This window comes from Ranitomeya variabilis, chromosome 1 (assembly GCF_051348905.1).
Source record: "Ranitomeya variabilis isolate aRanVar5 chromosome 1, aRanVar5.hap1, whole genome shotgun sequence".
NCBI lineage: Eukaryota > Metazoa > Chordata > Amphibia > Anura > Dendrobatidae > Ranitomeya > Ranitomeya variabilis.
Window position 1 is genome coordinate 726,914,139 of NC_135232.1, and position 72,089 is coordinate 726,986,227.

The 72,089-nt window shown below is 47.1% G+C and overlaps 1 protein-coding gene across 1 annotated transcript; it reads right to left on the reverse strand.

Annotated features, from left to right (window-relative positions):
• Positions 1-24,394: 24,394 nt before the first annotated feature.
• Positions 24,395-49,492, reverse strand: LOC143781719 (alpha-1-antitrypsin-like). The gene is made up of 5 exons (XM_077268470.1): positions 49,436-49,492; positions 44,552-45,190; positions 43,592-43,862; positions 25,061-25,208; positions 24,395-24,706 (listed from the first exon to the last, which is right to left on the reverse strand). Exons 2-5 carry the CDS (start codon positions 45,183-45,185, stop codon positions 24,518-24,520), a joined length of 1,242 nt encoding a protein of 413 aa, XP_077124585.1. The 5' UTR covers positions 45,186-45,190; positions 49,436-49,492; the 3' UTR covers positions 24,395-24,517.
• Between the last annotated feature and the right edge of the window lie 22,597 nt (positions 49,493-72,089).

The following is a 72,089-nucleotide window of genomic DNA, read 5'->3' on the forward strand; positions in this document are numbered from 1 at the left end:
AGACAGCAAAAGTACCGTCAAGTACAAGAATGCGTTGAAAGAAGTCTATCTCAAGCCAGCCAAAAACAAGAGAGAGACTACAACCAACGTGCTCCTGCAATTCCCTTGTCACCAGGTGAACAAGTGTTAAAACATAAAAGGAGAGTGAACAAACTTGATGATCAGTGGGAAGCAGAAGCATATACCATCTTACCGTCCAACTTTGACAATACTAAAGTCTGTCTTATCAGCAAAGATAGAGAAACTTCAACGGCAGTATCCAGACACCATCTCAAGAAATGCCCTGATAAATTGAGGAACAGGGAAACCGATCCAAGAACATCTCCGCCAAAGGAAGAGAAGATGATACACACTGTTCTTGGAGATTTGTGGCTCAGAACCATCCAAAACCTGAAGAGACTCCACACCAACAGGTTCAAGCAGCAATTGTCACCCCAGCAGTGGAACCAGACAATCCGCCCTCTGCTATTGGTGAAACTGTTAGACCCATGGTGAATCTGAGACCACGCCAACGCTTACCTAGTATACCTACACATAGTACAGGCACTAGTGGGTACACTACAACAGACACAGTAGATCAGGAACCACGCAGGTCTATACGTAGTACCAAAGGCCAAATTCCAGCCAGGTACAATTATTAAAAGTGTTAACAATTGCTGTTACATGTTTGAATTATTTTCTTATCTTTGTTACAGGTTTAAAAGTGGACATTGCGGTAATGGACAATGCTTAGCCAAAAACTTTCTTTGTAAATAGTTTGGCACCTCCAAGGTGCCCCCTGGTTCTGCCCACTTTGCCGGTGTGGGTAGAGCCTTTCTTTGCTTCATCTGACCAAAGACAATAACAGATGTACTTTTACAAACTTGTTTTGCAACGTTCAAGTGTCCTCACCTCCCATAGAGGGAAGCCAAAGTTTTACAGTTGTTCCAAAATGTTTTTCAAAAATGTTCTTTCAAAATGTTTGCATTATTTAACTTGTAAATTGTTGTTTTCTTTTCCCAGTCCTGGAGTTTTGGATTTAACGGGGGGGGGTTCGGGGAGTGCAGCGCCCCATGGTCCTGGTCGTTACAGTAACACAATGCATGCAACATGTTCACACTCCAGACCAGAAGGAGGAGCTCTAAGCCTGTTTAAGGTGAACTCCCCTATAAGAACATCCTGATCTGGAGGGAAAGAGTTCAGTTCCTGTCAGGAAGAAAGAGGGAGAGGAGCCCTGTGGCATAAAGTGCTGCAGCTCCTAGGTAACAGATGGATAGAAAGCAGAACATATTGCAGCAAGCGTGAAGGAGAGCAGAGCAAAGGAGAGGATATCAGAGGGAGATCAGCCAGGAGCAGGCTGCCCCCTTCTGAGGTGCAGAAATCTGGTAGCCAGAATACCGAGGGAGTAAGGATCTCTATGCTTTACTTCAGAGACTGGTAGGACAGCTAATTGCAAGTTACCTGTCCGCCCCTACACCCAGGAGGCACGGTGGCACCCCTCTGAGGCCGGGGCATGCTACAGTCCCTACAAACAGCCTCAAGCCACCAGTCATACGGGTTGTCCTATCCATCTGGGGGACAGAGAGAGAGACATAACATCTATAACATCTACAACAGTTGTGAGGACCTTATGAGAAGCTTAGCAGTAAGGGACTACAACACTGCAGCACTAGAGGAAGGCTACTGATTTCCACCTGGATAAGGGGACTCTGGATTTGCCTCCAAACCGGCCGGACTTTGCCTGCCCCGTGATCTGGTGCTCTGGACTGTGGATGCTGAAGCCTTTAGTAAAAAGGTAAGGAGACTGCAACCTTGTGTCCTCGTTCTTCACTGCGCCTCACACCATCCACCATCTACACTCTGGGAAGCCCTGGGGACACACTTCACCTGTGGGAAGGTAAACCACCTAGCTTCCATAACATCACCCCAGCGGACCCCTAAGCAGCGTCGGTCACCCTGAGGAATACCACAGGTGGCGTCACGAACATTTCCCCTTTAAAGACCTTTCCCCTTTTACAACGGACCTCCCGAAGGCCACGGACTGGGTCAGCCACCGTGACATCCCCCTTGAGAACTGAAGGACCCGGTACCGAGTACCCCACTGCCCTACGGGGGAGATCCATATACATAATTGAGGACATCAGAACGTACGGGCTCCTGGTGGTATATATTAGTGATGATATCAGAATGTCTGGCTCCTGGTGGTATATTTAGGTGTAATTGAGGATAGCAGAATGTATGGGCTCCTGGTTGTATACGTATATTATTGAGGACATCAGAATGTATGGGCTCTTGGTGGTATATACTAGTGAGGGCATCAGAATGTCTGGGCTCTTGATGGTATATATTAGTGATGATATCAGAATGTACGGGCTCCTGGTGGTATATACTAGTGAGGGCATCAGAATGTCTGGGCTCCTTGTGATATGTTAGTGAGGACATCAGAATGTATGGGCTCCTGGTGGTATGTATTAGTAAAGACAGCAGAATGTATGGGCTCTTGGTGGTATATATTAGTGATGATATCAGAATGTAGGGGCTCTTGGTGGTATATATTAGTGAGGACATCAGAATGTATGAGCTCCTGGATGTATATATTAGTGAGGACATCAGAATGTATGGGCTCTTGGTGGTATATATTAGTAAGGACATCAGAATGTATGGGCTCTTGATGGTATATATTAGTGATGATATCAGAATGTGCGGGCTCCTGGTGGTATATATTAGTGAGGGCATCAGAATGCATGGGATCCTGAGGGTATATATTCGTGAGGACATCAGAATGTATGGGCTCCTGTTGGTATATACACTACCGTTCAAAAGTTTAGGGTCACCCAGACAATTTTGTGCTTTCCATTAAAACTCATACTTTTATTAATAAAATGAGTTGCCAAATGAATTGAAAATCTAGTCCAGACATTGACAAGGTTCGAAAAAAAGATTTTTATTTGAAATAATAATTTTCTCCTTCAAACTTTGCTTTCGTCAAAGATTGCTCCCTTTGCAGCAATTACAGCATTGCAGACCTTTGGCATTCTAGCAGTTAATTTGCTGAGGTAATCTGGAGAAATTTCACCCCATGCTTCCAGAAGCCCCTCCCACAAGTTGGTTTGGCTTGATGAGCACTTTTTGCGTTCCATACGGTCAAGCTGCTCTCACAACAGCTCAGTAAAGTTGAGATCTCGTGACTGCGCTGGCCAATCCATTACAGATCATTACCAGCTGCCTGCTTCTTCCATAAAAAGTTCTTCCATAATTTGGAGGTGTGCTTTGGGTCATTGTCCTGTTGTAGGATGAAATTGGCTTCAATCAAGCGCTGTCCACAGGGTATGGCATGGCGTTGCAAAATGCAGTGATAGCCTTCCTTATTCAAAATCCTTTTTACTTTGTACAAATCTCCAACTTTACCAGCACCAAAGCAACCCCAGACCATCACATTACCTCCACCATGCTTGACAGATGGTGTCAGGCACTCTTCCAGCATCTTTTCAGTTGTTCTGCGTCTCACAAATGTTCTTCTGTGTGATCCAAACAACTCAAACTTGGATTCGTCTGTTCATAACACTTTTTTCAATCTTCCTCTGTCCAATGTCTGTTTTCTTTTGCCCATATTAATCTTTTCCTTTTGTTAGCCAGTCTCAGATATGGCTTTATCTTTGCCACTCTGCCCTAAAGGCCAGCATCCCTGAGTCGCCTCTTCGCTGTAGACGTTAACACTGGCGTTTTACATGTTCTATTTAATGAAGGTGCCTGTTGAGGACCTGTAAGGCATAGATTTCTCAAACTACAGACTCTAATGTACTTGTCTTGTTGTGCAGTGGGGCCTCCCACTTCTCTTTCTACTTTAGTTAGAGCCTGTTTGTGCTCTCTTCTGAAGGGAGTAGTACACACCGTTGTTGGAAATCTTCAGTTTCTTTGCAATTTCTCACATGGAATAACCTTCATTTCTAAGAGCAAGAATAGACTGTCGAGTTTCACATGAAAGTTCTTTTTTTCTGGCCATTTTGAGAGTTTAATGGAACCAACAAATCTAATGCTCCAGATTCTCAACTAGCTCAAAGGAAGGTCAGGTTTATAGGTTCTCTAATCAGCCAAACTGTTTTCAGCTGTGCTAACATAGTTGCACAAGGGTATTCTAACCATCCATTAGCCTTCTTACACAGTTCGCAAACACAAAGTTCTATAAGAACAATGGAGTGTTGGTTGTTGGAAATGGGCCTCTATACCCCTATGAAGATATTGCATTACAAACCAGACATTTGCAGCTAATATAGTCATTAACCGCATTAACAATGTATAGAGTATATTTCTGAATCATTTAATGTTCGCTTCATTGGAAAAAACTGTGCTTTTCTTTCAAAAATAAGGAAATTTAATAGAGCGTCCATAACAGCACCACCTGAGAGAGGGGATCCGCCCTTCAGGAACAGGAAACCTACAGATACAAAAGGGTGGAACCTCTCCCATGCATCAGTTGGTTTCCTGTTCCTGGAGGACAGGATGCCCTACAGATCATCCGTTTTTCCATTGGAAATTCCCAGGCCAGCTGACTGATCCAGGTAGCGAGGGGTCTCCTACCTCGGTCAGTGTGGGGTCCCTGGAAGAGCCACGGAAGTCCCAGGCTGGGCTCCACCACCGTGTGTGGAGCAGGTGGAATGGAGTCCGGAGAATGGCCATCTCCACAGCCAGTGCCGGTAGGTGAGTATTCCCCCCCGGGGTCCATCCTTGTCCTCCTGGTGCCGGTCGTCCTGCGGTACAGCCTGTCATCTGGCGCCAGCCGGCGTGGCATGGTGTCATGCACGGGGCTGGGTGTTGTGAATTTGGATTCTGGGCTCCCCCGGTGGCCGCTTGTGGAATTGGACTTGTCATCCTCTTTCCTGTTTCACCTGATTCCATCAGTAGTGGGTGTCGCTATTTAAGCTCATTTCTCTGGTGGTTTCTTGCCGGTCAACAATGTTATCTGATGCCTCTCAGTGCTTGTTCCTGCTTCTAGACAACTACTAGATAAGTTGGACTTTTGTCCATGTTTTGTTTTGCCTATTTGTTCCAGTTCACAGCTGAAGTTTTGTTACTGTGTCTGGAAAGCTCTCGTTGATCAGGGATTGCTACTCTGGCGTTATGAGTTAATGCCAGAGTTTAAGGTAATCTCTGGATGGTGTTTTGTTAGTGTTTTTCTGCTGACCATGAAAGTATACTATCTGTCTTCTGCTATCTAGTAAGCGGACCTCAAATTTGCTAAGACTATTTTCCTGCTGCGTTTGTTGTTTCATCTGAACTCACCGTCATTATATGTGGGGGGCTACTGTCTTCTTTTGAATATTTCTCTAGAGGTGAGCCAGGTCTTATATTTCCCTCTGCTAGCTATTTAGGTCTTAGGCCAGAGCTGGGCATCTAGCGATAATTAGGAAATGCTACCTGGCTATTTCTAGTTGCGCGGCAGGCTTAGTTCATGGTCAGTATAGTTCCATCTTCCGAGAGCTTGTCCCTCTATAGGCTTGCTATGATCTCTGCCTGCAGAGATCATGACAGTTTGACCGGCCAATAAAGTGTTAAAGACCCAGGTTGAGAAAGGAGAGTTATAAGAAGTCTGCTGGAATTTTTTTTTTTTTTTTTTTTTCCTCCAGTCTGCCTTGCTGCAGTCTTTTTTCTCTCTCTCCTCCTAATCTCTGTATGCTCTGTGTGCACCTGACAATAATGGATCTCCAGAGTGTAACTGCGGGTTTGAATAATCTCATCACGAAAGTACAAAATTTACAAGATTTTGTGGTACATGCTCCGGTATCTGAGCCGAGAATTCCTTTGCCGGAGTTCTTCACAGGGAATAGAGCTAGCTTCCAGAATTTCCGAAATAATTGTAAGCTTTATTTGTCCCTGAAGTCTCGTTCAGCTGGAGACCCTGCTCAGCAGGTTAGGATTGTGATTTCCTTGCTCAGGGGTGACCCTCAAGATTGGGCCTTCTCATTGCCAGCAGGGGATCCTGCGTTACGCGATGTGGATGCGTTTTTTCTGGCCTTGGGCTTGCTTTATGAGGAACCTCATTTGGAACTTCAGGCAGAAAAAACTTTGATGGCACTATCTCAGGGGCAAGACGAAGCTGAAGTTTTCTGCCAAAAATTCCGTAAATGGTCTGTGCTTACTCAGTGGAATGAGTGCGCCTTGGCGGCAACTTTCAGAGAAGGTCTCTCTGATGCCGTTAAGGATGTTATGGTGGGGTTCCCTTTGCCTGCAGGTCTGAATGAGTCCATGACAATGGCTATTCAGATTGATAGGCGTCTGCGGGAGCGCAAACCGGTGCACCATCTGGCGGTGTCTATGGAAAAGACGCCAGAAAGTATGCAGTGTGATAGAATTCTGTCCAGGAGCGAGCGACAGAATTTTAGACGGAAGAATGGATTGTGTTTCTATTGTGGGGATTCTACTCATGTTATATCGGCATGCTCTAGGCGTACAAAGAAGCTTGATAAGTCTGTTTCCATTGGCACCATTCAGTCTAAGTTTATTTTGTCTGTAACCCTGATTTGCTCTTTGTCATCCATTGCCACGGACGCCTATGTTGACTCTGGCGCCGCTCTGAGTCTTATGGATTGGTCCTTTGCCAATCGTTGTGGTTTTGATTTAGAGCCTTTGGAGACTCTTATTCCTCTGAAGGGGATTGACTCCACCCCATTGGCTAATAATAAACCACAATACTGGACACAAGTAACCATGCGTATCAATCCGGATCACCAGGAGATTATTCGTTTCCTGGTGCTGTATAATTTACATGACGATTTGGTACTGGGATTGCCATGGTTGCAGTCTCACAACCCAGTCTTGGACTGGAGAGCAATGTCTGTGTTGAGCTGGGGATGTAAGGGTATTCATGGGGACGTACCTTTGGTTTCTATTTCGTCGTCCATTCCCTCTGAAGTCCCTGAGTTCCTCTCTGATTATCAAGACGTCTTTGACGAACCCAAGCTTGGGTCGTTACCTCCGCACCGTGAGTGCGATTGTGCCATAGATTTGATACCGGGTTGTAAATATCCAAAGGGTCGTTTGTTTAATTTGTCTGTGCCGGAACATGCTGCTATGCGGGAATATATAAAGGAGTCTTTGGAAAAGGGACATATTCGTCCATCTTCTTCTCCCTTGGGAGCTGGGTTTTTCTTTGTCTCAAAAAAAGACGGCTCTTTGAGACCATGTATTGATTATCGGCTTCTGAATAAGATCACTGTTAAGTATCAATACCCATTGCCATTGCTTACTGATTTGTTTGCTCGTATAGAGGGTGCTAAGTGGTTCTCTAAAATTGATCTTCGTGGGGCGTATAATTTGGTGCGGATCAGGCAGGGGGATGAGTGGAAGACCGCATTTAATACGCCCGAGGGCCACTTTGAGTATTTGGTCATGCCTTTTGGTCTTTCTAATGCCCCTTCAGTTTTCCAGTCTTTTATGCATGATATTTTCCGCGATTTTCTGGATAAATTTATGATAATATATCTGGATGATATTCTGATTTTTTCTGATGACTGGGACTCTCATGTCCAGCAGGTCAGGAGAGTTTTTCAGGTTCTGCGGTCTAATTCTTTATGTGTGAAGGGGTCTAAGTGCGTTTTTGGGGTCCAGAAAATTTCCTTTTTGGGGTATATTTTTTCTCCCTCTTCCATTGAGATGGATCCCGTCAAGGTGCAAGCTATTTGTGACTGGACTCAGCCCTCCTCTCTTAAGGGTCTTCAGAGATTTTTGGGCTTTGCCAACTTTTACCGCCGATTTATTGCTGGTTTTTCGGATGTCGTTAAACCACTGACTGATTTGACCAGACAAGGCGCTGATGTTGCTAATTGGTCCCCTCATGCTGTAGAGGCCTTTCAGGAGCTTAAGCGCCGTTTTGCCTCTGCCCCTGTGTTGCGTCAGCCTGATGTGAATCTGCCTTTTCAGGTTGAGGTTGACGCTTCGGAGATCGGAGCTGGGGCAGTGTTGTCGCAGAAAGGTTCCGACTGCTCCGTCATTAGGCCTTGTGCCTTCTTTTCTCGCAAATTTTCGCCCGCAGAGCGGAATTATGATGTTGGGAATCGGGAGCTTTTGGCCATGAAGTGGGCGTTTGAGGAGTGGCGCCATTGGCTCGAGGGGGCTAGGCATCAGGTGGTGGTATTGACTGACCACAAGAATTTGATTTATCTTGAGACTGCCAGACGCCTGAATCCTAGACAGGCGCGCTGGTCTTTATTTTTTTCTCGCTTTAATTTTGTGGTGTCATACCTACCGGGTTCTAAGAATGTTAAGGCAGATGCCCTTTCTAGGAGTTTTGACCCGGACTCTCCTGGTAATTCTGAACCCACAGGTATCCTTAGGGAGGGAGTAATTTTGTCGGCCGTTTCTCCTGATCTGCGGCGGTCCTTGCAAGAGTTTCAGGCGGATAGACCGGATCGTTGTCCGTCTGATAGACTGTTTGTTCCGGATGATTGGACCAGCAGAGTCATCTCTGAGGTACATTCTTCTGCATTGGCAGGTCATCCCGGAATTTTTGGTACCAGGGATTTGGTGGCAAGATCCTTCTGGTGGCCTTCTCTGTCACGAGATGTGCGAGTCTTTGTGCAGTCATGTGACGTTTGTGCTCGGGCCAAGTCTTGTAGTTCTCGGGCTAGCGGACTGCTGTTGCCCTTGCCTATTCCTAAGAGGCCTTGGACACACATCTCGATGGATTTTATTTCAGATCTGCCTGTTTCCCAGAAGATGTCTGTCATCTGGGTGGTCTGTGACCGTTTCTCTAAAATGGTCCATTTGGTTCCTCTGCCCAAGTTGCCTTCTTCTTCTGAGTTGGTTCCTCTGTTTTTTCAGAATGTTGTCCGATTGCACGGTATTCCTGAGAATATTGTTTCTGACAGAGGTACCCAATTTGTGTCTAGATTTTGGCGGGCATTCTGTGCTAGGATGGGCATAGATTTGTCTTTTTCATCTGCTTTTCACCCTCAGACTAATGGCCAGACCGAGCGGACTAATCAGACCCTTGAGACATATCTGAGGTGTTTTGTCTCTGCTGACCAGGATGATTGGGTTGCTTTTTTGCCATTGGCAGAGTTCGCCCTCAATAATCGGGCCAGTTCTTCCACCTTGGTGTCCCCGTTTTTCTGTAATTCGGGGTTTCACCCTCGATTTTCCTCCGGTCAGGTGGAATCCTCGGATTGTCCTGGAGTGGATGCGGTGGTGGAGAGATTGCATCACATCTGGGGGCAGGTTATGGACAATTTGAAGTTGTCCCAGGAGAAGACTCAGCGTTTTGCCAACCGTCATCGTCGTGTTGGTTCTCGGCTTTGTGTTGGAGATTTAGTGTGGTTGTCTTCTCGTTTTGTCCCTATGAGGGTCTCTTCTCCTAAGTTTAAACCTCGGTTCATCGGCCCTTATAGAATATTGGAGATTCTTAATCCTGTTTCTTTCCGTTTGGACCTCCCTGCGTCCTTTTCCATTCATAACGTTTTTCATCGGTCGTTATTGCGCAGGTATGAGGTACCTGTTGTACCTTCAGTTGAGCCTCCTGCTCCGGTGTTGGTTGAGGGTGAGTTGGAGTACGTTGTAGAGAAAATTTTGGACTCTCGTGTTTCCAGACGGAAACTCCAGTATCTGGTCAACTGGAAGGGTTACGGCCAGGAGGATAATTCTTGGGTCAATGCATCTGATGTTCATGCTTCTGATCTTGTTCGTGCCTTCCATAGGGCTCATCCTGGTCGCCCTGGTGGATCTGGTGAGGGTTCGGTGCCCCCTCCTTGAGGGGGGGGTACTGTTGTGAATTTGGATTCTGGGCTCCCCCGGTGGCCGCTTGTGGAATTGGACTTGTCATCCTCTTTCCTGTTTCACCTGATTCCATCAGTAGTGGGTGTCGCTATTTAAGCTCATTTCTCTGGTGGTTTCTTGCCGGTCAACAATGTTATCTGATGCCTCTCAGTGCTTGTTCCTGCTTCTAGACAACTACTAGATAAGTTGGACTTTTGTCCATGTTTTGTTTTGCCTATTTGTTCCAGTTCACAGCTGAAGTTTTGTTACTGTGTCTGGAAAGCTCTCGTTGATCAGGGATTGCTACTCTGGCGTTATGAGTTAATGCCAGAGTTTAAGGTAATCTCTGGATGGTGTTTTGTTAGTGTTTTTCTGCTGACCATGAAAGTATACTATCTGTCTTCTGCTATCTAGTAAGCGGACCTCAAATTTGCTAAGACTATTTTCCTGCTGCGTTTGTTGTTTCATCTGAACTCACCGTCATTATATGTGGGGGGCTACTGTCTTCTTTTGAATATTTCTCTAGAGGTGAGCCAGGTCTTATATTTCCCTCTGCTAGCTATTTAGGTCTTAGGCCAGAGCTGGGCATCTAGCGATAATTAGGAAATGCTACCTGGCTATTTCTAGTTGCGCGGCAGGCTTAGTTCATGGTCAGTATAGTTCCATCTTCCGAGAGCTTGTCCCTCTATAGGCTTGCTATGATCTCTGCCTGCAGAGATCATGACAGCTGGGGTTGTGCCAGTCCGGGCCTTGGCCCCACGCAGCTGTCTTCCTGAGCATTCCTGCGCGTTCATTTGAGCACCGGAAGTGACGCGGTGGGGTCGTGGGGCCGGGACGCCGGACCAGAAGTCGGATGCCAGCTGGCCTCTCTCTGTGAGCGCTGCTGTGTTGTGGTGGCATGGGGGCGGGCGCGGTGGCTTGAACAGCGGGAGAGGTGGAGCGCAGTGGGGGAGGATGTGGGGCATCCCGAACGGGGAGTGGGTGGAACCCCTGGCCACGACTCTACTGTCCCGGATCTGGGAGAGGACTACAAAAAAGCCACAGAGGCGCTGCACGGCTGCTTTTGGCCCATTGCAGCAATGGATGAGCTGGAAGCTCCCGTGGTTCAGCTGGAGCAGGAACGTGCCTCAGAGAGGTCCCACGCAAACCCCCAGCTAAAAAATTGAGGACGAAGTGGGCAGCCCAGCCACAAGAGTTCCTCCAACTGAAAGATTCAGCTCACTCCCCCCGTGATCCAGTACCTACCACTACTGCTTGGGTAAGAGATCTCCGTGAATGTACCCTGATGCGCTTTTTTTTCTTTCTCTAAGGGAAGAAATGCTCTGGTAAAAGAAAAAAAAGGGAATGTGCCTTTTGTAGTTGTCCCTTGCCAGACACCTGCCCTAAAAAGTTATGTCAGCCATGTGTGCGACATAAAGTAGGAAGTAAAAAAAGAAAAAGAAAAGGGGAGCGGTAGTCCCTAGTTAAATACATAGGCCCTTACACTTTTCCCCACTTATACAGTTGGCAGAAGAAACCCCTGACTTCACCACAAACCTAAGGGAAATTATTAGGATGGAAGTTAAAGGGAACCTGTCACCTCCAAAATGGAAGTTGAGCTAAGCCCACCAGCATTAGGGGCTTATCTACAGCATTCTGGAATGCTGTAGATAAGCCCCCGATGTATCCTGAAAGTTGAGAAAAAGAGGTTAGAGTATGCTCACCTGGGCGGGTGGTCCGATCCGATGGGCGTCGCGGTCCGGGGCCTCCCATTTTCTTACGATGACGTCCTCTTCTTGTCTTCACGCTGCGGCTCCGGCGCAGGCGTACTTTTTCTGCCCTGTTGAGGGCAGAGCAAAGTACTGCAGTACCCAGGCGCCGGGAAAGGTCAGAGAGGCCTGGCGACTGCGCACTGCAGTACTTTGTTCTGCCCTCAACAGGGCAGACAAAGTACGCCTGCGCCGGAGCCACAGCGTGAATACAAGAAGAGGACGTCATCTGATGAAGATAGAAGGCACCTCACCGGACCGCGACACCCATCGGACCGGGACCGCCCCTGGGTGAGTATAATTTAACCTCTTTTTCTCATCTTTTAGGATACATCGGGGGCTTATCTACAGCATTCCAGAATGCTGTAGATAAGCCACTGATGCTGGTGGGCTTAGCTCACCATCCATTTTGGGGGTGACAGGTTCCCTTTAAGGATTCCCTAAAGTCCCTATCTCAAGGGGAATCTTTTAAAAGGAAAAAAGAAGCAAGTTTCTCAGGGTCAGACTCTTCAGCTGCCCCTAGGAAAGGCGAATGTTATTCAGAAGCCTCTGCCTCCTCCGCATCATCTTCAGAAGAGGCCTCCAACTGGTTTTGCTTTCCTCTAGATCAAATGGACAAACTGGTCAAATCAGTAAGGTCCACTATGAGGGTAGCTGACACGAAACCGGAACTTTCTGCACAGGACCTGATGTTTGGTGGCCTAGACCCAAGGAAACACAAATCTTTTCCACTAAATGACAAAGTTCAGAACCTGATAAATAGAGAGTGGAAGAAGCCAGAAAAAAGAGCTCCCTACCACCAGCCTTCATATGGAGATATCCCTTCGAGGACCCCTTGGTGAACAGATGAGATACAGCCCCAAAGCTAGACGCAGCTGTGGCTAAAGCTTCCAAAAAATCCTCCATTCCCTTTGATGATTTGGCCTCCTTAAAAGATCCGCTGGATAAGCAAGCGGACTCCTTTCTAAAAGTGACATGGGAAATGTCAGCTTGCGCTCTAAGAGCAGCCGTGGCTGCTACATGCACACCAGATCCATGATGATCTGGCTGGATCAGCTTGAATCCCAGCTAGAAGACGGAGCTTCGAGGTAATCCATCCTGAAGTCCCTGCCAATAATCCAGAATGCCGCAGCCTTTCTAGCCGATGCTTCGGCAGACTCAGCGAGGATGGTGGCCAGGGCTGCAGGACTATCAAATGCGGCTCGTAGGGCTCTGTGCATGAAGTGTTGACCAAGGGACATCCAGGCCAGATCCCGTCTCTGCTCTATCCTGTGTGAGGTAGAATATCTGTTCAGCCCAGTTCTGGCTGGGGATGAAAAAAATAAATTACCCAGTCTGCCGACCCCTTATAGATGTCCCTTCACCGGGAAAAGATTTTTTCATAGAAGGTCATCCAGAGATCGAGGCAGATGGGATGAAAAAAGAGAGGTACTGGATTTATGTTTGGAGGTAGGGGGTGCCAGGAACCATCTTGTGAGGTCAAGAAGCCACCCAATGACTAGCCACTCCGGTAGGAGGTAGTGTTGTGAATTTGGATTCTGGGCTCCCCCGGTGGCTACTGGTGGAATTGAACTGGTGTCTTCATCTTCTCCTTTCACCTGTTCCCATCAAGATGTGGGAGTCGCTATATAACCTTGCTGCTCTGTTAGTTGCTTGCCGGTCAACAATGTTATCAGAAGCCTCTCTGTGCTTGTTCCTGCTCCTAGACAACTACTAGATAAGTTGGACTCTTGTCCATGTTTGTTTTTGCATTTTGTTCCAGTTCACAGCTGTAGTTTCGTTACTGTGTCTGGAAAGCTCTTGTGAACGGGAATTGCCACTCTGGTGTTATGAGTTAATGCCAGAGTTTTAAAGTAATTTCTGGATGGTGTTTTTGATAGGGTTTTCAGCTGACCATGAAAGTGTCCTTTCTGTCTTCTGCTATGTAGTAAGTGGACCTCAAATTTGCTAAACCTATTTTCATACTACGTTTGTTATTTCATCTCAACTCACCGCCAATACATGTGGGGGGCCTCTGTCTCCTTCGGGGTATTTCTCTAGAGGTGAGCTAGGACTAATATTTTCCTCTGCTAGCTTTATTTAGTCCTCCGGCTGGGCTGGGCATCTAGAATCAACGTAGGCATGCTACCCGGCCACTGCTAGTTGTGCGTTAGGTTTAGTTCATGGTCAGCTCAGTTCCCATCTTCCAAGAGCTAGTTCCTATATATGCTTATGCTATGTTCTCTTGCCATTGAGATCATGACAGTTTGACCGGCCCGCAAAGTGTTAATTGTTTGGGCTGAAGCAGGAGAAAAAGAAGTGTTGAAGGGAAATTTTTTTTTTTTCTCCTCAGAGTTTTGCTGCCTAGCCCTTAATTGCTGTCTAGCTGCTTCTTACCTCCTCTTAACCCTTGAATGGCTCTGTGTCCACCTGTTTGTAATGGATCTTCAGAGTGTAACTGCAGGTTTGAATAATCTCGCCACGAAGGTACAAAACTTGCAAGATTTTGTTTGTCATGCACCTGTATCTGAGCCGAGAATTCCTTTGCCGGAATTTTTCTCGGGGAATAGATCCGGGTTTCAGAATTTTCGAAATAATTGCAAATTATTTTTGTCTCTGAAATCTCGCTCTGCCGGAGACCCTGCACAGCAGGTCAGGATTGTGATTTCCTTGCTCCGGGGCGACCCTCAAGACTGGGCTTTTTCATTGACACCAGGGGATCCTGCGTTGCTCAATGTGGATGCGTTTTTTCTGGCCTTGGGGTTGCTTTATGACGAACCTCATTTGGAGCTTCAGGCAGAAAAAACTTTGATGTCCCTATCTCAGGGGCAAGATGAAGCGGAAATTTACTGCCAAAGATTCCGTAAATGGTCTGTGCTTACTCAGTGGAATGAGTGCGCCCTGGCGGCGACTTTCAGAGAGGGTCTCTCTGATGCCATTAAGGATGTTATGGTGGGGTTCCCTGTGCCTGCGGGTCTGAATGAGTCCATGACAATGGCTATTCAGATCGATAGGCGTTTGCGGGAGCGCAAACCAGTGCACCATCTGGCGGTGTCCACTGAGAAGTCGCCAGAGAGTATGCAGTGTGATAGAATTCTGTCCCGAAGCGAGCGGCAGAATTTTAGACGGAAAAATGGGTTGTGTTTCTATTGTGGTGATTCTACTCATGTTATATCAGCATGCTCTAAGCGCACTAAAAAGCTTGGTAAATCTGTTTCCATTTGCACCTTACCGTCTAAATTTATTCTATCTGTGACCCTGATTTGCTCTTTGTCATCTATTACCACGGACGCCTATGTCGACTCTGGCGCCGCTTTGAGTCTTATGGATTGGTCCTTTGCCAAATGCTGTGGGTATGATTTAGAGCCTTTGGAGACTCCTATTCCTCTGAAGGGGATTGACTCCACCCCATTGGCTAATAATAAACCACAATACTGGACACAAGTAACTATGCGTATTAATCCGGATCACCAGGAGATTATTCGCTTTCTGGTGCTGTATAATCTACATGATGATTTGGTGCTAGGATTGCCTTGGCTGCAATCTCACAACCCAGTCCTCGACTGGAGAGCTATGTCTGTGTTGAGCTGGGGATGTAAGGGGGCTCATGGGGATGTACCTGTGGTTTCCATTTCATCATCCATTCCCTCTGAAATTCCTGAGTTCCTGTCTGACTATCGTGACGTCTTTGAAGAATCCAAGCTTGGTTCGTTACCTCCGCACCGAGAGTGCGATTGTGCCATAGATTTAATCCCGGGTAGTAAATACCCAAAGGGTCGTTTATTTAATCTGTCTGTGCCTGAACACGCTGCTATGCGAGAATATATAAAGGAGTCCTTGGAAAAGGGACATATTCGTCCATCGTCATCTCCCTTAGGAGCCGGTTTTTTCTTTGTGTCAAAAAAAGACGGCTCTTTGAGACCATGTATTGATTATCGGCTTTTGAATAAAATCACTGTTAAATATCAATACCCATTGCCGTTGCTGACTGATTTGTTTCCTCGCATAAAGGGGGCCAAGTGGTTCTCTAAGATTGACCTTCGTGGGGCGTATAATTTGGTGCGAATCAGGCAGGGGGATGAGTGGAAAACCGCATTTAATACGCCCGAGGGCCACTTTGAGTATTTAGTGATGCCTTTTGGTCTTTCTAATGCTCCGTCAGTTTTCCAGTCCTTTATGCATGATATTTTTCGCGATTATTTGGATAAATTTATGATTGTGTATCTGGATGATATTCTGATTTTTTCGGATGACTGGGACTCTCATGTCCAGCAAGTCAGGAGGGTTTTTCAGGTTTTGCGGTCTAATTCTTTGTGTGTGAAGGGTTCTAAGTGTGTTTTTGGGGTACAGAGGATTTCCTTTTTGGGATATATTTTTTCCCCCTCTTCCATTGAAATGGATCCTGTCAAGGTTCAAGCTATTTGTGATTGGACGCAGCCCTCTTCTCTTAAGAGTCTTCAGAAATTTTTGGGCTTTGCTAACTTTTATCGTCGATTTATTGCTGGTTTTTCGGATATTGCTAAGCCATTGACCGATTTGACTAAGAAGGGTGCTGATGTTGCTGATTGGTCCCCTGATGCTGTGGAGGCCTTTCGGGAGCTTAAGCGCCGTTTTTCCTCTGCCCCTGTGTTGCGTCAGCCTGATGTTGCTCTACCTTTTCAGGTTGAGGTCGACGCTTCTGAGATCGGAGCTGGGGCAGTGTTGTCGCAGAAAAGTTCTGACTGCTCCGTGATGAGGCCTTGTGCCTTCTTTTCCCGTAAATTTTCGCCCGCTGAGCGGAATTATGATGTTGGGAATCGGGAGCTTTTGGCCATGAAGTGGGCTTTTGAGGAGTGGCGCCATTGGCTTGAGGGGGCCAGACATCAGGTGGTGGTATTGACTGACCACAAAAATTTGATTTATCTTGAGACCGCCAGGCGCCTGAATCCTAGACAGGCGCGCTGGTCATTATTTTTCTCTCGGTTTAATTTTGTGGTGTCATACCTACCGGGTTCTAAGAATGTTAAGGCGGATGCCCTTTCTAGGAGTTTTGAGCCTGACTCGCCTGGTAACTCTGAGCCCACAGGTATCCTTAAGGATGGAGTGGTATTGTCAGCCGTTTCTCCAGACCTGCGGCGGGCCTTGCAGAAGTTTCAGGCGGAGAGACCTGATCGTTGCCCACCTGATAAACTGTTTGTTCCTGATGATTGGACCAGTAGAGTCATCTCTGAGGTTCATTCTTCTGCGTTGGCAGGTCATCCTGGCATTTTTGGTACCAGGGATTTGGTGGCAAGGTCCTTCTGGTGGCCTTCCCTGTCACGAGATGTGCGAGGCTTTGTGCAGTCTTGTGACGTTTGTGCTCGGGCCAAGCCTTGTTGTTCTCGGGCTAGTGGATTATTGTTGCCCTTGCCTATTCCTAAGAGGCCTTGGACGCACATCTCGATGGATTTTATTTCAGATCTGCCTGTTTCTCAGAAGATGTCTGTCATCTGGGTGGTGTGTGACCGTTTTTCTAAGATGGTCCATTTGGTTCCTCTGCCCAAGTTACCTTCTTCTTCCGAGTTGGTTCCTCTGTTTTTTCAAAATGTTGTTCGTTTGCATGGTATTCCTGAGAATATCGTTTCTGACAGAGGGACCCAATTCGTGTCTAGATTTTGGCGGGCATTCTGTGCTAGGATGGGCATAGATTTATCTTTTTCGTCCGCTTTCCATCCTCAGACGAATGGCCAGACCGAGCGGATTAATCAGACCCTGGAGACATATCTGAGGTGTTTTGTGTCTGCTGACCAGGATGATTGGGTTGCTTTTTTGCCATTGGCGGAGTTCGCTCTCAATAATCGGGCCAGCTCTGCCACTTTGGTGTCCCCGTTTTTCTGTAATTCGGGGTTTCATCCTCGATTTTCCTCTGGTCAGGTGGAATCTTCGGATTGTCCTGGAGTGGATGCTGTGGTGGAGAGATTGCATCAGATCTGGGGGCAGGTGGTGGACAATTTGAGGTTGTCCCAGGAGAAGACTCAGCTTTTTGCCAACCGCCACCGTCGTGTTGGTCCTCGGCTTTCTGTTGGGGATTTGGTGTGGTTGTCTTCTCGTTTTGTCCCTATGAGGGTCTCTTCTCCTAAGTTTAAGCCTCGGTTTATCGGCCCGTATAAGATATTGGAGATTCTTAACCCTGTTTCCTTCCGTTTGGACCTCCCTGCATCCTTTTCTATTCATAACGTTTTTCATCGGTCATTATTGCGCAGGTATGAGGTACCGGTTGTGCCTTCCGTTGAGCCTCCTGCTCCGGTGTTGGTTGAGGGTGAGTTGGAGTACGTTGTGGAGAAAATCTTGGACTCTAGTGTTTCCAGACGGAGACTCCAGTATCTGGTCAAGTGGAAGGGATACGGCCAGGAGGATAATTCTTGGGTGAATGCATCTGATGTTCATGCCTCCGATCTGGTTCGTGCCTTTCATAGGGCCCATCCTGATCGCCCTGGTGGTTCTGGTGAGGGTTCGGTGCCCCCTCCTTGAGGGGGGGGTACTGTTGTGAATTTGGATTCTGGGCTCCCCCGGTGGCTACTGGTGGAATTGAACTGGTGTCTTCATCTTCTCCTTTCACCTGTTCCCATCAAGATGTGGGAGTCGCTATATAACCTTGCTGCTCTGTTAGTTGCTTGCCGGTCAACAATGTTATCAGAAGCCTCTCTGTGCTTGTTCCTGCTCCTAGACAACTACTAGATAAGTTGGACTCTTGTCCATGTTTGTTTTTGCATTTTGTTCCAGTTCACAGCTGTAGTTTCGTTACTGTGTCTGGAAAGCTCTTGTGAACGGGAATTGCCACTCTGGTGTTATGAGTTAATGCCAGAGTTTTAAAGTAATTTCTGGATGGTGTTTTTGATAGGGTTTTCAGCTGACCATGAAAGTGTCCTTTCTGTCTTCTGCTATGTAGTAAGTGGACCTCAAATTTGCTAAACCTATTTTCATACTACGTTTGTTATTTCATCTCAACTCACCGCCAATACATGTGGGGGGCCTCTGTCTCCTTCGGGGTATTTCTCTAGAGGTGAGCTAGGACTAATATTTTCCTCTGCTAGCTTTATTTAGTCCTCCGGCTGGGCTGGGCATCTAGAATCAACGTAGGCATGCTACCCGGCCACTGCTAGTTGTGCGTTAGGTTTAGTTCATGGTCAGCTCAGTTCCCATCTTCCAAGAGCTAGTTCCTATATATGCTTATGCTATGTTCTCTTGCCATTGAGATCATGACAAGGTAGGCTAACTGCCTTCTACCCGACTTGGTCCCTGATTTCCAATAGCAGCAGGATCCTGGGGTTGATAGCCACAGGACTGCGGTTAGAATTTTCCTGTGTCCCCCAAAATAGGTTTATGATTACACCCACAGGTCTTCCCCAACAGAACAGGCGGCCCTGGAGGCCGAGATTTGTGGCCTATGCAGCAAAAAGGTTCTGACAGAAGTGCCGGAGGAAGAAAGGGGCAGAGGATTCTACTCCCCTCTGTTCCTAGTCTGTAAGCCAGACGGCTCTTTTAGGACTATAATAAATCTTAAAGCCCTCAATGAATATTTTATATTACGGCCATTCAAAATGGAAACAATCAATTCCACAATAAAATTTTTGTTTAAAAACTGCTTTATGGTGGTGTTAGATCTAAAAGACGCCAAGTACCATATACCCATTCATGCAGCCCACCAGCGATTCCTTAGAGTGGCGGTCCATTTGGAGGTCACGTGACCGCTCACGTGACCAATCACAAGCCACGACGTCATCTAAGGTCTTTCAAGCGCTCATTCTTAGGAACGGAAGCTGCCGGTTACATCGGTAAGGTCCAGGCTGCGTCGGAGAGGTGAGTATATCAATATTTTTTATTTTTATTCTTTATTTTACACATTAATATCGATCCCGATACCGATTCCCGATATCACAAAAGTATCGGATCTCGGTATCGGAATTCCGATACCGCAAATATCGTCCGATACCCGATACTTGCGGTATCGGAATGCTCAACACTACCCCTCAGTAGAATTAATTGCACCCCTGTTCCTGAACTCAAATCTTCTACACGAATTGGAGTATTCCAGCACATGGACTTTCCTCCATATTGCATGTTGCCGTTATGAAATCTACAATGAACTAAGAGCTGCTTTGGGATCATTATTAAGTTTTATTTTATTACAATTAGAGATTTTGTGACATGTTCTGAATATGTGGATATATGTTTGACTTAAAACAGTACCTTTTTTTAGATATTCATACGGCAGTGTGCGAGCGCGCTGCTGATCCAGCGACTCCTTCCCCCGTCGTGGCGTCCATACAGCCCTTCGTGCATGGGTAGTGAATCGAGGTTCCCACGCATGAGCGATCATGCCTGACGCCGGCAGCTGGTGTAGGACCTGCGGATCGCAGTGCGCGCGCTCCATAAACGCTGATATGATTGGCCGGTTCACACCATGTGACCAGCTTTAGCACTATCTACCAATGAGATATAAAGGTCCTTGCCTGGATCAAGAGTTATCCCCTTGAGAAAGCAACAAATTAAGAAGCAAAGTGTACATTGGGGGCTCTGCTGGATCTATTCTGGTGCCATTTACCCTATCTACTATCTGCTGTTAAGCGTTGCTCTATATATTTACTTGAAGAGTCAGACCATTTGGTCATAATATGCTTGCACTTTAGTGAGAGAACACTTCCCATTTTTATACTTCCCTTTTATGGGGCATGTGGCACCGGTGATCCTATACATCATCCTTTTTCACCATTTATTACTTTGTGTGTTGTATTTAGTACTATTATGATATGTTAATAAAATATTCTCTTTTAACCTAATTACTCCCTTTTTTCTCCAAGTTTTTCATTATTATATGGAGTTGGTTAATCTCTCTTTTTTGAAGTTTTGTTTTGCGCATGGTGCTGTTATGATGTGGTTATCTCGTATTTATATCACAGTGGTAAATAGTAGTAATAATATTGTACATAAATCATGTCATTAACCTTGGTGGTCCTCTTGTGCTCTGTAAACCAACTGATGTGTGGGAGAGGTGCCGCCCTTTTGTATCTGTAGGTTTTCTGTTCCTGAAGGGTGGATCCCCTCCCTCCAGTGGTGCTGTCATGGACTCCGAAAAATACAGTTAACCGGTGAGTAACAAAGACTTTCTAAGTGACCCTAAACTTTTAAACGGTAGTGTATAAGTGAGGACATCAGAATGTATGGGCTCCTGGTGGTATATATAAGTGAGGACTTCAAAATTTATGGTCTTCTGGTGGTATATATCAGTGAGGGCATCAGAATGCATGGGATCCTGAGGTTATATATTAGTGACGACATCAGAATGTATTGCTCCAGGTGGTATATATTCGTGAGGGCATCAGAATGTATGGGCTCCTTGTGGTATATATTAGTGAGACCATCAGAATGTACGGGCTCCTGGTGGTATATATAAGTGAGGACTTCAGAATGTATGGTCTCCTGGTGATATATATTGATGAGGGCAGAGTTCCACCTAGGGCAAGACAGTACCACAATGTCGGACGCCAAGGAGAAGTGGAGAAGGTGTCAAGCATCTCTGGTGAAATGACTGCGCTGTCCCAACGCATAAAGGCGAACCTGCTGGATCTACAGCCTGGGTCTGAAGGTTTTGTTGGTGAGACTCAGCCCGGAGGAAAGAAAGTGACGTTTACTCGAGAAGACCACCAAAGTGCTTTATTACCTTGCCCAGCACGAGTTCCCGAAGAAGGAGAGAAAGTACCAAGTGTTCCTGCGACACTCGTTTTCAAGGTCCGAGCCGATGAGAAGGAGGAACCACTAATGTCGTCCCCTGAGGTGAAGAATGTGCTGACTGTCAGCTCACCAGTTCCTGATCGGACAGGGGAAATGGAACATCTGTGTGAGGCAGGGCGTGTGGCTGGGTAGCCGTGGGAAGTGATGCCCGCAGAGCCCGGCACAGGTGACAAAGAGTCCGGCTTGCATGGTCTTAATTCATCTGACTCAAGCTTCGACGAGAATGCTCCTGTCAAAGAGAGGGGGAGCTATGGAGAAGAATTTCTTGTACTAAGCCCCCAGACTGAGGAACCTGAGCAAGAAGCCCCTACGCAAACACCTGCTACCGGCAAGGCTAAGAAGAAGAAAAAGAAGAAGAGGACAGCAGTTGTTGATGAAGCAGAGAAAGCATATCTCAACCTGACTGATGAACAGCTCCTAGACCATTTAGTTTGGGAGTATGTGCAAGAAGGGAAGGCAGAAGGAGATGCGAGGATTGCCAGTATCTGACTGTTTACTGTTTGATTTACCTCTATTAACCCCCTGTTTACTCTCTGCGAGGAGAATCTTACTCCTGTTAATAAATTTCCCTCAACAGTTGGTCTGTCTGTTCCGTGGTGACATACGCAACCCTGCACTCTATTACATATGGGCTCCTGGTGGTATATATTAGTGAGGACATCAGAATGTATGGGCTCCAGTTAGGTATATGCTAGTGAGGACATCAGAATGGTATGGGCTCCTGGTGGTATATATTAGTTATGATGTCAGAGTGTATGGGCTCCTGGTTGTATATGTTAGTGAATACATCAGAGTTTATGGGTTCTTTGTAGATATATATGTTTCTGTATGTATTTGTATGTGCTCTGTGTATAACCATGTCTGTATGTATGTAAGTGCTCTGTACATGCATGTGTCTGTATGTATTTGCTCTGTTTATACATATTTGTATGTGTTCTGTGTTTTTACATGTGTGTGCATGCATGTGATCAGTGTATACTCGCGTGTGTGCTATGTGTATATGCAGCGCCCCAGGATCCTGGTCGTTGCAGTACTGTGGCTCCGCCACTATGGGGAGCTATGGTAAGTCCGATGGCACTGAAGGAGTTCATCTGATCAGGTATCACAGACACCAATACATTTCACAGCCGGGCCTCCGGGGGGAGCTAAGGGTTCTATTCACTAGGCCACTCCCCACCATAGTGGGTAAACTGGGGGTCAGGCAGGAAGTTAGTCAGAAGCTGACTGGGTTGGAACCAGGCAACACCTTGTGGCAGAGGGTGTTGTGGGGGAAGATACAGTAGGGTCTCTGTCAGGGGTGGGATCCTGACAGAGGCTTTGCAACTTGAACGAACGTAATGGGACCGCGCCTGCTCAGGATAGCGGCGGTGCCCAAGCAGGGATCAGAAGCGAGATAGATTGTGCTGAGTGAGAAACGAGATCAAAGCAAAAGGAGAATACCAGTAGGAGTCGTGCTGTAAGACCGAGGCAACATCCTACTGAGGCGCATAACCGGTGGCCGGAACGCCGAGGGAGTATCATAATATCCAGCTTCAAGCAATACTCTAAACAGCGGCAGGACAGTCAGTCTAAGGCGGGCTGTCTAACTCAAATCACCTATGAAGTCTTGGGGGGCAACTTGTGGAGAGGGGCGTCTCTAGGGTCCCGGAAGAGCTCCGAGCCTACCCGTCAAACGGGTGCCGTTCCTACCCGAACCTCAGGGAGGGACGGAGGATTAGCAGAACATCATCTAGTCGAGTTGTGAGGGAACTTAAGAAACAGACACAACAGTTGTGGGGACTTTCCGTAAGCACAGCAGGGAAGGACCAAAACACATAGCGCAAGCAGGAAGGCACAGATTTCCACCTGAGAAGAGAACTCTGGAGGTGCCATTGAACCGTCCGGACTTGCGCAGCCTGGTGAACCGTATTCTGGACTGAGGACCCAGAGATCTTCAGTAAAGAGGTAAAGAGACTGCAACCTGGTGTCCTCGTTATTTACCGCGACCTGCACCTTACAACTGCACCATTACCATCCTCATCCATCATTTATTCACTGTACGTCGCCTCCCCACCAGCAGGGTCACGGACCAGGGCCTAGCCGCCGTGACAACCCCTGAGCAGAGACTCCCAGGCCCGGTACCGGGTACCCCTCGGCCCTGCGGCGGTGGGGGCGCTACATATACATATGTGTATGTAACATACAATGTGTGTATGTCACATACTGTGTGTGTGTGTAGCATCCACTTATAAATCCCAAATGCACAGGCACGAGTTTATAGTTGTAAACATGACAGAAAACAAACAGCAAATGAGCAAAACGCTGCTTATTCAGTGGGCCATTGGATTGTTTTTGGTGGAACAAAAACCACTGCTTTTATCAGCACATCGCTCGGTGCAAACTGCAGATGTGCTACTGATAATATGATACTTAAGGCTACTTTCACACTAGTGTTTTTTTGCATACGTCGCAATGCGTCGTTTTGGCAAAAAACGCATCCTGCAAAGTTGGCTGCAGGATGCGTTTTTTCCCCATTGACTAACATTAGCGACGCATTGCGATGCATTGACACGTCGCAACCGTCGTGCGACGGTTGCGTCGTGTTGTGGCGGACCGCCGGCAGCAAAAAACGTTACATATAACGTTTTTTGCTTTGCTGTGTCCGCCATTTCCGACCGCGCATGTGCGGCCGGTACTCCGCCTCCCCGCACCTCACAATGGGGCAGCAGATGCGTGGAAAAACAGCATCCGCTGCCTCCGTTGTCCGGCGCTTCCACAGTATGCGTCGGTACGTTGGCCCGACGCACTGCGACGGGCCGAGTACGACGCTAGTGTGAAAGTAGCCTAATGGGGACAGATTGATCTACTGGTGATCGTTCTCTGCCCAAAATTTGTCATCGTGTAAAGAGGCCGATAAACTAGCACCAAACGACTTCAATATTGTCAATCATGCTCGTTTAGTGGTCTGAAGTCATTGCAAGGTTCCGACTTGGTGTAAAACCAGCCCTGCTAAAAAGGTATAGGTGAGATACAACAAAAAAATCCTGTACTCAACCAGTTGACTACTCTGCTGGCCAGTGCCCCTCCACTGGTGTCTACATACTTCCTGCAGCTGCCACTTACCAAACATCCATGTGACCACTGCAGTCAATCATTGGACTCACATGTATAATGAGTGACAGCTAAAGACAGTAATTGATGGCAACAGTCATGGAGGGATGTACATCATGTTATCAGGGCAGCTGCCGTAACACTGATAATACAAGACTAGAGTAAGAACAGCTTAGAGAGTAGGCACAGCGCTTTATTGTGTGACAAACGTGTTGGATCTCATTCTATTTTGTTGGGTTCATCATTTTTCCAGTAAAAATATCGTTGGAAATATCTTTGTTGAAGATGGAGAATAAGAACTGTCTGTTAAATGTGATGTGTGTTGGAGAACTGAGCTTGGATATCCCAATGGCCGTGGCAGCAGCGTATTCTATTCCCTCCTCATCCATTTTCAGCACGGCTTTATGGACAGCCTACAGAGGATGAGAGCAGAAAAGTCATAAAACATAGGTCACCTGTTCTCTTATTGAGTCTTTAAGGGAGTGGTCAAATTAGGAACATTCCCTCCTACAAGTCCCCCAAGAATCAACTGCAATGACCAGAGAAGGCAACTGACCTTTCCTTGTGCTGCTCGTGAAATGATGCGTAAATCTTTGGACAATTTATTTTAATAAAAATGTCTTTTTTTGACTAAAATATGTTGGGAGGGGTGAACTAATTTGCATAATTCTTCCCATGGGGCATTGCCAATGTGATTCCAGTCGGTCTCATTAAGGAGATTCAGTCCCTAAAAATGATTCTTTGCTCAAACCCAAAATTAATTTTACCTTTGACAATTTTAGCCTGGAGTCTCCCGTAATCCCGGATAGGTCGGCGTGGTCAGAAAATACCTTTGTGATACCCAAATGTTCTAGTACGCGCTTAAGATCAAGTTCTCCGGACATGGAAAATTTTGGAATTGATAGAATAATCTCTCTGTGCAACGGGAAGAAGTCTCATTATATCATAGAAATGTCCCACTAAAAAGTCCATGTTCACACTGCAATCATAACTTAATTGTACCGTTACAATAATAAGTCAGTTTTCATCTGCAAAACCATACTGAGCAACTAACCTGCACCAAGGACGAATACCATACCAGTCACAGCCTGTAAATAGCAGAAGTGTGAGTGCAGCTCTGAGGTATAATATAGGATCTAACTCAGCATCTGTAATGTATGTACACAGTGTCTGCACTAGAAGAATAGCGAGTGCAGCTCTGGAGTATAATACAGAATGTAACTCAGGATCAGTAATGTAATGTATGCACACAGTAACTGCACCAGCAAAATAGTGAGTGCAGCTCTGGAGTATAATACAGAATGTAACTTAGGATCAGTAATGTAATGTGTGTGCACAGTGATTTCATCAGAGGAATAGTGAGTGCAGCTCTGGAGTATAATAGAGGATGTAACTCAGGATCAGTAATGTGATGTATGTAAACAGTGACTGCTCTAGCAGAATAGTGAGCGCAGCTCTAGAGTTCGACGAACCAATAGGCAACCTTGGCATAACAATCTCACAAAAAAACTTCGACAAGCATCCAGGGTTGCGGAGCGGTGTTGGAAGAAAACATGCCTGCCAGACGACTTCACTGCTTTCAAACAAGCTACATTTGACTTCAAATTAGCCCTCACCTCCGCTAAACAGACCTATTTCACTAACCTTGTATCTTCACTATCCTATAACCCAAAACAACTATTCAACACATTTACCTCCCTCCTCCGCCCACCACTGCCACCTCAAACTCCTCTCATCTCTTCCGAGGACTTTGCCACCTACTTCAAAAACAAGATCGACCAAACAAGGCAAACCCTAACTGTTCCACGACCCCAACCACTCCATATACCAGACCTCTGCCCTTCCCTAATAACCTCCCTCTCCAACATCACTGAAGGAGAGCTTACTCACCTCTTTTCCAAATCGCACCTCACCACCTGTGCACTTGACCCCATCCCCTCCCACCTGCTCCCCAACCTCACTGACATGCTCATTCCAGCCCTAACCCATCTCTTCAACCTATCGCTATCTTCTGGTACCTTCCCCTCTGCCTTCAAACATGCCACCATCACACCCATCCCCAAAAAAACTAACCTTGACCCAACTGCTATGCCCAGCTACCGCCCCATATCACTGCTCCTGTTTGCTTCAAAACTCCTTGAGCAGTATGTCCATGCTCAAATTTCCTCCCACCTCTCATCTAACTCTCTCCTTGACAACCTCCAATCTGGCTTCCGCCCCACCACTCCACCGAAACTGCCCTGACAAAAATTATTAATGACTTACTCACAGCCAAAGCTAACAGACAGTTCTCCATCCTCCTCCTTCTTTACCTGTCCTCTGCTTTCGACACAGTCGATCACTGCCTACTGCTGCAGATTCTTTCTTCCCTTGGCATCAAAGACCTTGCCCTGTCCTGGATTGCCTCATACCTTTCCGACCGCACATTTAGCGTTTCCCACTCCCATACCACCTCCTCATCCCGCCCTCTCTCTGTTGGAGTCCCTCAAGGCTCTGTCCTAGGGCCCCTACTTTTTTCCATCCATACCCTTGGCCTAGGACAACTCATAAAGTCCCATGGCTTCCAGTACCACCTGTATGCGGACGACACTCAGATCTACCTCTCTGGCCCAGATGTCACCTCTCTGCTGTCCAGAATCCTAAAGTGTCTGTCAGCCATATCCTCCTTCTTCACCTTTCGCTTCCTAAAACTCAATGTAGACAAAACCGAACTCATCATCTTTCCCCCATCTCACGTATCCCCCCTACCTGACCTATCTATTATGGTAAACGGCATCACGCTCTCTCCCGCACCTGAAATCCGCTGCCTCGGGGTAACTCTCGACTCTGCCCTGTCCTTCAAACTGCACGTCCAAACTCTTGCCACCTCCTGTCGCCTCCAACTCAAAAATATTGACAGAATTCGTTCCTTCCTCAGCCCACAATCTACAAAAACTCTTGTGTATGCCCTCATCATCTCCTGCCTCGACTACTGCAACACCCTCCTCTGTGGCCTCCCCGCTAATTCTCTTGCACCACTCCAGTCTGTCCTCAACTCTGCTGCCCGGCTAATCCACCTCTTTCCTCGCTACTCCCCTGCTTCTCCCCTCTGCAAATCCCTCCACTGGCTCCCAATTCCCCAACGAATCCAGTTCAAACTACTAACACTGATCTACAAAGCCATCCACAACCTGTCCCCTCCCTATATCTCTGAACTAATCTCCGAATATCTTCCCTCACGTAATCTCCGATCCTCCCAAGACCTCCTACTCTTCTCCACACTTATTCGTTCCTCACACAACCGCCTCCAAGATTTCTCCCGAATATCCCCCATCCTCTGGAATTCCTTGCCTCAACACATCCGACTATCCACCACCCTCGGATCCTTCAGACGGAACCTGGAAACCCATCTCTTCAAGAAAGCCTACAGCCTGCAATAACCATTCTGCCGCCTCTCCATTGCCAGAGCCGCTGCCTCTCCATCGCCAAAGCCGCTGCCTCTCCATCACCAGAGCCACTGCCTCTCCATTGCCAGAGCCGCTGCCTCTCCATCGCCAGAGCCGCTGCCTCTCCATCGCCTGAGCTGTTGCCTCTCCATCGCCAGAGCCACTGTCTCTCCATCGCCAGAGCCACTGCCTCTCCATCGCCAGAGCCGCTGCCTCTCCATCGCCAGAGCCGCCGCCTCGCCATTGCCAGAGCCGCCGCCTCGCCAACGCCTAACCCCTACCTTCTGCCTCTTCCCCACTATCCCACAGAATGTAAGTCCGCAAGGACAGTGTCCTCTCCCCTCTGTACCAGTCTGTCACTGTAAACTTGTTTACTGTAAACGACATCTATAACTCTGTATGTAACCCCTTTCTCATGTACAGCACCATGGAATTAATGGTGCTATATAAATAAATAATAATAATAATAATAATAATAATAATAATACAGGATGTAACTGAGAATCAGTACAGGATTATTATTGCAATGTACACTCACCGGCCACTTTATTAGGTACACCATGCTAGTAACGGGTTGGACCCCCTTTTGCCTTCAGAACTGCCTCAATTCTTCGTGGCATAGATTCAACAAGGTGCTGGAAGCATTCCTCAGAGATTTTGGTCCATATTGACATGATGGCATCACACAGTTGCCGCAGATTTGTCGGCTGCACATCCCAAAGATGCTCCATACAAGGCAGGATGGATCCATGCTTTCATGTTGTTTACGCCAAATTCTGACCCTACCATCCGAATGTCGCAGCAGAAATCGAGACTCATCAGACCAAGCAACGTTTTTCCAATCTTCTACTGTCCAATTTCGATGAGCTTGTACAAATTGTAGCCTCAGTTTCCTGTTCTTAGCTGAAAGGAGTGGTACCCGGTGTGGTCTTCTGCTGCTGTAGCCCATCTGTCTCAAAGTTCGACGCACTGTGCGTTCAGAGATGCTCTTAGGCCTACCTTGGTTGTAACGGGTGGCGATTTGAGTCACTGTTGCCTTTCTATCAGCTCGAACCAGTCTGCCCATTCTCCTCTGACCTCTGGCATCAACAAGGCATTTCCGCCCACAGAACTGCCGCTCACTGGATTTTTTTTCTTTTTCAGACCATTCTCTGTAAACCCTAGAGATGGTTGTGCGTGAAAATCCCAGTAGATCAGCAGTTTCTGAAATACTCAGACCAGCCCTTCTGGCACCAACAACCATGCCACGTTCAAAGGCACTCAAATCACCTTTCTTCCCCATACTGATGCTCGGTTTGAACTGCAGGAGATTGTCTTGACCATGTCTACATGCCTAAATGCACTGAGTTGCCGCCATGTGATTGGCTGATTAGAAATTAAGTGTTAACAAGAAGTTGGACAGGTGTACCTAATAAAGTGGCCAGTGAGTGTATGTACACAGTGGCTGCACCAGCAGAATAGTGACTGCAGCTCTGGAGTATAATACAGGATGTAACTCAGGATCAGTACAGGATTAGTAATGTAATGTATGTACACAGTGACTGCACCAGCAGAATAGTGAGTGCAGCCCTGGAGTATAATGCACTTGGTAACTCAGGATCAGTACAGGATCAGTAATGTGATGTATGTACAGAGTGACTGCACCAGCAGAATAGTGAGTGCAGCTCTGTAGTAAAATACAGGATGTAACTCAGGATCAGTATAGGATCAGTAATGTAATGTATGTACACAGTGACTGCACCTGCAGAATAGCGAGTGCAGCTCTGGAGTATAATACAGAATTTAACTCAGGATCAGTACTGTAATGTATGCACACAGTGACTGCTGCGGCAGAATAATGAGTGCAGCTCTGGAGTATAATACAGGATGTAACTCAGGATCAGTACAGGATTAGTAATATAATGTATTTACACAGAAACTGCACCAGCAGAATAGTGAGTGCAGCTCTGGAGTGTTAGGGTATGTGCACACATTGCGGATTCTCTGCGGATCCGCAGCGTTTTTTGCAGTGCAGATCCGCAATTGATTTACAATGTAAATCAATGAGAAAAAAATGCTGTGCACACTTTGCGGAAAATCCGCTGCGGAAACGCTGCGGTTTAAAAGAAGTAGCATGTCAATTCTTTTTTGTGAATCTGCAGCGTTTTTGTACCCATTCCATTATAGAAAACCGCAGGGGTAATAAACAGCAAATCCGCAAAACGCACAAAAAACGCTGCGGAACCGCACAAAAAATGCGACAAATCTGCAGGTGCGTTTTCTGCCAGGAGAGGCAGAATCCGCACCAGAAATCCCTAAGCCTAATCCGCAATGTGTGCACATAGCCTAATAGAGAATGTAACTTAGGATCAGTAATGTACACTCACCGGCCACTTTATTAGGTACACCATGCTAGTAACGGGTTGGACCCCCTTTTGCCTTCAGAACTGCCTCAATTCTTCGTGGCATAGATTCAACAAGGTGCTGGAAGCATTCCTCAGAGATTTTGGTCCATATTGACATGATGGCATCACACAGTTGCCGCAGATTTGTCGGCTGCACATCCCAAAGATGCTCCATACAAGGCAGGATGGATCCATGCTTTCATGTTGTTTACGCCAAATTCTGACCCTACCATCCGAATGTCGCAGCAGAAATCGAGACTCATCAGACCAAGCAACGTTTTTCCAATCTTCTACTGTCCAATTTCGATGAGCTTGTACAAATTGTAGCCTCAGTTTCCTGTTCTTAGCTGAAAGGAGTGGTACCCGGTGTGGTCTTCTGCTGCTGTAGCCCATCTGCCTCAAAGTTCGACGCACTGTGCGTTCAGAGATGCTCTTAGGCCTACCTTGGTTGTAACGGGTGGCGATTTGAGTCACTGTTGCCTTTCTATCAGCTCGAACCAGTCTGCCCATTCTCCTCTGACCTCTGGCATCAACAAGGCATTTCCGCCCGCAGAACTGCCGCTCACTGGATTTTTTTTCTTTTTCGGACCATTCTCTGTAAACCCTAGAGATGGTTGTGCGTGAAACTCCCAGTAGATCAGCAGTTTCTGAAATACTCAGACCAGCCCTTCTGGCACCAACAACCATGCCACGTTCAAAGGCACTCAAATCACCTTTCTTCCCCATACTGATGCTCGTTTTGAACTGCAGGAGATTGTCTTGACCATGTCTACATGCCTAAATGCACTGAGTTGCCGCCATGTGATTGGCTGATTAGAAATTAAGTGTTAACAAGAAGTTGGACAGGTGTACCTAATAAAGTGGCCAGTGAGTGTATGTACACAGTGATTTCACAAGAAGAATAGTGAGTGCAGCTCTGGGGTATAATGCAGGATGTAAGTCAAGATCAGTAATGTAATGTATGTACACAGTGATTTCACCAGAGTGCAGCTCTGTAGTATAATACACGATGTAACTCAGGATCAGTACAGGATCAGTAATGTAATGTATGCACACAGTGACTGCACCAGCAGAATAGTGAGTGCAGCTCTGCAGTATAATACAGGACGTAACTCAGGATCAGTACAGGATCAGTAATGTAATGTATGTACACAGTAAATGCACCAGCAGAATAATGAGTGCAGCTCTGTAGTATAATACACGATGTAACTCAGGATCAGTACAGGATCAGTAATGTAATGTATGTACACAGTGATTGCACCAGCAGAATAATGAGTGCAGCTCTGTAGTATAATACACGATGTAACTCAGGATCAGTACAAGATCAGTAATGTAATGTATGCACACAGTGACTGCACCAGCAGAATAGCGATTGCAGCTCTTGAGTATAAAACAGAATGTAACTCAGGATCAGTAATGTAATGTATGTACACAGTGATTGCTCCAGCAGAATAGTGAGTGCAGCTCTGGGGTATAATACAGGATGTAACTCAGGATCAGTACAGGATTAGTAATGTAATGTATGTATACAGTGACTGCACCAGCAGAATAGTGAGTGCAGCTCTGGAGAATAATAGGGAATCTAACTCAGGATCAGTAATGTAATGTATGTACACAGTGATTTCACCAGCAGAATAGTGAGTGCAGCTCTGGAGTATAATACAGCATGTAACTCAGGATCAGTAATGTAATGTATGCACACAGTGATTGCACCAGCAGAATAGTGAGTGCAGCTTTGGGGTATAATATAGGATGTAACTCAGGATCAGTATAGGATCAGTAATGTAATGTATGTACACAGTAACTGCACCAGCAGAATAGTGAGTGCAGCTCTGGAGTATAATACAGCATGTAACTCAGGATCAGTAATGTAATGTATGTACACAGTAACTGCACCAGCAGAATAGTGAGTGCAGCTCTGGAGTATAATACAAAATATAACTCAGGATCAGTACAGGATCAGTAATGTAATGTATGTACACAGTGACTGCACCAGCAGAATAGCGAGTGCAGCTCTGGAGTATAATACAATATGTAACTCAGGATCAGTGCAGGATCAGTAATGTAATGTATGTACACAGTGACTGCACCAGCAGAATAGTGGGTGCAGCTCTGCTCAGCTGCTACTCGCTGTGCTGATTGTGGGTGCGGTCGCTGCTGAACCTGCAGTGTGCTCCTGAGCTCCTGAGAACCACCACCTCTCCACCTGGGGACCTGCTCTCTCTCTTACCCAGGGAGGGAGTGGGTTTCCTGGGATGAGTGAAGGAGCCAAGTCCCAGGCTTCTGCTTCCCGGACCAGGCTGGTGGGGGGCAGAAGGAACCAGCAACCAGCCTGCACATCAGAGGATTCGGGGGTGAGACGCTCCACCAGGAGTCGCAGCAATGTGGCTCCTACTCCCCCCAGGTCTGCAGAGACCCAGAGAAGCCGCAAGGCTTCCATGGAGGAGAAGCCTGCTAGTGTGCAAGATGGCGGTCCTTCTGGAGGAAAGCTGAGTGCTCACGGAGGTGAAGCCGACCTCACTGAAGAGGGTTGGGCGCTGCAGAGCCCCCGGGAGTCTGTGTCCACCTATGCCTCCCGGGTCATGAGCCACCTCCGTGAGTATGAAGACGCAAGCAAGACCATCACGAGGCTCCGAGAGGAGCTGCGCTGCACAAGCAACAAAGCTGCAGGTTCCTCCAAACCGAGGAAGAATCAGCTCCAGGCAGAGGTAAGGAGACTGAAGGATGACATCAATGAGCTTGAAGTCAGAAAAGCTTTCATCAGAGAAAAAAGTGGACCATTTAAGGAAAAACTTATTAATGAAGATCGATTCAGAGAAATGGCTGATAACAGAGAGCAAAGGCAGATGGGACTGCAGCCTGAGTGCCAGGTGGATGATGATGATGAGGAGGAGGATGATGACCAGCAGAAAGCCCCACCTGGCAGCCTGCTTAGTCACTCACAGGCCACGTGCAGCGAGCTCCCTGCTGGACAGGCGACAATGACATCTCGTCGCAGTTCTGCTGGCTCTGGGGAGGACAGTGACATCGGCCAGGGAGGGGCACTAATGGCCGAGATCAAGCTCCTGGAGTCCCCAGTGTGCCTTCAGAACTTCCATCTTGGTGATGATTTGCCAGAGGAGGCACCTGGGGGCCGGAAAAAAAAGGTGAAGAAGATCAAACCTAAGCTGCAGGAAGCGGTAAGCTATGTATATGCCCCCCTCCCTGTACCCCCTGAGTCGGCTGCAGGGTCAGCTCGCTGTATAAGCCCCGTTGCCCAGCCCAGCCCGGGTTCTGCTGTGGATCCGGTGCAAAGGCGCGGGGAGACTACAAAGCAATGTAGTGAGGCGCAGAGCTCCGTTTCTGCTTGTAGTAGCGGGGACGTAGCAGCAGGTGCATCAGCCGAGAGGCTGGACAGTGAGGGAGGCCCGGCGGCGGGCGAAAAATCAGGCCACGATACTGTGGTGCGCTCCCCAGTGGGAGGGGGGAGCAGCCCGGTGTCAGGGGCAGCTCCGGTAGCCTCGGTGCCCCTGAATGCTGTTGCCGCTGATCACTTAGTTGAGAAGCGGCGGCAGTGTGAGGGGGTTACCGGGGCTGGGCGTTCCGGTCCTCCCACCAAAGTCCTGTTCTGTGTTGGCGCCGCTGGTCAACAAGATCCTGATGCTAAGGATCAGCGGTGCCTCACAGCAGCGAAAGATCAGTGGCGCCTGGTAGCAACCATGAAGCAGCGGAAAATATCAACTGATGATGCGGAGGGCACACATAAAACCAGGGGTGAGGTCACCTCCAGTTCTGTGGAGGAGACTCAGCCCCTTGTGCCTGATGATGCGGAGGCCAAAATGTCACCCCCTGTTGTCACTGGTCCAGCAGGAGTGAATGTGGTGGTGGGTATGGATGAGGAAAACTCTTTGTCTAGTGGTGTGGTTGCTGGTTTGGTGGAGGGTGAGGAGGTTATGGAGGTGGGTAATGGTGATACTGTTGGTGTGGATGTGGTCACTGGTCCGGTTGCCCCCCCGGTGGTGGCAGCACCTGTCAGGAGTTATGCTGCTGTCACCTCCGGGGGAAATAGGGCGTCCTCCTCGTCTCTGGGCTCTGGGGACGGCATGTTGCAATGGCGTCTCCTGGAGGCTCTAGAGAAGGGAGAGAGATCACTAATGGTAGAGGGTCGAGAGGTTGATCTATCCTTCTGGATAGAGAGGCATGGCCTCGGGGCCTTCCGAGAGCAAAGAGGGGGGGATACAGTGTGGTCCCTCCCAACAGCCGGGCTGGGTAGTGTGCGTAGGAATGTGGTCCGTCTTCGGTGGAGGGGCAGTGATGCGTGTCCTCCAAGGTCGAAGGTTGTGGAGCTCCTGCTGAGGATGGGCTTCAAGGCGATTGACATCTACGCCTTGATACATCCCTATTCCACACCTGAGTTTGATGTCAGCTTTGTTCGGCCGGAGGGGCTTGAACTTTTCTGGTCGAACTATGAGTTGGCAAAAAATGAGCCCGGCTGGCGAGACTTTGCCGTTCAGGCGGTGTCTCGCCAAAATCAAGTCAAGAAAGTGACCGTGATGACATGTAACGAGTCGCTTTCTTGTTATGACATCATGACGTGGCTTGGCCGGTATGGAGAGGTAGTGGAGATGCCAAAGAAAAACCATGACGAGTTTGGTATCTGGTCAGGGGCCTGGACGTTTATGGTAAAACTTAAGCGTTCAGGTGGTACGGTTGCCCACATACCATCATCTGCCTTCCTGGGTAGGGATCGTATCCTGGTCTTCTACCAGGGGCAACCGAAGCTCTGTCACAGGTGCGGCGACCCCACACACTTCAGCGCAAACTGCACTGTGCAGAAGTGTGCATTGTGTGGGGATGTCGGCCATCTTGCTGCATCTTGTGTGGAGATTAGGTGCCACCTGTGTGGTGAGTTAGGTCACCCATTCAGCCGTTGTCCTCGCTCCTTCGCTAACGCAGTCGTGACCCCGGTGGGAGAAAGCCGTGAGGCTGATTCTGCTGGGGAAGGGACTAGCAAGGGTGAGGGAGCTGAGGGGCCAAGGAAGAAAAGCAATAAAAAGACGCCTGCCCAGCAAAGGCGTCTAGACAAGCGCAGACAGGATAGGGAGCTGGGCGAGCCTCGGGCTACTGGGGCGGCCCCTGTCCTGGATGCCAGTCTTGCTGCTGAGGCCCCAAGGGATGATGAGTTGGATGAGGAGGTCAGGAGGATCCACAGGGAGGAGAGTGCCACTGCCTCAGAGTCCTCCCATTATGAAAGTATGGATGAGGATAATAGGCAGTGGCTAGAGGACAAGCGTAAGCTCGGCACCAAAAAGAAGAGAAAGAAGGGAGATAAAAAATCTTCTCTCACTCTGACCAAGGTACCTAAGGAAGGAAAAACAGACTCCCCTCTGGTTGGTCTTTCTAACCGGTTCCAAGCCCTTGAAAACATCTCTTCCTCTGAGGAGGAAGCTGAGGGTGAGGTTCTGGCTTCGGCGGGGCTCACAGGGGGCGCCGAGTCTCCTCCTTCTGGGAACGTAAGATCCTTGGAGGGAGGGACTGGCCCAGAGTCCGGAGACGAGGACGAAAAAAATAAAAAACGCGTGGAAATGGATACCTCCATGTCATTAAAGAGGGGGAAGGATTCCTCCTCTGAGGCAGAGGATAAGGGGAGTGGGAAAAAGAAAGCCATCTAACTCAATCACCAATGATGGCGGAACCCACTCCGTTGACGCTGGCGTCCATTAATGTCGCCAGCATAAAGTCAAATACAGCTAGATTTGCGGCCTTTGATTTTCTCAGCCGGGTTGAAGCTGACATTTTCTTTTTGCAAGAGACCAGGCTGCCAAACATGGCAGATGTGTTTAAAGCTAAGAGGGAGTGGAGACTCGGGCCCTCCTATTGGTCTCTTGCGGCCGAGCCGTATAGCGGAGTGGCGGTCCTTTTTACCGCACCGGTGGAATGCCGATGGGTTATTGAGTTAGAAATGGGGAGGTGCCTGATCTTAGATGTCCTCATGAAGGGACAAGAGCTCCGGCTCATTAACATCTATGGTCCCCAATCTAAGTGGGACCGGAAGTGTCTCTTTATGAGGATCAAGCCCTACCTTTTTACAAGTCGGCAGGTTGTCTTTGGAGGGGACTTCAATGCTGTCACGAGGCCCCGAGATAGAGGAGGTTCCAGAGACAAGCTGACTTATGATAGCGTCGCCCTTAATAGTATAGCTAGTGAGGCTCGCCTGGTGGATGTCCACATCAGGGTCTGAGGAGGAAACTCGAGCATCTTGTCTCAACTGGAGGTAGCCGCGAGGAGATCTCCAGAGTGAAATCTTTGCTTATGAGGTGTCAGTACGATAGACACGCATCTTTGGTTTTTGAGAGGGATTACGGGAAGTACCGCTCGCCCGACCCTTACAGAAACTGCAAGATGTCAGTGAATAGTAAAGTGGTTACAGGACTGGTCGACACTACGGGGTCCCTGAGGCGATCCAGATCAGGGATCCTGGAGGTTGTCAGATCCTTCTACTCGCACCTCTTGGGGAAGAGGGATCTTGATTGGGATGAGATGTCGGCTTTCCTGGCAGAAGCTGTCCCCGAACCAGGGGTAGACCCCTCTCTTGACGTTTTGACAGAAATGATCAGGGAAGAGGAAGTTCAGTTGGCGATTGAAGGGCTTGCTCCCAAAAAATCGCCTGGTCCAGATGGCTTAACATCTGAATTCTATAAGACCTTTAAGGACGTTTTGGTTCCCCTCTTGACTGAGGTATTCAATGAGTGTCTTTCCTCGGGCACTCTGCCGAAGTCAATGAGGAGGTCTGCTCTGATCATTTTGTCAAAGGGTAAGGACCCGTCTTGCATTGAGAATTGGCGTCCCATAGCGCTTCTCAATGCAGACAGGAAGGTTCTAGCAAAGGTGCTGTTTAATCGGCTGGTGAAATTTGCACCCCGACTCCTTTCGGGGGCCCAGCATTGCTCTGTTCCAGGCCGCAGCACATTTAGTGCTGTGCTCTGTGTCCGAGAGGCAGTGGAGCAGGGTAGGGCTGGTCACTGGAAGGGGTACATGCTGTCACTGGACCAGGCAAAAGCGTTTGATCGGGTTAATCACGAGTACCTCTGGTCCGTCCTTCTGAGATATGGCCTGCCGGGGGGGTTTGTTGATTGGCTTAAGACCTTGTACAGTGGGGCAGAGAGTTTCCCGCTTGTGAATGGTTGGATTGGTAGCTCTTTTGAGGTTGGGTCCGGTGTTCGCCAGGGTTGTCCCTTGAGCCCGCTGCTGTACGTGTTTGCGATTGACCCTCTTCTTAGGAGGGTGGAGCGTGGACCGTTGGCCGGGATCGGGATGGATCAGGCAGCACCGGAAGCCACTCTGAGGGTGGTGGCGTATGCCGATGATGTCACTGTGTTTGCTTCCTCTCACGAGGAGGCAGGGTGGCTGATGTCAGAGGTAGATCGCTACTCGGAGGCATCCGGGTCCAAGATCAACCGGGATAAGTGTGAGAGTCTCTGGCTGGGAGGAGGAGATCCTGGTTTTGATCTCCCGGACACCCTTCCAGGACCCAAAGTCTCTGCAAAAGTCCTTGGCATCGAATTTGGCCAGGGGGATTACCCCAAACAAAATTGGGACAGCAGGCTAGAGATCGCCACTCAGAAGGTGAACCAATGGAAGGGTTGGTCTTTGACCCTAAGGGAAAGGGTAAACCTGAGCAAAACTTACCTGCTCCCTTTACTGATTTATCTGGGCAGTGTGTGCATCTTGCCGGAATCTCTCTGGACTCGGGTCTACAGTTTGTTCTTCCAACTGTTATGGGGGAATAGACTGAACCTGGTCAAGAGGGAGGTTACTTACCGTACGAGGAGACTAGGAGGGTTGGGTATGGTCAACCCTGTGGTATTCCTTGTGGATACCTTCATTAAGATCAATATCGCAAACCTCTGGAAAGAGAGGGCTCCTCCGTGGGTATTCTCCTGTAGGGGATGGTTTCAGCCTTTCTTCCAGGAATGGGAGACAGGAGGGCAAGTGAAGGATCTTCGCACACCGCATGGACATCTTCCGGCTTACGCTACCTTGGTTCTGAAGGTAATTCGTCGGTGGGGTCTGGGAATGTGGGAGATCAGGACTCTGCCAAGGAAACTACTTGACAGTAGGGTTCTGTTGACCCATTTCCAGAGGCCTCTGGCGCTCAGGGACTGCCCAAGTCGGGATCTTGGGGTGGGTTTGCATCTTTTGAATTCTATCAGGATCCCCTCGAAGTTTTGGGACTTGGCTTGGCGCTGCTTCCATGGGAAACTGTGTGTGAGGGACAATCTGAAGTGTAGGAGCTCTGAGGACAGGAATTGTCCTCGGGAGCATTGTGGTACCTTGCTGGAAAGCATGGACCACTTCCTGCTTCATTGTCCCTTCAACACAGAGGTGTACAACAGGGTGGGCGCCTTCATTGGCTGGTCTCGGCTGGCCGGTCTCTCCTATGCGGAATGGGCCTATGGAGCTTTTGGAGACCTGGGTGGTCGGGACCGCTGCACCTTATTTCTAGTTAGCGCAGTGGTTAGGTATCACACGTGGAACGCACGGTGCTTAGTATCGATGCAACGAAAAATCCTCCCAGTGGACGATGTGTTTAGGACCATACTCGGTGACCTGGTGAAGGTGCACTCTCTGGAGTATGGGCGACTGGGCGCACGGAGGGCCGCGCTCCTCTGGAGGGGCTTTTCTTTTAGTGTGCCCTAGTCTGGTCATCTCCTTTCCTGGTGGTGGGCTGCTGCTGACACTCTAGATTTTTGTTTTGTTTGATCATTATACAGTGATGTAGGGCTGCAGGCGCCGAACTTGGGCTTCGTGTTTTGTAATTATTGTGGTGTGTGCTGCTGTATATAATGTATATATTGTATATGGGGATATAGATTTGGGTGTAGGTGTTAGGTTGGGTGGTGGGAAAAGGGGGGAGGTGGGATTATCTTGTGGGACTATGGGACACCGGGTTGTTTGGGGGAAAAACTGGCACTGCCTGATCTGGCCTATGGACGTTGGACATGGACTGAGGCATGAGACGCAGGACCAGCTCTCAGGTCAGTGCGGGGGGTTGGGAATGGAGGATAGCTTGTAGTATTGTATATATTTGTTTAATTTGTAGTTATTTTATTTAAAACTAAAAAAAAAAAAAAAAAAAAAAAAATTCATGTATATAGTCTTTGTTTTCCATTGTTTATTTTATTTGTTATTATTATTTTGTTTGGTGACCGGACCTGAAGTTATTGTTCTGTATATACTGTATAATATGTGTGAGAGGAGAGAATGAGCGGCTGGACCAGTGTTCAGTATACTGATTATTTTCTGGCTAATATTTTTGTTATGTTTTCTGCTATTATTGTTGTTATGTTTTTCATTTTTATAATAAAAGATCTACAGGATGTAACTCAGGATCAGTACAGGATTAGTAATATAATGTATTTACACAGAAACTGCACCAGCAGAATAGTGAGTGCAGCTCTGGAGTGTTAGGGTATGTGCACACATTGCGGATTCTCTGCGGATCCGCAGCGTTTTTTGCAGTGCAGATCCGCAATTGATTTACAATGTAAATCAATGAGAAAAAAATGCTGTGCACACTTTGCGGAAAATCCGCTGCGGAAACGCTGCGGTTTAAAAGAAGTAGCATGTCAATTCTTTTTTGTGAATCTGCAGCGTTTTTGTACCCATTCCATTATAGAAAACCGCAGGGGTAATAAACAGCAAATCCGCAAAACGCACAAAAAACGCTGCGGAACCGCACAAAAAATGCGACAAATCTGCAGGTGCGTTTTCTGCCAGGAGAGGCAGAATCCGCACCAGAAATCCCTAAGCCTAATCTGCAATGTGTGCACATAGCCTAATAGAGAATGTAACTTAGGATCAGTAATGTATGTACACAGTGATTTCACAAGAAGAATAGTGAGTGCAGCTCTGGGGTATAATGCAGGATGTAAGTCAAGATCAGTAATGTAATGTATGTACACAGTGATTTCACCAGAGTGCAGCTCTGTAGTATAATACACGATGTAACTCAGGATCAGTACAGGATCAGTAATGTAATGTATGTACACAGTGACTGCACCAGCAGAATAATGAGTGCAGCTCTGTAGTATAATACACGATGTAACTCAGGATCAGTACAGGATCAGTAATGTAATGTATGCACACAGTGACTGCACCAGCAGAATAGCGATTGCAGTTCTTGAGTATAAAACAGAATGTAACTCAGGATCAGTAATGTAATGTATGTACACAGTGACTGCACCAGCAGAATAGTGAGTGCAGCTCTGCAGTATAATACAGGACGTAACTCAGGATCAGTACAGGATCAGTAATGTAATGTATGTACACAGTAAATGCACCAGCAGAATAATGAGTGCAGCTCTGTAGTATAATACACGATGTAACTCAGGATCAGTACAGGATCAGTAATGTAATGTATGTACACAGTGATTGCACCAGCAGAATAATGAGTGCAGCTCTGTAGTATAATACACGATGTAACTCAGGATCAGTACAAGATCAGTAATGTAATGTATGCACACAGTGACTGCACCAGCAGAATAGCGATTGCAGCTCTTGAGTATAAAACAGAATGTAACTCAGGATCAGTAATGTAATGTATGTACACAGTGATTGCTCCAGCAGAATAGTGAGTGCAGCTCTGGGGTATAATACAGGATGTAACTCAGGATCAGTACAGGATTAGTAATGTAATGTATGTATACAGTGACTGCACCAGCAGAATAGTGAGTGCAGCTCTGGAGAATAATAGGGAATCTAACTCAGGATCAGTAATGTAATGTATGTACACAGTGATTTCACCAGCAGAATAGTGAGTGCAGCTCTGGAGTATAATACAGCATGTAACTCAGGATCAGTAATGTAATGTATGCACACAGTGATTGCACCAGCAGAATAGTGAGTGCAGCTTTGGGGTATAATATAGGATGTAACTCAGGATCAGTATAGGATCAGTAATGTAATGTATGTACACAGTAACTGCACCAGCAGAATAGTGAGTGCAGCTCTGTATTATAATACAGGATGTAACTCAGGATCAGTACAGGATCAGTAATGTAATGTGTGTACACAGTGACTGCACCAGCAGAATAGTGAGTGCATCTCTGTAGTATAATGCACGATGTAACTCAGGATCAGTACAGGATCAGTACAGGATCAGTAATGTAATGTATGCACACAGTGACTGCACCAGCAGAATAGCGATTGCATCTCTTGAGTATAAAACAGAATGTAACTCAGGATTAGTAATGTAATGTATGTACACAGTGATTTCACCAGAAGAATAGTGATTGCAGCTCTAGAGTATAATACAGGATGTAATTCAGGATCAGTAACGTAATGAATGTACACAGTGATTGCTCCAGCAGAATAATGAGTGCAGCTCTGGGGTATAATATAGGAAGTAACTCAGGATCAGCACAGGATTAGTAATGTAATGCATGTATACAGTGACTGCACCAGCAGAATAGTGAGTGCAGCTCTGGAGAATAATAGGGAATCTAACTCAGGATCAGTAATGTAATGTATGTACACAGTGAGTTCACCAGCAGAATAGTGAGTGCAGCTCTGGAGTATAATACAGCATGTAACTCAGGATCAGTAATGTAATGTATGCACACAGTGACTGCACCAGCAGGATAGTGAGTGCAGCTTTGGGGTATAATACAGGATGCAACTCAGGATCAGTACAGGATCAGTAATGTGTGTACACAGTAACTGCACCAGCAGAATAGTGAGTGCAGCTCTGGAGTATACTTCAGAATATAACTCAGGATCAGTACAGGATCAGTAATGTATGTACACAGTAACTGCACCAGCAGAATAGTGAGTGCAGCTCTGGAATATAATACAGGATGTAACTCAGGATCAGTAATGTAATGTATGTATACAGTGACTGCACCAGCAGAATAATGAGTGCAGCTGTGGAGTATAATGCAGGATATAACTCAGGATCAGTACAGGATATGTAATGTAATGTACGTACACAGTGACTGCGCCAGCAGAATAGTGAGTGCAGCTCTGGAGTATACTTCAGAATGTAACTCAGGATCAGTACGGGATCAGTAATGTAATGTATGTACACAGTGACTGCACCAGCAGAATAGTGAGTGCAGCTCTGGAGTATAATACAAAATGTAACTCAGGATCAGGGCAGGATCAGTAATGTATGTACACAGTGACTGCACCAGCAGAATAGTGAGTCCAGCTCTGGAGTATAATACAGGATGTAACGCAGGATCAGTACAAGATTAGTAATGTAATGTATGTACGCAGTGACTGCACTAGAAGAATAGCGAGTGTAGCTCTGGAGTATAATTCAGAATGTAACTCAGGATCAGTACAGGATCAGTAATGTAATGTATGTACACATGTACACAGTGACTGCACCAGCAGAATAATGAGTGCAGCTCTGTAGTATAATACACGATGTAACTCAGGATCAGTACGGGATCAGTAATGTAATGTATGCACACAGTGACTTCACCAGCAGAATAGCGATTGCAGCTCTTGAGTATAAAACAGAATGTAACTCAGGATCAGTAATGTAATGTATGTACACAGTGATTTCACCAGAAGAATAGTGAGTGCAGCTCTGCAGTATAATACAAGATGTAATTCAGGATCAGTAACGTAATGTATGTACACATTGATTGCTCCAGCAGAATAGTGAGTGCAGCTCTGGGGTATAATACAGGATGCAACTCAGGATCAGTACAGGATCAGTAATGTATGTACACAGTAACTGCACCAGCAGAAGAGTGAGTGCAGCTCTGGAGTATACTTCAGAATATAACTCAGGATCAGTACAGGATCAGTAATGTATGTACACAGTAACTGCACCAGCAGAATAGTGAGTGCAGCTCTGGAGTATAATACAGGATGTAACTCATGATCAGTAATGTAATGTATACAGTGACTGCACCAGCAGAATAATGAGTGCAGCTGTGGAGTATAATGCAGGATATAACTCAGGACCAGTACAGGATACGTAATGTACTGTACGTACACAGTGACTGCGCCAGCAGAATAGTGAGTGCAGCTCTGGAGTATACGTCAGAATGTAACTCAGGATCAGTACGCGATCAGTTATGTAATGTATGTACACAGTGACTGCACCAGCGAATAGTGAGTGCAGCTCTGTAGTATAATACAGGATGTAACGCAGGATCAGTACAAGATTAGTAATGTAATGTATGTACGCATTGACTGCACTAGAAGAATATTGAGTGCAGCTCTGGAGTATACTTCAGAATGTAACTCAGGATCAGTACAGGATCAGTAATGTAATGTATGCACACAGTGACTGCACCAGCAGAATAGTCAATACAGCTCTGGAGTGTAATACAAAATGTAACTCAGGATCAGTACAGGATCATTAATGTAATGTACAGTATGTACACATTAACTGCACCAGCAGAATAGTGAGTGCAGCTCTGGTGTATAATATGAAGTCAGTTCTGTATATTTGTGAATGTGTACAAAGAAATCCTATAGTTATTGTTACCTTGGTTTCATTGCTTTGTTGTATGCCTCTAATGACATATTCTGAAGAGCTTTGTTAGGATCATTCATCTTCCCCATCTCTGGTAAGCCAAAAATTGCAGAGGTGTTTCCTTTGTAGGGGACTTCGACCAATGTGCATCCAGCCTCAGGTATATAACCCGTGAGATACTCTCCTTTTCTGCTCATCATCTGCACCTTCACTACTGTGTTCTCATCCACATGGAAGTCTTCTTCTCTGGTATGATCTACATTGAAAGCGTGCTCCCAGGATTCTACAAGAAATCCCACCAGTATTTCACTTATTCCTTATTTAACATTTGCTACATTTCTGCAGTTTTTGACCTTCCAAAGTTTTCATTCTTTCTCTATTTGTGTCATGGTGATGTGAAATTTGTTGTGTTTCCTTACAAATAAGTGATGCCGCTCTTACATTTCTTTATCCCGATTTTCAGATGCTATAAAACTGATACTTTTCTTTTATAATAGATCATTAAATCTGATCTCCAACGGCCTCACTCCTACCTCCCTCCTTGAGATTGCGGACTCCAGCCTGAGTCATTGTTTACCAGGCACGGTCCTTTTCATTTAATAGTGCCCAATCCAACAGTTCAATCACTAGATTGGGACTGATCTACAGAACCAGGAATGGTCACTACCAAATATACAGGACAATGCCTGGTAAACAAAAAGATCGCAGCACTCAGCGGAGCAACTTGGCCTTTTTCATTCAGCTGATGAAGGTGAAGGGAATTCAATCTCCATAAATTACTAAAACTCCTTTGAGGAGGAGCCCAATAGAGAATTTAAAAAATGCTATGATCCATTGTCTCCTTTTGCTGCCTATGGAGCCTTGCTATGATTTTTAGGGGAAATAGGGGCTTCCCTCTTTCTTGACCCCCATACCAGCCTTTCATGATATATTCATTTCCTAAATTCAATTGATGATCGTTTTCTTCCTTACCTTTGAAGAATACTGTGTTGGTGATAACTAGATCGGTCATCGGATCAATATTGTCCAAAGGAGCTTTAATTTTCCCATTTGTTTTCTTCTCCACGTAACTATTGATTTGTTCTAAGGCTTCTGGTTTTTCGAAGTTGAGGGGCATGTAGTATGATTGGTAGTACTTTTGGGCTTCGTCTAGGAACTTCTTTATAAGATTCTGCTTGGAATCGATGAACCACACTTTGGTGCTGTCCAACTCAAGTCCCCTTTTCAGTTGCTTGAAGATGTTTTGAACCTTCTGGAAGCCTTTGTGGATCATTTCATCTGATACTGAGGATTTGTTAAAACCAATTCCTTCATGGATCTGACTGAGGGTCTTGGACTTGGCACCAAGTGAGAGTAAAGCAAAAGCTTTTGCGATACTCAATGGAGCTAAGGGCAAGTTGTCATGAGGGTGAGCAGCAGCCAGTTGGTAGTAGATCTTGTAGTAGAAATTGAGGGTTGCAGTGGATACCTTGAGCAAAGCTTCTGGTTCATTGTTGTGGTGGTGGCCATCGTGGTCATGGTCATCATCATGTGGTCCACCATGGTGTTCACACACAAATGCACAAAGCAGAGTTTGGCTGAAACACAGGAAAATGAAAAGCTTCATTTTCTCTGAAAAATACAAGAATTCATCATAAGTATGTGAGCCACTATATTTCTCATTAATTATGGTATGTTCAAGGCTTGATATACAGGTTAGTGAACAAAGCTCCTACTGTATTATGGTCGCCGCTGATACCCCAAAATAATGTAGTAAAAAGTAATGAAAACATGATATTTACAAGAGTAAATAAATAGGGGAGTTTTAGTTTGAGAAAGGCCATCATGGAGGAACAACGAAAAAAAGTTGATATTAAAATATAACAAAATGCAGTTAAAAAGGACAAACAACAAATACAGAAACAAACACCATACTATAAAGGGCACACTGCATTCACCCTATGGGCAGTCCCTGGCCCGTACACCTGCCTACCTGCGGAGGTTGGCACCCTATATGAAACAGTACGAGAATGACGTCCCTGCTCGTCAGTGACTGGCCCTATCTGCTCTGAAGTGCCCTATAGATAAGTGATGGCTAATATACACTCATACCATCAAGGTTGGGTGGACAGTACTGTATTGGAACAGCCGGAGAAAAAAGGGAAGATGAATGGGAAAGCAGGTGTTTAAAAGGTCAATGGGAAGGTGACTCACCATGTATAGTTATGATAGTTAATATATGATAAAGAATGTGATAAGTGACCCCTCTGAGCTGTACCTGAGCTGAAGACCTGCCTATACAGTGGAGGTTGGCATCCTACTTGTCAGTGGATATGGCGTCCCTGCTCCATGATGGCTGTCCCTGGGAATCTCTGGTCAACATCAATCCCAGGAGCCAATAATGAGTGGAAGCAGAAAGTGGCAAAGATGCCTGCAACAGCTAAATCCCCACAGTGGTGCAGTGTGGGTCAAACCCTGTCTATTTAAGAAAAAAACTTGTCTGTACGGCATATATGATAACATAGAAACAGCCAGAGGGGGTACTTACCAATCAGATGTCATGTGACCTCTACACGTTTCGCCACATGGCTCATCAGGAGGTAAGATAAGTTGATGCTGCACGGTGCCACAGCAAACTCCTTCATTTATATACACATGGTATGGCCTTATAGTGTCTCCCCCAATGAGGTTCAAAAATTAGAAAGTCAGAGGTAAAAGTGAGAGTAAAGGGCACAATCACCCATGTCTCTCATCAAGGGGACATTATACGGCACTCATGAAACGATATATGTGCCTCACAAAAAATGTACTCGCCAGGCAAAAAACAACCCCACACGTATGTCCATTGATAGAAAACTAAAAAAAAGTTATGCTTTTCAGAAAAAGGCGACACAGACCAAATTTATTGAGTTATTATTTTTTTAACTGAGTTTTTTTTTTAATAATCTTTTTTCACCAGGTCACAGTCAGTTTTTGTTCTAATGTTATTCCCACTGCTCCTCTGGGTATGCCAATCTTTCTTTTATTAACATCCGCCATACGGCTCCAGAGATGTGGGACCTCTTTATTTAATGCTAATTTCTGTGGTGTTTACCAAGTGGGCGTGACTCATAAGATTTTTCTGAGGGCGTGTCTTAGGTCACTCTGCATAACTTCCATGTGATTGAGCACTGTCCTCTTGATAAAGACCATAAAAATCAGCACCAAAAAAAAATACACATATCTTTGGAAACAGGTCAGATTTTAGAAAAAAGAAAAAATGCAATACTCAGCGGGAATTATGCACGACAAGAACCTGCTTCCTTTTGACCTGGTCCTCTTTAAATAAAAAGTCCTTTTTACTGCAATCTAAATGTTTTAAATAGAATCCTCCTAAAATAAATTGACAAATTTTCATTTTTTCACAATTTCAAGCCACTTTTAAAGAGCATTGTGTTTGAATTAATATGCAAAATAGGTGCTCAGTGTACAGTGGGAGGTCTGAAGCTCCACCCCTTTGTCAGTCTGGCCCCTCGGCTTCTCGTCCCACTTCATTTTGTATTTTGTTTACAGGTCACATTTGTTTTACCTTATGGATGTCATGAAGGACCTGAGTTAGTAGGGTTGCTTCCCACTGTGCAATAGTACAGAGTATGTGTGCAGAGCATAACATTACATAATATTGGTGACACCTCCTTATGGTCCATTTGTCGTGTATTATAACCTAAGAAATGTAATGAGAATTATGAGAGTCCACTGATGAGCTATGGGACATGTTATAACATATAAGGTCTCAACGTCTCATGTACAGCACCATGGAATCAATGGTGCTATATAAATAAATAATAATAATAAGGTCTGGTTAGTGGCAAGCTGGTTGATCTGGGTGGCAAGAACACTGTGTACAGCACCTGCTAATTTTTGTTTAATCTATATGCAAACGTTTTAGGATCATGGCATTGATTTCTATGGGACTCAGGGAATGTCCTACATGAGGCGGTCCACAGAACCTGCCATCTTGTGGTCTCTTACAGATGCATAATTGTGGGGTTTACACGTGGCCTGGTTGAGTACCTGTATCTGTCGCCTGATGATATTGTGTACAGTCAGTGTGCGATATCGGTTATAGGGAACACCAATGATTGCCATACCCAGGGTGTAGCCAAAAGGACTTAGGGTCCCAATAAGTCCTATCATACTATTGTATCAACCCTGTTGTATGCTCCACTGTGTTGTCTTTGTGTTTTCTAGTACATTGCACTTTAGATAATTTTTGCATGTTTGTTTTTTGGTTTTTCTTTTAATTTTATACATTAAAATTGACATTTTATTCCAATACGCTGTTATATATACATATATACAATACTACTACATAGTGATTGTTCACTTCTCTGTTTATTTTTCACTTACAAAATATAATAAAGAATATATTAAAAAATACCAGTGTGGATAAGAAATACAGAGGAGAAAAAGTCTGTAAGAAGATCAGCTAAAACCAGGAGAACAAAAGTAAGGTAGCGTCCAAGAAGAAACAATACAAAGAGAAGATAAGAGACAACAGCAACTTCTCAAACTAGAGAGATTAGTGAGAAAAAAATGGAAGAAAAGGAGAAAGATTAAGATGATAGACAATAAGGAGGAAGATAAATAGAAAAGAAAATTAGAAATGGTAGACAAAGTCAAGAATTAGAACAGAGAGAATTAGGGATTGCAGAGTAAAGGAATAGAAAGATGGATGGAGGAGAAGAAGGGGAGGTAAGGAAGAATAAAAGCAATGAGATGAATGAGAAGTAGAAGAAAAGAAAGCAGAAAAGTAGAAGGAGGTAATGGAAGTAAATAAAGGAAAGAGCATACAGCAAAGAAGAATAATGAGGTGAAGAAGGAGGATTAGGAAGATGAAAGAAAAAAATGGAAAAATAAAAGAAAATAAGGAGAGAAGAAGAAAAATGAAAAATAGAACAAGGGGAGAAAAGGAAAGATGAAATGGAAAAGGAGAAAGGAAGAGAAAATAAGAAGGAGGACAAGCAAGAATGTACGAAGAGATGGAAATAAAAAATAGAAGAAAGAAAAGAACAATAAATGGAAATATAGAAAGAGAAGAATAATTGGTAGAAGAATCAAAAATAAGAAGAGAATGAAGAAGAACTAGAAAAGGAGTTGGAGAAAGGAAAGAAAGAAAACACGGAAGAAGATAAGACAAAAAGATAAAAATCAAAAATATGAAGCGGAGAAAAGCAATGAGAAGAATAAGCAGGAAATGAAAAGGACAAGTAAACGTAGGCAGAAGTAAAAGAGAAAAAATGGACAAAAAAGGGAAAAGTAAACAAGCAATAGAGAAAATGAACATAAAGGAGGGCAAGAAAAAATAAAAAAGGAAAAATAGGTAAAGAATGAAGAGTAGGAGGAAGCACAAAGTAGATGAAAAGTAATAAAAACAAGAATGACAGAGAAGAGGAAATTCAGAAATAGGAGATGAATTACACACAAAGAAGAATAAAGGAAAGAGAGAGAATATGAAGTAGAAATATTAAAGATTAGTAGGATGGAAACCAAAAGAAGAAAGTGAAGGAGTGCGATGTTCTGCCAATAACTGCTATTTTCATGCCGGCATAAAACATCTGATCAAAATGATTGTCAGGTGATCGCAGATATGTATATTACATGGGCCAGTAATTGGGAATGAACTTCAGTGAGATTATCCCATGGTCTCCAAGATCCATTAGTCTCACATATGCCTCCTGTTTTATCAGAGGCTGAGGCGCTATCCTCTACCTCACCCATACTTTACACTTAAGCTTTGCTTTTTCGACAAAATACAAGAAGTCGGCACCAAGAGAGATAAATTTGAATTACAGTAAGGACAGAAGACTAAGTAGAAATTTGAGATGTAATACTCACCAGCAGCTTCGGGATGAGTGGAGATGTGAAGCCCTCTCTCCCTGTATATATATATATTTATGTGTGTATATTTACTTTTTCACTTATGCAATTTTTATTTTCTTCAAATCAGATTGCAGCAATCTTTGTCCTGTTTCATTGATTCTACTGAATAAACAGTGATGCAAGATATTCGGGTTAAGCTGCATGCCAGCTCAGCCCAAAAGTGGTGTGGAAAAATTACAAAATCCTTAAACAGTAACTTCTGCTTTAGGCGACCGTTCAGAATAAGCTGTTATGTGTGAATACGGAATATCACTACCACTGGTCATTACATCACTTGTGTCCTGCACTGTAAACACGTTTCCCAGGCGCTAACCCAAATTTTCATCTGTCGTTGAGTTAGTAGGAGCAGACTGGGTGCTATAATGTCTCTTGTGTATTGTTCACCCAGACATGAGGGATTCCTGCTGTTCTGCCACTATGTAACATGTGCTCAGAAGCAGCAGCAGCATGGAGGACATTACACAGCAGTACCTAGCAGTGTAGCTGTGAATCCAATCTTCCTATGCAGCGCCCCAGAGTCCTGGTCGTTGCAGTACTGTTGCTCCGCCACTAAGGGGGGCTATGGTACGTCCGATGGCACTGAAGGAGTTCATCTGACCAGGTATCACAGACACCAATACATGTCACAGTCGGGCCTCCAGGGGGAGCTAAGGGTACTATTCATTAGGCCACTCCTCACATACTGGTAAAACTGGGGGTCAGGCAGGAAGTTAGATCAGAAAGCTGACTGGGTTGGAACTAGGCAACACCTTGTGGCAGAGCGTGTTGCCCGGGAAGATTCGGTAGGGTCCCTGTCAGGGGTGGGATCCTGACAGAGGCCTGGCAACGAGAAAGAACATTACGGGACCGTGCCTGCTCAGTATAGCGGCGGTGCCCCAAGAAAGGATAAGAAGCGAGATTTATTGTGCTGAGTGAGAAACGAGATCAAAGCAAGAAGGAGAATACCAGTAGGAGTCGTGCTGTAAGACCGAGGCAACATCCTACTGAGGCGCAAACAACCGGTGGCCGGAACGCCGAGGAAGTATAGAGCTCCAGGCAATACTTCAAACCAACGGCAGGACAGTCAGTCACAGGCGGGCTGTCTCACCTAAATCACCTACGCAGACATAGGGGGCAACCTGTGGAGAGGGGCGACTCTAGGGTCCCGGAAGAGCTCCGAGCCTACCCGTCATACGGGTGCGTCCCAACCGTAACATCAGGGAGGGACGGAGGATTAGCAGAACATCTTCTAATCGAGTTGTGAGGGAACACGAGAAACAGACACAACAGTTGTGGGGACTATCCCGTAAGCACAGCAGGGGAGGACCACAACACATAGCGCTAGCAGGAAGGCACAGATTTCCACCTGCAAAGAGAACTCCGGAGGTGCCATTGGACCGGCCGGACTTGCGTACCCTGGTGAACCGTATTCCGGACTGAGGACCCAGAGACCTTCAGTAAAGAGGTAAAGAGACTGCAACCTGGTGTCCTCGTTATTTACTGCGACCGGCACTTCAACATCACCATACCATCACATCTATTATTGTGCGCCCCTCAGCAGGGTCACGGACCGGGTCTAGCCACCGTGAGAACCCCAGAGCAGAGACTCAGAGGCCCGGTACCGGGTACCCCTCGGCCCTGCGGCAGTGGGGGCGCTACAATTTGGCGTCACGAACAGGATCTACTTAAGCCTGAAGAATCAGGTCATGAGTGCCTGGGAACTGTGATTTATTATACTTGGACTGTACTTTATTGCAAAGACTGTGTGCTGCCATTACTACAAGGATTGCCGCCAAAACCGCCGCCATTGCAGCGTTGAGGAGAAGCGCAGGAGAAGAAGAGGGGCATGGAGTGGGCGTAGACAAACTGGAGAGCGCGAAAGACAATGGCCGCCCAGTCTAAATATTTCTGCACCGTGAGGATGTGTCTGTCAGCAGCCGAGATCCGCCTCCTAATCCTCAATGGAGGGCGGAGACAGAGAAAACGAAAACCGCCCACGAAGGAGAGAGCGGGAAAAGAACCAGGAAGCGACTCACGTGGAGGACACCATGGCCAGCAGCTCGGAACCCGAATGTGGGGTGGAAGCAGAAGTCTCCCCCAACTACCCGGACGAGTACCGCAGCCACTACTCCACAGACAACGCAGATCTTTTGCAGGCTGAGATGGGAGACCTGATTCACCAGCTCCTTCAGCTGAACACGGGGGCCCAGGCTCCGCACCAGGTAGCGCCGGAAGGAAGTCCTCTGACATCGGATCCTGTACCGCTATCGGAGTTGTTGCTGAGGCCCTCGCCGACACCGTTAGCGGAACCCGCCGCGGAGGAGAAACCTGCATCGGCTGGTGAGTCCGTCGACCCTGTCCCGCCGGCGGAGGACTTGTTAATAGGCCCTGTTGCGGCACCCCCTCTCCCTGGGACCCATAGACTCCAACGCCTGGTACCATGGGAGGAGGCCACGGGCATGGAACACCGCCTGAAGGCCCCGATCGCACCAACCACCCTGTCATGTGAGACCCGTGCGGAGCGCACGGTATGCCGCTGGGTGAACCCAGGATCCGACCTCATGGGGTTCCCCGGGGTGAAGACACGGGAAGGGGAGATGGTGCAGGCCCTGAGCTGGGAGGAATACCAGGCCCAGCTGGAACAGCAGTGGAAGGGAGAGAAAAAGGCGTACCAGGCCGAGCTGGAGGCCTACCATCAGAAAGACCTGGCGGTCAAGGACCGGGCCCGCAAGGACCCCACCACTCACCAGGCCCCGCGCAGGCAGGGCATCATCACCACCTTCCAGCTCCGCGGAGGCTGGGGCTTCATTAAAGAGCCAGGCCTGTATGCGGAGGTGTTTGTAAACCGAAGGGATGTTGAGTCACATCTCAGAGAGGGCCACCCAGACCGGGATCTCTACCCGGGGAATGAAGTCTCGTACACCAGGCACTTTGGGGAAAAAGGGTGGTTTGCCCTCAATGTCCGCAAGAGGCCGGGCCTTGTGATATCCCCGGTTAAGGTGCCAGTGAAGCTAACCCCTGTAGCAAAGGTGCCCCCTTGTGGTCAGCCCATGGTCATTGCCAGGACCACCGAGGACACCCCCACGTGCACTATGGTCAAGACCACGACATGCAGCATTGTCACCACCACCCTCGTGGCCAAGGAGGCACCTCTCCCGGTGGGTGGTGCCCGTGCTGCTCCAGAACTGAAGACTGTGGGTACACAGACCCCCAGATGGGACAACAGACCCCCTTATGCAGTACCGGGCGGCTCGCATTACCCCAAGGGGTTGCCTCCGCCGGTGCTGCCTCCTGAGTGGTTTGAGTAAGCAAAGATGCTTTATTGATTGTAATAGTTAACTGTTTATCTTTCCTGATTTTGCTGCTAAAACCCGTCCAGGGTTACTCTTAAAGGGATCCCTTTGTTGACCCGGGATCCCTATTGCTTTTTGTTTGTTTTCCACTTTTTGCACCAGTTATCAAGAACTGCTGAATCATGAACAATGCATGATACAAACTCCTTGTATATAGTTTGCACCTTCTTAAAGGTGCTCCTTACTGGTTTTACATAAAAGACGGACTCTTTGCGAAGAAACTGTTCCTGGAAACAGCATTGGAGTCCTTACTGCGAACAGACTTGTAGTTTGAGAAGTTGCGCTACCTCATAGAGACTTGGTTCCCTCTTAAAGGGGACGTTCATCGATAGCACTTAGAAGAATGATGATGCTTTAAAAGAAAAAGTAATAATGCTGATATGTCAAAGTTAAATGTAACTAACTAGTTGATTGTAAGAAATGTTTGATAATGTTGATAGAAGAATGAGGACAGAAAGTGAACCCGTACGGGGTTAGTTAGTGAGTCCTCCTAGGAGCCATACAGAGATGGCTCAGTGATCCTGAACTGAAAGATAAGTGATATGTTCTATACTGTGTATAGTTGTGGAGGGACAGTAGGCCCGGGCAGAATGGGGCTGTCCTGTAAAAGAAAGGAGAGGCAGCAGGCCTGGAGCAGTTAGGACAGGCGGTCCTGCAGACGTAAAGTAGGAGAATGCAAAAATGTTAAGTAGCCTTATAATGTGATTATAAGAAGGTCTTTAGTGGATTCAGCAAGTACGTCCTTAAAGGCAAAGTTAAACTATTGTTCAGAATTTGCACTTAGTAGAATACCCGGTTGGGTAAGAAAAGTTATTTATAGTAAGTTATTTAAAAGTATTTAACCATGTTTGTAACGTTCAAGTGTCCTCACCTCCCATAAAGGGAAGCTCTGTTCAAATATGCTTATTGTTATTGCACTCACAATAATTATATGTCTTTTTGCTGACATGTATTGTTGTTTTCTTCCCAGTCCAGGAGTACTGGATTTAACCGGGGGGGAGTGCAGTGCCCCAGATTCCTGGTCGTTGCAGTACTGTTGCTCCGCCACTAAGGGGGGCTATGGTACGTCCGATGGCACTGAAGGAGTTCATCTGACCAGGTATCACAGACACCAATACATTTCACAGTCAGGCCTCCAGGGGGAGCTAAGGGTACTATTCATTAGGCCACTCCTCACATACTGGTAAAACTGGGGGTCAGGCAGGAAGTTAGATCAGAAAGCTGACTGGGTTGGAACTAGGCAACACCTTGTGGCAGAGGGTGTTGCCGGGGAAGATTCGGTAGGGTCCCTGTCAGGGGTGGGATCCTGACAGAGGCCTAGCAACGAGAAAGAACGTTACGGGACCGTGCCTGCTCAGTATAGCGGCGGTGCCCCAAGAAACGATAAGAAGCGAGATTTATTGTGCTGAGTGAGAAACGAGATCAAAGCAAGAAGGAGAATACCAGTAGGAGTCGTGCTGTAAGACCGAGGCAACATCCTACTGAGGCACAAACAACCGGTGGCCGGAACGCCGAGGAAGTATAGAGCTCCAGGCAATACTTCAAACCAACGGCAGGACAGTCAGTCACAGGCGGGCTGTCTCACCTAAATCACCTACGCAGACATAGGGGGCAACCTGTGGTGAGGGGCGACTCTAGGGTCCCGGAAGAGCTCCGAGCCTACCCGTCATACGGGTGCGTCCCAACCGTAACATCAGGGAGGGACGGAGGATTAGCAGAACATCTTCTAATCGAGTTGTGAGGGAACACGAGAAACAGACACAACAGTTGTGGGGACTATCCCGTAAGCACAGCAGGGGAGGACCACAACACATAGCGCTAGCAGGAAGGCACAGATTTCCACCTGCAAAGAGAACTCCGGAGGTGCCATTGGACCGGCCGGACTTGTGCCGCCTGGTGAACCGTATTCCGGACTGAGGACCCAGAGACCTTCAGTAAAGAGGTAAAGAGACTGCAACCTGGTGTCCTCGTTATTTACTGCGACCGGCACTTCAACATCACCATACCATCACATCTATTATTGTGCGCCCCTCAGCAGGGTCACGGACCGGGTCTAGCCACCGTGACAACCCCAGAGCAGAGACTCAGAGGCCCGGTACCGGGTACCCCTCGGCCCTGCGGCAGTGGGGGCGCTACACCTACACTTAGGAAAACAGGAGTGGGAGGAAAATGAGTGCTCATATTGGGAAAAATAAGTATATTACTCTGACAAGATATGTTACAGAGGTTCTTATCTTTCTCTGTACAATTGATTTAACTTCTATTGTTCTCAGTATGGTCACCAAATCTGTTTCATCGGACATCTTAAATGACCCAGTTAAGCATCAATATTGCTACTCACTTGTCCCAGGTCCAGCGCTGGGTTCTGCCTCATTCCCCTATGGATGGCTCGCTTTGTGCTAGTCCTCGCAAGGTGCTTCAGTAGCCCGGCATGTCTGTCTGATGTCACTGATGCCGGATCAGTATTCAGGTAGTTGTGCACTCTGCGGGTCTAGTGTCACTTCCGCTTGTCTCTGCTGATGATTGCTGGTCTGTACCCTCACCTCTGCCATTCCTGATGCTTCCTGCTATTCCTGATGAGTCCTGGTCCGTACCCTCACCTCTGCCATTCCTGATGCTTCCTGCTATTCCTGATGATTCCTGGTCCGTACCCTCACCTCTGCTATTCCTGATGCTTCCTGCTATTCCTGATGATTCCTGGTCCGTACCCTCACCTCTGCTATTCCTGATGCTTCCTGCTATTCCTGATGAGTCCTGGTCCGTACCCTCACCTCTGCCATTCCTGATGCTTCCTGCTATTCCTGATGATTCCTGGTCCATACCCTCACCTCTGCTATTCCTGATGCTTCCTGCTATTCCTGATGATTCCTGGTCCGTACCTTCACCTCTGCTATTCCTGATGCTTCCTGCTATTCCTGATGAGTCCTGGTCCGTACCCTCACCTCTGCCATTCCTGATGCTTCCTGCTATTCCTGATGATTCCTGGTCTGTACCCTCACCTCTGCTATTCCTGATGCTTCCTGCTATTCCTGATGATTCCTGGTCCGTACCCCCACTTCTGCTATTCCTGATGCTTCCTGCTATTCCTGATGAGTCCTGGTTCGTACCCTCACCTTTGCTATTCCTGATACTTCCTGCTATACTCGCATTGATGCTTCCTGCTATTCCTGATGAGTCCTGGTCCGTACCCTCATTTATGCTATTCCTGATGGTTCCTGCTATTCCTGATGATTCCTGGTCCGTACCCTCACATTTGCTGATTGCCTTCACAACTCTTTTGGTAGAGCAAATTATCGCGCAGACATTAGGTTTGTGGAGGTGCTGGTAAAGAGAGGTTTGGAACCTGTGATAATGTAAGAGAGTTAATCACCACACCCTCTTATTTCAAGGATACTAATAGTTTATTTATTGTGCAGTAGTGTGGCAAATGTGTGGCCAAACATTAAGGGTATGTGCACACATTGCGGATTCTGCTGCGGATTTTTCCACGGCGGATTTGGAAAATCCACAGTGCAAAACCACTGCGGTTTTCACTGCGGATTTTATAGCATTTTTTTCTGCGGATTCAACTGCAGTTTTACATCTGCAGTTTCCTATTGGTGAAGGTGTAAATCCGCTGTGGAATTCGCACAAAGAATTGACATGCTGCGGAAAATAATCCGCTGCGTTTCCGCGTGTTTTTTTCCGCAGCATGTGCACAGCGTTTTTTTTTCCCATGGGTTTACATGGTACTGTAAACTTAGGGAAAACTGCTTCGGATCCGCAGCGTCAAAACCGCTGCAGATCCGCAGCAAAATCCGCAACGTGTAAGTAGATCCTGTTCGTGACGCCAAGTTGGAGCGCCCCCAGATGCAGGGCCGCGGGGTACTCGGTACCGGGCCTATCTGTCTCGGTCCTGGGGTTGTCACGGTGGCTAGACCCGGTCCGTGACCCTGCTAAGGGCCATCCAATAAAAGGTGTGATGGTGGTGTGTGGTACAAGGCGCGATGAATAACGAGGACACAGGGTTGCAGTCTCTTTACCTCTTTACTGAAGGCTTCAGGATCCGCAATCCAGAGTACTGCTAACAGGGCTGGCTGAGACCGGCTGGTCCGAAGGCACATCCAGAGTTTCCTTTGCAGGTGGAAATCAGTGACTACCTTCTAGCGCCTGTGTGTTGTAGTACCTCCCTGCTGAGCACCACAGGATAGTCCTCACAACTGTTGTGTCTGTTTCTGATGTTCTTCTCTCACAACTCGTATCTGTTCTGATGTTCTTTCTCCGTCCCCCAGATGATATGGATAGGACGCGCCCATATGACGGGTAGGCCTGGAGTTCTTCCGGGACCCTAGCATCGCCCCTCTCCCACAATTGCCCCCTATGTCTGCTTAGGTGACTTAGGTGAGACAGCCAACCTAAAATTAACTGTCCTGCCGCTGTTTGAAGTATTGCTTGGAGCCTAATACTTCCTCGGCATTCCAGCCACCGGCTACGCGCCTCAGTAGGATGTTGCCTCGATCTTACGGCACGACTCCTACTGGCTTTATCTCCTTTTTGCTGCGATCTCGTTTCTCACTTCTCCACAATAAACCTTGCTTTGTTTCCTTTCTTAGGATGCCACTGCATTCAAGTGCAGGCGCGGCTCCGTAACGTTCTGTTCGCTAGGCCACTGTCAGGATCCCACCCCTGACAGAGACCCCCCTGAATCTTCCCCCCGCAACACCCTCTGCCACAGGATGTTGCCTGGATCCAACCCAGTCAGCTTCTGACTAACTTCCTATCCAGCCCCCAGTTTTACCAGATTGTGAGGAGTGGCCTAGTACATAGAACCCTTTGCTCCCCCTGGTGGCCAGAATGTGAAGTGTAAAGTGTGACTGTGATACCTGGTCAGGTGAACTCCTTAAGTGCCATCAGACGTACCATCACTCCCCTTAGCGGCGGAGAGTCAGTACTGCAACGACCAGGACTCTGGGGCGCTGCACCCCCCCCGGTTAAATCCAGTACTCCCGGACTGGGAAGAAAACAACAATACATGTCAGCAAAAGACATACAAATTTTGAAATGCTATGAACAAGTAATTATAACAGTGCTTCCCTTTATGGGAGGTGAGGACTCTTGAACGTTACAAACAAAACATGGTTAAATATTTTAAATAACATACTATAAATAACTTCTATTACCCAGCCAGTTATTCTACTAAGTGCAAATTCTGAACAATAATTTAACTTTTCCTTTAAGGGCATATAGGCTGAACCCACTAAAGGCTTACTATGAAACTCTAAAATATAAATTAACTTTTTCTTTATTTCTCTCTTCTAAGTGCAACACTCTTCTTTTTACTCTCTGATTTTTCATATGCAGGACCGCCTGTCTATCTGCCCAGGCCTACTGCCTTATTTCTTAGTACAGGATCAATTGGCCATCTCTCTATGGCTCTCAGGAGGACTCACTAACTAACCCCTACGGGTTTACTTTATTGAAATTCGGCTTTCAACTCTTTCCTGTCCTCATTCTCTAATAACATTATTAAACATTCTCTATAACTATCTAGCTAACTACATATTACTTCTATGCAAAACATTATTACCATCTATTTTCTTTAAGGCAACATTATACTTTAAGTGCAACTGGTGAACGTTCCCTTTAAGAGGGAACCAAGTCTCTTGGAGGTAATGCAGACTCTATCTGCAAGTCTAGTTAAGGCAAGAGCTTCTGTGCTGTACTCAGGAACAGTCTCTTCACAAAGCTCTCCTTCTTGTAAAACCAGTAGAGGGCACCTTTAAGAAGGTGCAAACTATTTACAATACAGTTTGTGAACCATTCACCGTCCATGATTTGGCAGTCTTTGTAACATTGTTGAACAAAAGCAAAAATGAAAACAAAAGCAAAAATAAAAAGCAATAGGGATCCCGGGTAAACGAAGGGATTCCTTTAAGAACAACCCTGGTCTGGTATTAGCAACAAAAAGCAGGGAAACAAACAGTTAACTATTTACATACTCGTGGTTCCGAGGTTTATCCTTACAGGAGGTTACACTGCATCAGCTGGTGGCGGACACTCTCTGGCCGGTAAGGCTGCGGTCCTCTGTCCTCGGCGGATGCAGGATCGGTATCATTGATTGGTGTCCCAGGCGAAGTCAGATCACCCGGCGTCTGGATTCGGATGTCAGCTGTAGTTGCAAGTTCAGTAGCGGCGATAATACACACCGTAGCGACAGTAGTGGCGTTGGTCAAATCCGGGTTAGTCGTAGTCGGGACAACAGGTGGCGCTACTGCCGGCTCGCATCATTGGACGTCTCGAGCGCACCACCCCTGCGCACTCCGGTGGCGAGTGTAGGTCACCTGGTCCCCTTTACATAGTAGTTGATTGTCACATCGATTGTGGAACGGGGTCTTCACATTGTAGCTGGTAAAGAAGATTTCAGTCGGCAGTCCCGGTTCTTGTATAGAGCCCCAACCCCACTTCGGGTGAAAGGCTAGTACAGTCCCCTGCCTTACCGAGTTCCTCTTATTGTGTTCAGTCCTTGGTCTCTGTACTCTTGGTGGGTCATTTGGTTCTGTCTCTGTTATGGACCTGGTGGTTAGGAGCACCCGGAATGACCTGATCGTTAAACTGTAGAACAGGACAAGCTCTGGGAAGTGGGAGCTCTGCTGACCGCAAACCCTAATCCTATCACACACACTAGAAATAGCCGTGGATTGTACCTAACTCTGCCTAGACGCCTCTTCACAGCCTAAGAGCTAACTACCCCTAAAGATAGGAAATAAAGCCTTACCTTGCCTCAGAGAAATTCCCCAAAGGAAAAGGCAGCCCCCCACAAATATTGACTGTGAGTTAAGATGGAAGTCACAAACACAGGGATGAAACAGGTTTCAGCAAAGAGGCCAGACTTAACTAAACAGACAGAGGATAGAAAAGGTATCTTTGCGGTCAGCACAAAAAACTACAAAATACCACGCAGAGTGTGCAAAAAGACCCCCGCACCGACTCACGGTGCGGAGGTGCCACTCTGCATCCCAGAGCTTCCAGCTAGCAAGGCAATATCATGATAGCAAGCTGGACATGAAAAACAATAAACAACAAAATAACTAGCAGGGACTTAGCTTCTGCTGGAGTAGACAGGTCATCAGAAAGATCCAGGAGAGATCTGAACCAGTACTAAGACATTGACAGCTGGCATGGAGTAACGATCTGAGTGGAGTTAAATAGAGAAGCCAGCCTAGCACTAAACGAAAGCAGCTGAGGAAGGAATCTCAGAACCAGCAGCTCCACTCAAAGCCACCAGAGGGAGTCCACAGACAGAACTCGCCGAAGTACCATTCATGACCACAGGAGGGAGTTCGAGAACGGAATTCACAACAGTCTCTTTTTGGTTTTGCCATTGTGAAATTAAGCATTGCTTATACTGTTCCCAGGGGAGCGCAGCAATGCTGAGGCCCTCCTGCCTGGCCCCATCCGGCCCAATCCGTGGGGTGTCCCACTGGAAGATCACCCCCTCTGAGCTCACATCTAGCGGTTTCCCCATCGTTGTTGGTAACGGAGGCACCAGCTTCTCCATGGTACCTGGGGTTAGCACTACCAGCTCAGCGGTGAAAACTCGGTTATTGTCGGGCTGGGGAGTGGTCACGGGAGCAGGATTGGTCGGGGGAGCAGGGACGCTCTCCATACCTGCGTCTGATGTGATTCCACCGATGTTGATCTGTTCCGTAGACAAGGACACTGGAATCAGCTGCAGCCCGGACTGCGGTTCCTCTAATGCGACCCTCTCGCCCGGCTCCAACTTCCGTGGCTTCACAGCAGCTGGCTCCGCGTTCGGGATAGGCTGGCTCCGCTCCGCCACCTGTAGCTCCGAGAAGTCCAGATCCTCCAGCGGCGGTGGGTTCGAGTCCGTCTCCGATGGGCGAAGACAGGCCGGGATCACTTCGCCGTCGCTCTGGGACTCGCTGGTCGCCATCCCTGCTCCGGGATCTTCGGTGGCACATGCACATTGCCCCTCCATTTTCTGAGGGCGTAGCTTCTCCTTCCTCTCGTTCCCGCCGTTGCAAATCAGGGGGAGGTTCTCCTGTGCTTCTGGGCAGGTCGTCATCTCGCAACAGTAGTCGGAGGGGGCGGTCGCCACTTTTGGCGCCGCTTTGATAGTCTCCTCCCATGGCACGCCCTTCTTCTTCCTCTGCGCTCCCTGTGGTGCTGCAATGGCGGCGTTTTTGGCGGGAACTTTTGGCGGCAAGTGGCAATCCACAGTCTTTGCAATAAATCACAGTTCAAGCACAATTCAGTCACAGTTCCAAGGCACACGTGACCTGATTCTTCAGGCTTAAGTAGATCCTGTTCGTGACGCCAAGTTGGAGCGCCCCCAGATGCAGGGCCGCTGGGTACTCGGTACTGGGTCTCTCTGTCTCGGTCCTGGGTTTGTCACGGTGGCTAGACCCGGTCCGTGACCCTGCTAAGGGGCATCCAATGAAAGGTGTGATGGTGGTGCGTGGTACAAGGCGCGATGAATAACGAAGACATAGGGTTGCAGTCTCTTTACCTATTTACTGAAGGCTTCAGGATCCACAATCCAGAGTACTGCTAACAGGGCTGGCTGAGACCGGCCGGTCCGAAGGCACATCCAGAGTTTCCTTTGCAGGTGGAAATCAGTGACTACCTTCTAGCGCCTGTGTGTTGTAGTACCTCCCTGCTGAGCACCACGGGATAGTCCTCACAACTGTTGTGTCTGTTTCTGATGTTCTTCTCTCACAACTCGTATCTGTTCTGTTGTTCTTTCTACGTCCCCCAGATGATATGGATAGGACGCACCCGTATGACGGGTAGGCCTGGAGTTCTTCCGGGACCCTAGCGTCGCCCCTCTACCACAATTACCCCTATGTCTGCTTAGGTGATTTGGTTGAGACAGCCAACCTAAAATTAACTGTCCTGCCGCTGTTTGAAGTATTGCTTGGAGCCTAATACTTCCTCGGCGTTCCAGCCACCGGCTACGTGCCTCAGTAGGATGTTGCCTCGATCTTATGGCACGACTCCTATTGGCTTTATCTCCTTTTTGCTGCGATCTCATTTCTCACTTCTCCACAATAAACCTTGCTTCGTTTCCTTTCTTAGGATGCCACCTCATTCAAGTGCAGGCGTGGCTCCGTAACGTTCTGTTCTGTTCGCTAGGCCACTGTCAGGATCCCACCCCTGACAGAGACCCCCCTGAATCTTCCCCCCGCAACACCCTCTGCCACAGGATGTGGCCTGGATCCAACCCAGTCAGCTTCTGACTAACTTGCTACCCAGCCCCCAGTTTTACCAGATTGTGAGGAGTGGACTAATACATAGAACCCTTTGCTCCCCCTGGTGGCCAGAATGTGAAGTGTAAAGTGTGACTGTGATACCTGGTCAGGTGAACTCCTTAAGTGCCATCAGACGTACAATCACTCCCGTTAGCGGCGGAGTGTCAGTACTGCAACGACCAGGACTCTGGGGCGCTGCATGTGCACATACCCTAAGGGTGCAAGGACATATGCAACGTCTCTGCTGGGTCTTTATCATTAAATCACTGGGTGCAGAATGGAGGAAGAAGCGTTCCTGTGCCTAAGCTATCATTGCCTGCACAATAAATAAATGATTTTCATCCTTGAAATCAGTGTGAATTACTGCACAGCTCTGTTGTTCCTGATGCTACTGAACGCTTGCAGCTAAGGTGGCCATGGGTTCGCTGTCCACACATTTGGCTTTGCTGCATCTTCCACAGATCCACCTGCCATCCTGCATATCCAGATCTACTGGTTCTCCATGTTTCCCATGTTGCCCAGCAAGTTCAGCTCTGCTGCATCATAACCTCCTGTCTGTGCTGCTCACCCTGACCCACAGCTTAGATAATCCCCTCACCGGGTAATAAGTATCTAAGCTCGGAATGTAGAGCTGCTTTCCCCAATGGATTTATCAGTCGGTGGGATGAGAAAACTGAGCATCAGTTATCAAACAACTGCATTGTAAAGACTTTCATCTACTTCTACTAGTCACTGGAAACAGCAAGTAGTTGTCGGTGTTGCTTTTAGTGTATCTTAAGGCTAGTTTCACATTTGCGTTTAAATCCGCAGCGTTTAAAACACATCCACAAGTGGTGGAAAAAACGCATATAAACGCGTACAAACGCGGCTTTTTTTGACGCATGCGTTGACGCATGCGGTTAAAAAAACGCAGCGTTTGTACGCGTTTACATGCGTTTTTTCCTGCGTTTGCGTTTTTGGTGCGCATGATGAGAAATTTCACAAGAAAAAAATCAAGATAACCAGACAACGCCAATGGGACTACAGAGGGCGTGTATTATGGGATCTCTATATATAGACCCTACGGCTACTGAAATTTTAACAGTTTGCTATTGTATCCTGTGTCATGATGGATCTTCGCATGGAGAGCTTTTATTTCAACCTGGATTTCAGCTTCAAGCTGTTTCTTGCCTGTGCTTTTGCTTGGGAGCAAGACAGAAATCGCCAAAGATGGAGAAGGAGACAACGTAGATGTTTTTGGAGGCACCCCATTATCGAACTACGTGAGAGCCATGGAGCCTATCACACGCTGTATGGCGAGCTTAATGCCAACCCGGAGAAATTCCAGGAATACACACGAATGTCGCAAGACTCGTTCCGGGATTTGCTTTCTGGTGTCCAAGGAGCCAAACGGCGACAGGACACTCAGCTCCGTAGAGGGATTCCACCCGAGGAACGTCTGCTGGTTACATTAAGGTACGTTCAAAATCTAAACCAATGATAGTCCAAATTTAGTGTTTTCTGACAAGTATTTTTTGGGTATTTTCCTTTTTTTCTTTAGCGTAACCACACCATAAAAAGAATAGATTGTAATGTTTTTTGTGTTTGTTTTTCTTCCAGATTTCTGGCCACCGGAGAGAGTTTATCATCCCTCCACTTCCAATACTGGCTTGGAATATCCACCCTGTCCGGAATAGTTGTGGACACCTGCCGGGCTTTGTGGAATGTACTCTGGGATGAGTTTATACCCCTACCCACCTTGGACATGTGGCTAGAAATTGCGGAGAAATTCTGGAGTGTGTGTGATTTCCCCAACTGTTTAGGAGCGGTGGATGGAAAGCACATTCGCATTATCAAACCAGCCAGAACAGGATCGGAGTACTTTAATTACAAAAAATATTTTTCTGTTGTGCTCATAGCAATTGACGATGCGAACTGTCGCTTCATCACCGTGGACATTGGAGCTTTTGGCCGTGGGAACGATTCCTGTTATGGACCTGGTGGTTAGGAGCACCCGGAATGACCTGATGGTTAAACTGTAGAGCAGGACAAGCTCTGGGAAGTGGGAGCTCTGCTGACCGCAAACCCTAATCCTATCCCACACATTAGAAATAGCCGTGGAGCGTACCTAACTCTGCCTAGACGCCTCTTCACAGCCTAAGAGCTAACTACCCCTAAAGATAGGAAATAAAGCCTTAACTTGCCTCAGAGAAATTCCCCAAAGGAAAAGGCAGCCCCCCACAAATATTGACTGTGAGTTAAGATGGAAGTCATGGAGCGCCCCCACACCGCCGCAGGGCCTAGGGGTACCCGGAGCCGGGCCTCTGGGTCTCAGTCCTGGGGTTGTCATGGTGGCTAGACCCGGTCCGTGGCCCTGTCTGTCAGTGGGGGACGTCCGGTAGAATAAGTGATGATGATGGTGCAGTAACGGTGGTGTAGCGGTGCAGTTGTGGGGTGCAGGTCGCGGTAAATAACGAGGACACCAGGTTGCAGTCTCTTTACCTCTTTACTGGAGATCTCTCAGTCCGCAGTCCAGAATACGGTTCACCAGGCTGCGCAAGTCCGGTCGGTCCGATGGCACTTCCAGAGTTCTCCTCACAGGTGGAAATCAGTGCCCTCCTTCTTAGCGCTATGTGTTGTAGTCCTTCCCTGCTGTGCTCACGGAAAGTACCCCACAACTGTTGTGTCTGTTTCTTAAGTTCCCTCACAACTCGATTCACTGATGTTCTTCTCGTATTCCATCCCTCCCTGTTATTCAGGTTGGAACGGCACCCGTTTGTCAGGTAGGCCTGGAGTTCTTCCGGGACCCTAGAGACGCCCCTCTCCCGCAATTGCCCCCCAAGACTTCATAGGTGATATGTGGTAGACAGCCCGCCTTAAACTGACTGCCCTGCCGCTGTTTGGAGTATGGCTTGAAGCTGTATGCTATTCCACTCCCTCGGCGTTCCGGCCACCGGTAATGCGCCTCAGTAGGATGTTGCTCCGGTCCTACAGCATGACCCCTACTGGTATTCTCCTTTTTGCTTGATCTCGTTTCTCACTCAGCACAATCTATCTCGCTTCTAGTCCTTTCTTGGGCACCGCCGCTATGCTGAGCAGGCACGGTCCCGTTACGTTCTTTCTAATGCCAAGCCTCTGTCAGGATCCCACCCCTGATAGAGGCCCTACTGTCTCTTCCTCCACAACACCCTCTGCCACAAGGTGTTGCTTCGTTCAATCCAGTCAGCTTTCTCTTCTAACTTCCTGCCTGACCCCCAGTTTACCCACTATGGTGGGGAGTGGCCTAATGAATAGCACCCTTAGCTCCCCCCGGAGGCCCTGCTGTGAAACATATTGGTGTCTGTGATACCTGGTCAGATGAACTCCTTCAGTGCCATCGAACGCACCATGGCTCCCCATAGTGGCGGATCCACAGTACTGCAACGACCAGGACTCTGGGGCGCTGCAGTCACAAACACAGGAATGAAACAGGTTTCAGCAAAGGAGGCCAGACTTCACTAAACAGACCGAGGATAGAAAAGGTATCTTTGCGGTCAGCACAAAAAACTACGAAATACCACGCAGAGTGTGCAAAAAGACCCCCGCACCGACTCACGGTGCGGAGGTGCCACTCTGCATCCCAGAGCTTCCAGCTAGCAAGGCAATATCATGATAGCAAGCTGGACAAGAAAACAATGAACAACAAAATAACTAGCAGGGACTTAGCTTCTGCTGGAGTAGACAGGTCATCAGAAAGATCCAGGAGAGATCTGAACCAATACTAAGACATTGACAGCTGGCATGAAGTAACGATCTGAGTGGAGTTAAATAGAGAAGCCAGCCTAGCAGTAAACGAGGGCAGCTGAGGAAGGAATCTCAGAACCAGCAGCTCCACTCACAGCCACCAGAGGGAGTCCACGGACAGAACTCGCCGAAGTATCATTCATGACCACAGGAGGGAGTTCGAGAACGGAATTCACAACAGATTCCCAGACTTTCAAGAACTCGGATATGGGCCACCGTGTGTATGGCAACAATTTCAATTTTCCCCCGCCACCTCTCCCCAACATTCAAGGACCACCAATGCCATTTGTTATGGTTGGGGATGAGGCCTTTCAGATGTGTGGAAACCTACTGAAACCCTATTCCAGTCGGGACTTGAACCACACTAGAAGGATCTTTAACTACAGACTGACCAGGGCCCGAAAAACAGTGGAGTGTACCTTTGGCATTCTGGTCGCTAAATGGCGCATTCTTGCATCAGCCATAAATCTAAAAGTGGAAACAGTCGACGAGGTGGTCAAAGCCTGTGTGGTTCTGCATAATTATATAATGGTTAAGGAGCAACCCAACATTGAACTGGATGAACCAGTTGCACACCCTCTGCCCGATTTCCAGCATCACCTGCTGCGGTTAACTGCAGCAGCTGGTCACATGCGGGACCAATTTGCGGCCTTTTTTTATTCAGATATTGGACGTGTGTCATGGCAGGACAATGCTGTGTAAATGTCCTGTTGTAATTCGATCTGTACCAGTTATTTTTTACAATGATAATAATATTTCTCATTAATAAACTTTATAATATTTCTCATTAATAAACTTTAGTTTTGGTTGAGTTGACCGTGTCTCCTATCTTTTTCCTCTCCAAACCAAGGCTGTCCTAAACTTGCAATATTTGATCTGTATTTAATATCAGTTTTTGTAATCCAAAACCAGGAGTGGGTGATAAAAGCAGAGGTGCTAGTTATTATGATAATATCATAATTTACCTCTAATTGTTTCACTCCTTGTTTTGGCTTACAAATACTGATATACAACACTGGCCACATACTGCTAGTAATGGCAGCCATGTTGCTTTATTGGTAAGCTTGTTGACGTCATTGCGTCATGATTCTCTTCTCCTGTATCCATTGGACACAAACTGAAGAGACAATCGCTGTCACACTATCTATACTCATCAAGTCAGGTGTCAGAAATAATGAATTCATGATAAACATATACAGGCTCATGAATTCACTATTTCTGACACCTGTGCAGGTAAGCGTAGATATGTAGTGTGTGACCACCATTGTCCCTCAAGTTGTGTGTAATAGATTATGTGTGAAGAAGAGAAAATGGTGGTTATAAAAGGCAGTTCTCTAATCAACAGGTCAGGTGTCATAACTAATGAGTTTTTTTACACCTGACCTGTTCAGTAGAGGTCTGCACTGTATTTCCACCATTTTCTCTTCAGACTGCCACACTAGGCACAGACAAAAAGAGATTATGGAGATACATGTAATATTTTTTGGGCCACCTCATATCTGTATACTAAAGACACACAAAGCTGCAGTCTTTTATTTTTAACTACTGGAGATATCATGTGGCCCAAAAAGTTAGTGTGTGGCGAAGTTTCATGGCGCACGGTGTGTGTTGCCGGCGGCAGAAGACACAATAAACCAAACATATCAAACTTTTTTTATTTTGTTAACAATTTAAAAATTATTTTTTACTGCGCCGGCTTGGGGTAGAGTGATGTAAACGGGGGGGGGTGTGAAGAACTGAGGCCTGGCTAACCGTGGACGACGCAGAGGTGGCAGGAGAAGGGGCAATGAAACTAGAAGGGTCTGGAAGTTCGGGGATGGGGCTTGACACATGAGAGGCTTGAGACGCACTGGAGGGGTGAGACAAACCTGACATTACAGACACATTGGGAGGTGAAGGGGGAGGAATGCTAAGAGTCCTCTGTTTTTTTTTTGTAATTTCTTTTTGGTTTGCCTGGTTGTGGGAGGTCTTGGTGGGCTCATATGTCGTGGCGTGGTGGCGGGTGACCTGTCAGGGTCCGGCTGCACAGAGTCCATAGTGCTCGTAGAGCGTGCAGCCATGCCAGAGTCCATAGTGCTCGTAGAGCATGCAGCCATGCCAGAGTCCATAGCGCTCTTAGAGCGTGCAGCCATGCCAGAGTCCATAGCGCTCGTAGAGCTTGCAGCCATGCCAGAGTCCATAGTGCTCGTAGAGCGTGCAGCCATGCCAGAGTCCATAGTGCTAGTAGAGCGGAAGGCCATGCCAGGTTCCTGCTGCATCGTGGTGGTGGCGGTACGGAAGGCCATGCCAGGGTCCTGCTGCATCGTGGTGGTGGCGGTACGGAAGGCCATGCCAGGGTCCTGCTGCATCGTGGTGGTGGCGGTACGGAAGGCCATGCCAGGGTCCTGCTGCATCGTGGTGGTGGTGGTACGGAAGGCCATGCCAGGGTCCTGCTGCATCGTGGTGGTGGCGGTATGGAAGGCCATGCCAGGGTCCTGCTGCATCGTGGTGGTGGCGGTACGGAAGGCCATGCCAGGGTCCTGCTGCATCGTGGAGGTGGTGGTACGGAAGGCCATGCCAGGGTCCTGCTGCATCGTGGTGTCAGTGGAGGAGGTCCAAGCAGGAGCAGCGGATGTCATGGTGGTGACGGTGGGATGTCCAACTGCACTCGGCATGGTGGTGGTACTGTAGTGGTGTCCGGCTGTGGAAGGAATTAAGGTGGCCGTGCAGTGGGATGCAGCAGAGGTCGACATTGAGGTCAAGTGTGACAGTGAAGGCACAGGTGGATATGCCCCCACTGTCTGCTGGAAATACCGACTCTGCGGCATAGCCTGCACGTAAGCAGCATTGCAGGCCTGCATGACACTCAGCTGGAGATCAGGAGTAAGGTGTTCCGACATGCCATGCTCAATTTGATTAAAAAATGATGTGCTGGCCTCTGGAGATCGGCTTTCACTTGATCAAGGCTTTTGCTGACCTCCTGGATACGTGCATTTAAGAGGTTATGTGAAACATCCATTCGGTCACCCAAAGCCTTGATCGCGTTGTGTAAAAGCGAGCTCAAGTGCAAAAACTCGGGCATGAGTGACCTGTCTGAAGCCCTCTGCCGCTGCCGGGATGAGCCCAAAAGAAAGGGGGCAGTGGAAGAGGACTGCGAAAGGGGAAGACCTGATGGACCAGCTCCCTGGTCTCCTGTTAGTGTGGAAGGCCCACTTGCTGCTGCGCTGCTGGATGGCTGGGATGGGTCCGTGGCTGTCGGATGAAGGACCGCTCCAGAACCTGGGCCAAAAGTAGTGCTGTATGTGCTGTGAAAAAAGGAAAAAGAAAATTACCATCAAAAATTTACCAGACGCAAAATCCTGTGGAATGTAAAAATACAGATTATGGCAATACAATACAACCTAATGCACGTGATAAATACTTACGTTCTCTGGGCAAGGACCGGTCTTAAAAATGACAGAACGCGATGGTATTTGTAGCGTCTGATCCTTGCTCCTGAACCACTGGGAACACGGCTCTCTTGACGCAGGTCCTTGTTGAAGCGGTCCTTCATCGAACGCCAACGTGTTTTGACTTTGGATACAGTTAAAAAAAAAATTGTAGTCAGAAAAAGTACTTTTGGCCGTGCTCACACAACTGTGTGTGATGAGAGAAATTCCAGAGAGTTTCTTTCATCACACACAGTCGAGTGAGCACGGCCAAAGTCTCTGCTGCTTCACACTGCAGTGCAATACTTACCAAATGCAGTTCGGACCCGTGTCGGGGCGTTGTCCCAGCCATCCCACATCGCTTGGGCCACCTCATTCCATAACCGCCGGATCGTCATGTTGTTTGAGTGCAGTGGATTCCGGGTGTCCCACAACGGGACTCGCTCCTGGACAAGGGAGATGAGGAGGTCATTCTCAATTAGATCATCCTCCCGTTGTGAAACCTAAAAATTAAAGAAAGTCATTAAAGTTTGCTCAATTAACAGAAGCAAAAGAAAGAAAAAAGATGCTGAGAAATGGCATGAATAGTAAAGTCAACATACAAAAGGATTCCAGAAGAAAAAAGTAAAGAAATAAGAATGGAAAGAAAGGAAGATTCAAGAATATTACACTGAGGACAGTCAGCCTTGAATACGTACCCGCTGCCGTCTTTCCACCGGACCCTGACTCCGCTGCTTCTGCCCTGTCTCTGCCGCAGTAGAAGAGCTCTAAAAAAAAGAAAAATTTAAATTGTCACATGTGTCGATGTGACAGTGAATACTTACCAATCTGATGAGGCAAATACTCACCTCACTGACATGCTCCACTTCCGACTGTCCTGGCCGAAACTCCTCACCAGATGAAGAATCCGAAGAAGACATTCTGATGCATGTAGAAAGAAAGAAATGGCAGAAATTAGGACATGTAGAGACAGAAAATAGAAAATAAAGGCATTGGCTAGGATATACTCACATTGTTCAGGGTCTTGTTTTCCTCCAAGATGCAGCCTGTCTGTGTCTCGTCTGCTTCAGAGTCTGGTGAGAAGTGACCTGAAACTGTCCACACCCTCCCTTTTATCACCTTGATGGTGGGGGGTGGCTTATCAATGTCTAGACATGTTTTTCTCAATTGAAACGCATGCGTTCAAAAACGCATCCAAACGCATATGCTAAAAAACGCATGCGTTTACATATACAGCAATGCGTTTTTTTTGTCGCAATCGACCGCATGCGTTTCCTGGCAGCAAATAGACGCCTCCAGAAATTACTACATGTTGCATTTCCGCGCCAAGCCGCAAACGACGAGACGACGCATGCGTCGTCAAACGCGGCGAAACGCGAACAAAAAAAAGCATGCGTTTTTAATGTTAACTATAGGAATACACGACGCATGCGTTTATATGCAGAACAAACGCTGCGGCAACAAACGCAAATGTGAAACCAGCCTAAGACATTTTCCACTGAATATTTAGCATTGACGTTAACAATCTTTTTGCACTTTCGTCGTCTGTGGGTTTCAGGCCCAATATATCACAGTATTGGTTGTGCCTACATTAAGAACAGGATGTACAGCAATTGTGAAAAGCCTTACAGTTACAGCAGTGCAGAGATTTTGTGAAAATAAGTGGGTGAGAGGTGGAAAATGATGGTAGATATAGGAATTGTTGCAATTTCACTCATTTTATGGGGTCAATATCAGAAAAGTTCTGCAAACATCAAAGCCAAACAATCAGGATCTAATATTGTCTCAAAGGTACAGGCAATTGGGTCACATGTTTGAATAAGGTTGGAAGATGAATAATATTAACTAGGACAGATGATTAATCTAATAAAACTCAGAACGTTTCAGGACGCTGTCCCCAGGACACACTTAACTGGCAGATCTATAATCATGTGCTCCAATATAGAAGTCCCCCTCCCCGATGCTGTGTCCATTATCACTAGTGTTGAGCATTCCGATACCGCAAGTATCGGGTATCGGCCGATATTTGCGGTATCGGAATTCCGATACCGAGTTCCGATATTTTTGTGATATCGGAAATCGGAATCGGAAGTTCCCAGTGTATGGTTACCAGGGTCTGGAGGAGAGGAAACTCTCCTTCAGGCCCTGGGATCCATATTCATGTGTAAATTAAAGAATAAAAATAAAAAATAGGGGTATACTCACCCTCTGACGCGCCCTGGTTGTAACCGCATGCAACCGGCAGCCTCCGTTCCTAAGAATGAGCGAGTGAAGGACCTGCGATGACGTCGTGGCTTGTGATTGGTCGCGTGAGCGGTCACATGAGCGGTCACGCGACCAATCACAAGCCGCGACGTCATCGAAGGTCCTTAACTCGGCATTCTTAGGAACGGAGGCACCGCTAAGAGCAGGGACGGCCGGAGGGGTGAGTATATCAATATTTTTTATTTTTATTCTTTATTTTATATATGAATATGGATCCCAGGGCCTGAAGGAGAGTTTCCTCTCCTTCAGACCCTGGGAACCATTCCGATATTTTGTGTCCCATAGATATGCATTGGTATCGGGTATCGGTATCGGCGAGATCCGATATTTTGCCGGTATCGGCCGATCCAATCCAATACCGATACCTTTGCATATCGGAAGGTATCGCTCAACACTAATTATCACCCCACATGCAGCAACAGGACTTGGTGTGGGTTTTTGTTTACCCTTGGGCAATGTATGCCTCCTGTAACAGAGATCTAAAGCAAGTCTGTGCAGCGCAGAGAAGCAATCCTCCATATATTTTTACAAGAATATGACCACTATAATACTGCTCCCTATGTACAAGAATATAACCGCTATAATACTGCCC

Coding starts and splice junctions, on each gene's coding strand:
- LOC143781719 (XM_077268470.1), bottom strand. CDS start 45,185: ATGAAGCTTTTCATTTTCCTGTGTTTCAGCCAAACTCTGCTTTGTGCA. Junction 25,209..43,591: donor AACAAAGCAATGAAACCAAG/GTAACAATAACT, acceptor CCCGTTGCACAG/AGAGATTATTCTATCAATTC. Junction 24,707..25,060: donor CCAGGCTAAAATTGTCAAAG/GTAAAATTAATT, acceptor CATCCTCTGTAG/GCTGTCCATAAAGCCGTGCT.